This window comes from Cydia pomonella, chromosome 12 (assembly GCF_033807575.1).
Source record: "Cydia pomonella isolate Wapato2018A chromosome 12, ilCydPomo1, whole genome shotgun sequence".
In the NCBI taxonomy this organism is placed as follows: domain Eukaryota; kingdom Metazoa; phylum Arthropoda; class Insecta; order Lepidoptera; family Tortricidae; genus Cydia; species Cydia pomonella.
In genome coordinates this window covers 13,138,744-13,210,832 of record NC_084714.1, presented here as the reverse complement: position 1 = coordinate 13,210,832, position 72,089 = coordinate 13,138,744, and the positions used below count along the sequence as shown (strand labels likewise).

General features: G+C 36.9%; 3 long non-coding RNA genes across 3 annotated transcripts; 1 reads left to right on the top strand and 2 right to left on the bottom strand.

Annotated features, from left to right (window-relative positions):
- The first annotated feature begins 35,043 nt into the window (after nucleotides 1-35,043).
- On the top strand, nucleotides 35,044-35,724 carry LOC133523645 (uncharacterized). The gene is made up of 2 exons (XR_009800260.1): nucleotides 35,044-35,148; nucleotides 35,561-35,724. It is a non-coding gene; the product is annotated as an uncharacterized LOC133523645 (long non-coding RNA).
- Nucleotides 35,725-40,202: 4,478 nt separating this feature from the next.
- Nucleotides 40,203-41,367, bottom strand: LOC133523644 (uncharacterized). Its single transcript, XR_009800259.1, has 2 exons — nucleotides 40,753-41,367; nucleotides 40,203-40,703 (listed from the first exon to the last, which is right to left on the bottom strand). It is a non-coding gene; the product is annotated as an uncharacterized LOC133523644 (long non-coding RNA).
- A 1,373-nt stretch (nucleotides 41,368-42,740) lies between these two features.
- On the bottom strand, nucleotides 42,741-51,430 carry LOC133523643 (uncharacterized). Its single transcript, XR_009800258.1, has 2 exons — nucleotides 50,798-51,430; nucleotides 42,741-45,513 (listed from the first exon to the last, which is right to left on the bottom strand). It is a non-coding gene; the product is annotated as an uncharacterized LOC133523643 (long non-coding RNA).
- Nucleotides 51,431-72,089: the final 20,659 nt, after the last annotated feature.

Genomic DNA, 72,089 nt, shown 5'->3' with positions numbered 1-72,089 from the left:
CATGGGCTACGGTGACTGCTTACCATCAAACGGGTCGTATGCTTGTTTTTCACCGACGTATTATTAAAAACCATAGGCTACGTTGACTGCTTACCATCAGGCGGGCTGTATTCTAGTTTGCCACCGACATGGTATTTAATAAAACATAGGCTACGGATACCTACCCCCAGGCCGGCCGTATGCTTAGTTGTCACCAACGTGGTATAAACATGAATCATAAGCTACGGTGACTGCCTATTATCAGGCGGGCCATATGCTTTTTTGACACCGACGTGGTATTAAAGAAAACAACGGGTTGCACTCCGGGAGTGCCGGCATGAGAACTTGAATATTAACGTTGTGCATTTTTGATATTTTGGAATGGTTAGGGAATAATTTTGCACGAATTGCTTTAATTATCAGTATAAAAGTACTATCATTTATGTGGTAAAATACAATATTTATTTATTGCGCTATCGTACACAAACATGACAATTTATATTACATTGAAAATTTAACACTTCAGAACAATTACAATTATTTAACATTAAAATGTTTATCTCTTAGAAAAATCAACTTCCATCCATAATTTCAACGACTCTTACACCATCATCATTACAAGAACCATCATGAAATTTTTCGATTAGGTCACGTGTCCGTCTTACGAATTTTCAATCTGACGAATCTGTCGGTCACGTGACCTGTCGCGAATTTAACATTTTTTCCCCATCACAAAAAGTAGCCGTATAAGCCGGGCCGTATGCTTGTTTGCCACAGACGTGGTATAAAACAAAAAATTATATGCAAGTGGCCCTTCTCGTGCGTAGCGTGAACTTATGGATACACACAGCTGAAGACGTGTTTAGCGTATGCGAGCGTTGGTTGCTGTGGAAATATTGACACATGGAATTAGACCAATGGACCCAGGCAGGTGACACGTATAGTGCGTGCGTGCGTGGCGTGCGCGTTCTAGCTTTAGGAAAACGCACGGTTCAAGCGATGTAGCCAGTGCCGGTGGTGGGGCGCGGGCGGGAGTGACTGCGCCTAGCACCCGTCGTCGCGTTTGCGAATCGAGTCACTTTTGGTGCGGCTGCTATAGTATTTCGTACGATGAACAGATGTCATTTCAATACAATTTTGCTAGATCCAACTAGGGACAAATCAAATTATTTTATGAAATATTTTTTGATTTGTTTTTAGGTTTCCGTACCAAAAAAATACAAAAAGAACCCTTATGGTGCGACTCTGTTCGTCCGTCCGTCTGTCTGTCTGTCTGTCTCTGTGTCTGTCACATCGCTAAATATCTCGAGAACCACTTAAGCTATCGATTTGAAATTTGGAATAGTTATGAATAACGCTAACCCAGACACATTGAAAGTATTTTTTTTTACTATGTAAAATGCCCAATATGAAGAGGGTGCAACATTTCAAAGTCTAGTGACTAGGTTAAGTGGGTTACCATTTGAAAGAGCTCAAATTATACATTCGAAAACATTTTTCTCCCCCTCCTTATCTCCGAAGTTTACTTATAAAAAATTACAATTTTTTTACATAAATATAAAATTTACAGGAAAAAACATAATCAGACCTCTATCTTGGTACCTTTTTTTAATTAACAAAAAACCTTACCGAATTCAGTTTGCAATATAACCAACTATACGTGTGTTTATTACACCTGAAATTTCTATGAGATTACATTAAATACACCTTTTTCAAATAAAAGATCAATTTTTGAAATCGGTTCACATAATAGAGAATTATTATTAATTATTAGTTAAACAATTTGCCGATAGATGGCGCTATACACTATTATACTTAGTATAGGAACTTCTGTTAAAAAGTCTTTCGCCTTCATAGTTACACAAGATAATTCAAAGTTTGTACGGAACCCTCGGTGCGGCAGTAAAACGAACTCGCACTTGACCCGTTTATTTAAGTTGTCATAATACTATATACATAAATAAAAAAACTGAAATAGATATCATACACTAAAGAAAAAGTGACCAAGGCGCGTAAGCTGAAGACACGGCTTCGATTCCCGCCTCCCATCACGTCACCGTATCCATCCTATTAAAAAAAATATTATTTTAAATTGTTTAGTGTAAAGAGCAATTTTTAATATATTCTATGAATTGCTCAATGTATCTAACGTATTTAATTTGATAATGACTAAAACTTTATCCGTGTAAATAGCTTTGCAAATACCACATGACATCATGTGACCAGTTTTAGAATTTAAGAATGGGCAGGTATCGTAAGTTATCCTTAAAATATAGACATATCGCGGGCTTTTTTGTTCCCCAATAAAAGAGAGACAATCCCACCATACATTGTGTTGTTATATCTCAAACGGATAGGCAGCGTTTTCAATTAAAGCCTCTAGACAACGTGATTCTTTCCGACATTAGAAAACATCGCTATATTTCAACCAATACACACAAAACCTTAATAAATTATACACCTTAACCTTCCTCAAGAAATTATCTATTGATAAATGAAAACCTCATGAAAGTTTGTTCAGTAGTTTTTGAGCGAACATACAGACATACAGACAGACAGACGCGGCAGGGGACTTGATTTTATAAGATCTAGTGATGTAAAATAACTTGTATAGTTTCGGAAGACAGGCAATATTAAATTAGGTACCAAAAATAGACACCTTTTTCCTAACAGTATAACAGTAGCATCTAAAAAACTCGATTTCCATCAGCCAGTCTAATGTAAGGCAATCTGAATGGGCACCGCAGCCTATGAATTATGTACCTAAATTGTAAATCAAACTTTTAAAAATGTCTTAGCAATTTCATTAAAATGTGAAATATTATACATAACGTCAAGTACTACACACATCATAGGAACAGCATGTGAAATTTACATGAAAATCAAAATTCCATTTTTTATGCGACTTTTTTTCCAAGATCATGTGCGTTTTTTAAAACATTTAGTCATAAAACGCGTATAGTTATTATTATCTTTTAAATAACTTTATTATTCACAAAAAAATCTCAAATAAGTGGAAGAATTTGAATTAAAAATGTACTTATACTAAAAACTAAACTACATAACTTAAAACCTAGATCTAAAAATAAATAAAATTAGTCTTAAAATAAAATAAAACTATCCCCCTGCGGCATGGTGCCGTAGACGCTAGCAGCATTTCCTCGCTGTATCGCAAGACTAATTCTAAAGTTATTATTATTAATATTTTTTTATAGACGTATGGTGCTCATCAAAAAAGGAGTGTACGGGTTTTTATTACCTACTTTTTATGAATGGACAACGCGCTTCTAACCCGCACCCCTGGTGTTTCAAGCATCCTTAGACTAGAAGGGCCAATGTTTGTTAACCACCGACGGAATAATTATAAAAAAGACGAACTGCCCACGGCTTAATAGATATTGAGCGGTCTGGCCTAGTGGGTAGTCCCTGCCTATGAAGCCGATGGACCCGGGCTCGAATCCCGGTAAGGGCATTTATTGGTGTGATGCTTCATAAGCAGCAGGGTCACTACCTACCCAGTACCCACTAGGCCAAATTGGCCTTCATTTAATATCACTATAGACGATTCTTTAAAAGTATTATCCCAGTCACCCTCCCTTACCGTGTAATTTACAGAGGTGCGTTTAAAACAGTTCATTTACTTTTTAATATCACAGGCAATCCATCAGAGCTGTCAGGTACCCTACTCAATGGAACGTCGATAACACAGGCGGAGGTGCTGTTTCTTGTTCGCCCATTATTACAATCTTTATCAAAATCTGATAAAGCTAAGTATAGACCAGGTTGATGCATTTGACTGAGGAGAGTTGGTTAGGTTCCTGACTTGTTTTGTCAGTATTGATTTTTTTGAAAGAAAAATTGTTTTCTGTACTTATACTAGTTGTGGAAGCGAATTTCCTATAAAAGTAGGTGCCAATGACCGATTACCTTTCGTTTACAATAAGGTAAGTAACTGTTAGGAGAGGTCACAGCGGGGTACCATCTATTAGGCATGTTAATGTGGAGCACAAGGTCGTTGACTTTATACAACTAAAACCTAATTAGGACATCATAGTACCTGCCGGCGTCGGCGCATTTAGTTTGACATTAGCATCATACGTCTCATGTCAAATAAAACGTATAAAACGTTGCTGATGAAATTATATTTTATAATTGACCAAAGAACTTGTAAGAACACACGTTATTTACCTATGTATATTAATCAAATAAGTAACTACGTATAAAGCCAGAAAACTAAAATATAGCTTCAAGCAACAATGAAAATAAAATTACTTATATCTAATGGCTTCATAGTGCTACATTCCAATTGATAATCTATTCAAATTATCAGCAGCGCGGAGCTAAAGTTAGTACCTATTGTAATGTTTCTGCATTAACATTTCAATGTACCTTTGGAATATTCGCTTTCACTCCTCGATTTGTACTCGTTAATGGTGGTTATTATGTGCTTCGTGAAGGCTCTTGATGATGTAGGTAAATATATTAGGAAATAGTTTTACAGCCTTATACTTAACTCAGGTGGTTTTTAGGCAGATGCGACATAGTTTTGGTAGAACACTAACTTAGTTTGGAATTAAATTTAGTTTAATAATTTTATTTTTATTTTTCGTTTTCTGTGTATATAATTTTTAACTTTAAACTTGGTGCACAATAAAGAATATTATTATTATTACTAATCTCTTTATTTTGTTTTGGGTCTTAGGTTAGGCATTTAATGATATGATTATAAAATTAAAATACGAAAAAACATACAAAAAGAATACAACATATAAACACATTATAAAAAACCTAACCTAGGGTGCCGCCAGCAGCGGGGCAGGGCCCAAGCTGCCGGTGGTCAAGGCCGCAGAGAGAGGAACCGCCGTAGTATCCGCGATGTGTCCAAGATCACCGCCTTATTAAATTAAACATAAGTGTACTTTTACTTTTCCTACCAAATTTGGTGCTATATTATATTGTAACACTTCTACAAAGAGGTGGCATGTACAACAAAAACCTAAAACTATTTCATCTGCATTTATACTTATGAACATGTACTTACACAATAAATAAATATAAATAAACAAACTCCGTATAGGCACATAATTGTGCCAATAACAATAAATGTCGGAGGTATAGTTCGTTAATTTCTTATTCAGTTTCTGGCATTATTTCGTTGAATTTTTCTGAAAGCATGAACGTCTTGAATAATTTCGTTGAATTTCTCTGAAAGCATTAACGTCTTGAATAATTTCGTTGAATTGTTTGATTATAAAACAGAGCTGATAACGAAATTCAATGTAAATTATAAACCGAATGCTATGCGGAATTGGTTCGTAAATTTAATACACTTATAAATATGCAATAGACTGCAATATTTTTAATACATAAGTCAATGCGTTAATTATTTGAAGTTAACATTTTCTTCTCTTACAGATAAAGTGTTATATTATAATAACGTATGGGATATCTCCCATATATTTTTGCCACCATTTTGCTGTATCCAACAATGCAGCAATGGAACTGCTGCAGTACAAGTACTTACCGTGTTTTTCATAAGGTAGCACTTGAATTACCGCATTTTCAGGGAAATCACCGCATCAGAAACAACAGTGCTCAAGTAACCTTTAGATATAGCAAGTATTTTCAGTTAACTTAAGAATGCGTTTCATCTCAACATTAAAACTAATTTTAACTACAGCCTTTCCCGATCTAAAACCATCCTTTAAAGTTCAAAAGTCCACTATTAACGTCTTGCTTAAGCTCCGACCTATTAAATTTGTGTCCCAGACAGGACAAGACTTCAGAAAGCTTTTTGCAGACTGCTTTCGAAACTTTCAAATTCCTAGTAGTTTAAGTTGTGTAACTTTCATAAGCCCATCATGACAATGGCGATAATTTTAAAATACTTGCCAGCAGTTATTCTAATAAATTGTAATAGTTACAGCACAGTATAAAATGTTGAACGTCAACTATTTATTTCAACTTCTTCGGCTGCACTGGCTTGGGCGACATTTCTGTCCGCCTATGCTACGCTTAACAATACGGCACAGGAACTTAAAGAAAGCAACTTTAACATGAAGGATAAATGGAGAGGACTGGATTGCTAACTTGACCAGGGCATCCCATGCCAGCTACGATCCTACCAGCCAACCGCAAGGTTTTTCAGCTCCGAGAAGGGAATGGTGCCAACTAAATAGACTTCGCACTGAAAGCGGGCGATCCGGAGAATTTATGTTTAAGTGTGGGTGGCGAGATACACCGAAACTGTAAGAGCGTGCGACATGCAATCCGGAGGTCGCGAGTTCTGACCCGGCTCGTACCAATGAGTTTTTCGAAACTTATGTACGATATATCATTTGATATTTACCAATCGTTTTTCGGTGAAGGAAAACATCGTGGGAAAACCGGACTAGTCCCAACAAGGCTTAGTTTACCCTCTGGGTTGGAAGGTCAGATGGCAGTCGCTTTCGTAAAAACTAGCGCCTACGCCAAAGCTTGGTATTAGTTGTCATAAATAAATCTTAGTTGGCAAGTTATTATGGGATACAGTAGTCGAAGTAGTCATTGGTCTCCGGTTGAAGCCATGCGCTCCTTACAGCGTCACAACGGAAAGACAACATTTCATAAATTGACGCTGTAGTCGGTCGCCATTTAATATATCAGACCAAAGGTGTTCAGAACCGGTATTTTGCAAAAACTTCGAAATAACCATATTTATTTATTTATTATTTATTTATTTATTTATACAAGGAATTCCAACAGCTTTAAAAAATACATTAAACTTTTTTGATAGTAGTACAGAGCCAATTACAGGAACTCACAAATAGAAACTGAATATATTTCGGTTTATTTTATACTCCAAATGTAGGACTCGGTTGTGTTTTTAGATAACGACTTGGTATTATTAGATTGCCAAATAATAACAAAGCACAAAAAAATACCGTTTTAGTTTCCATACAAAAATTACCGATTTTCGATCCCTGGTTCAGAAATACCTGAATATGCACTTTAACGCCTTGATAATAGAGGCTGTGTTTAGATTTCTCTGAACACCTTAGCAGCTGCGATATATCTGATGGCGACTGTACATAGCGTATAGCGTCAACCAAGACTTAAGTTTATGTGAGAATCAACGGCGATGTACCTACATTTTCTGCACTTATATCATAAATAACTATTACTCGTATGTATATAACTATACGTATATTACTCCTTCCACGTGGGGTTCGGTCTGTGTTAACAGTCTATGCTCTTAACAAACTAAGCTCATTAAGCGTATATAAAACACTACTTTGAAAACCGCTATATGTGGGTGCACTGTGCACCAAGCAGCAACTATTAGTTAAAGGAAAGCCTGTAATTTGCTCAATTATTTTGGTTAACTCCGTGTATCAGTATTCAAATTATATTGTATTTGTTAGCCTAAAATTCATCACCAACAGCCCAATTCGAACTTTAAGATACGTCAATTATTACGTCTAGTTACGATATGTATGAGATATGTCAGTGTCAAAAGTGGAGTTTTTCTTTGAAGTAATCTAGTATTTGACCTATCTTAAAGTTCCAATTTTAACACTGAAAACATTCTTAACTATTTAACGTAAAATGCTTTGTTATACTCCAGACGTCTTTAAAATTTTTATAAGTCATTATTGAACTCCACTTATTTTTACAAAGAAATGAGACTCCATTATACAAGTTGTACAATGAAATGTCAAGGTTCACCGGCAATGCCCCGAACTCCTATACAAACAACCAATACACACAATAAAACAAGAACGTCCGTTTTCCTTAGTCGAGGAATCTACCCTTTCTCTGAGGAATTTTAATTAGCCCCTTATTTCTTCTTTGAATTGACTCCGTGACGGCAAAGAAAAGCAGGCGCGGTATTCCTTAACACTTAAGAAGCTATATATTAAGAAGGAGAAAAAAGAGTATTTATAGGTATATTTAAGCTTATTTTTGCTCTTGGTCTTGCATGCAACTTTTACCATACGTAAATACCATTTACATACATACCATTCTGTCTATAGTCGTTTCTTAATGTCTGAAGATTGTGATTATTTGACGTCTTTTTGGGTAGTATGAGTTGCTTCTATCGATTTCCAAGACCCATTCAGACAGTGCGAGAACTCGTATTCGAGTTTTGTTGAATTGTGGTATTTGATCAGTTTGACTTGATATATACGTCCTCATTGCTTTTATACCCATGCTTAAATTAATATCGGCTTGCTTGAATTCATATCGTATTTTAACTTTAAATTTTCCTGTCTTCATTCTCGGTGTTGATTGAATTTTCCTTTTTTTTCATTTGCGAATTAAAGGTACCCATACGCCCATATACGCTAGACAACTAAAAAATCGTGATACGTTGGTACATGACTGTTATAATTACATGAATCGTTAATGTGACAGACATGGCTTCCACATGGCTACTTCAGAGTATATGTTATATAAATACTTAAATACATAGACGAAACCCATGACTAAGGAAGAAATATGCGTTCTCATCACACAAATAAATACCCTTACCAGGATTTAAACCCGAGACTACCGGCTTCATAGGCAGGGGGTCACTGCCTATTAGAGCAGACATTTAACATCTTTTAATAAGTAGATTCAAGATAAATCAATTACCAATGTTTAATAGAAGGTGTTGCAAGAAAATTATATTTAGTTAAAAAGTCCAAGCAAATCAGAAGTAATTTTATTAAAACAAAAAATCCAGGACAATCAGAGATTGATTGATATTTTTTTCTTTACTTAAATAAATGGTCGGCGGGTGTAAGAGATTTAGGCTTCCAAACATAAATATTCTACAACACTAGTAACCTTAGGAAAGGACGACATCTAATAGATTATTAGTGCCCTAAAACGGTTTTTAATCAATTATGTATCTGCCTACTCAATCACGCCATTTGCTCGTTACTCAGGGAAGCACATTACTCTGTACGCATAGGTTTTACTCGTAAAATTGATTGATTAGGTACAGTACAGTAATAAATATGTACATATAACATAATATGTGTATGTATATATGACGACCGGTCTGGCCTAGTGGGTAGTGACCCTGCCTGTGAAGCCTTTGGCCCTGGGTTCGAATCCCGGTAAGGGCATTTATTCGTGTGATGAGCACGGATGTTGAGTTCCTGAGTCATGGGTATTTTCTATGTATATAAGTATTTAGATATATATTTATCGTGGTCTGAGTACCCACAACACAAGCCTTCTTGAGCTTATTGTGGGGCTTAGTCAATTTGTGTAAGAGTCTTCTTACACCAATTGACTATGATAATATATTATTTATGTATTTATTATGAATCCACAATCCACATATCTTTAACCAATGAACATTAGCAACATTCTCCATTATTTTATCAAAACTGCTCTGCTCCACTCCGCATAACAGTCACGGAAAAATCAGTATGAATAATCGAAGTCACGCTCTAATTTTAAAAGGATATGCTTAAATTAAGTACATGTAATTTTGCATAAACAGTGTAAAATTTTCACTCCCTCTAATTTATTTGTATTACAAGCAACGAAAATTAGTACCAGACTTACAGCCCGATTCGAACTTTAAGATATGTCAAATATTAGGTCTAGATACAATGTCTCGTGAATGTTTTTGTTTGAAGAAACGTCACTTTTGACACTGACATTTCCGATCCATATCGTATCTAGACCTAATAGTCATTTAGATGATAGTCATTCACCGCTGAGCTACGGTCGTGGCGCTTCGTCGTAGTGGATAACATGGGTTTTCCGGTATGTAGCGAAAATGCTTTGTAGAGGCAAATCGACAACGTGTCGTGATTATCGCTGAATGGATTAAAATGAGGGCGTTATTTCGATTGTATTGCGGCGGCAACGTGACTCATAAGAATACGGTAAAAAAGTTACATGAATTGGCGAATCTGTGGTACGGCCGAGAAGCAGTCAGAATACTTTTTATAAAAATGACTTCCTTTTCTTGTAGTTATTTATTTTCCAAATCGCGGTCTCGTGGTTCGTAAATAATTTAGCCATATTTTAGATTTTCTGATTTTGTCTCACTGCCTTATTCGGTTTCAACACATCGCAGAGAGATCTACTTATAACTAAAATGAAATTACCTCGCTTTCAGAGGCTGTAGGTAAGCCTAATTCCTATCATTGTCAGCGGTAAATTGTGAGTATTATGACTGATTTCACGAACGGACTCCGCTAAATTCTTAATTGAAACTGAAATACATTTCCACTGATGTACCGATAACGCCAGATACAAATCCAATCCCAATTCAATTTCTTTTCTATTTTTGTCATCCGAGTACTCAAGATTAGTGTGACAAATTGGATTTGGCATTGCGCGTGAATGTGTTTATTTTATTTATATCCGATTTACGTTTATATTTTTTATAAAGTATAAAAAATATGTTTTACCTACAGTAGGTATTGTGTTTTTGGCAGCGCCTATTACCATAATTCAGCAAGGACGGGTTATTTCATCTCATAAGAAGTATTTCAGATATTTATGTCCGATTGTATTCTCTTCATTACAGTAATATTTAGTCGTAATTATTAAATAAAATTGCATACTTGATTTCTTCTATCTACGCCTTTAATTCTAACATCTTAAATGGTTCGATATTGTTTTTTTATACTACGTCGGTGGCAAACAAGCATACGGCCCACCTGATGGTAAGCAGTCTCTGTACCTTATGGACGCCGGCAACTCCAGAGGTGTAGCTTAAAAAGTTTAAATTGGAAATGACAATCATTTAACGCTTCATTCGGTTTCATTTTATACATGTCTTGAAAGTAGGTATTTACATGCATACATGTCTGCCTGCCTGTTGTCTACCATGCCTTAATTTATATGCTTAATTTGTATGTCATTTTATTTTGATATTAATGAGCAATAAAAAATATTTGTATTGTATACTTAATAATTATTACCTCATTGAAGATTTAAGACCCTCATTTACCCGACTAGTTCTAGATCTTATGCGATGCAGTCTTAAGAACTGAATATAATGTTAAGCTATTTTCACGGCTCAACTTAAGTGTTTTTAGTCACTCGCGCGACATGATTCGGAGAGCCTAGGTCTCCTTTCTCAAGCACTAACAGTGCGAGTAGCGTTCACGACGGCCGCGCTTCGCACACAAACCCGCCGTAAAATTAGCTTAGTGTTACTATGTCTCACGACAGTTTAAATTCTGAATATAATAATTTGAAAAAAAACCGCGTCAAAGACTAATCCCTATCTAAATAATGCAGTTAGAAAAAGACGGAAAGTCTATCTTGCGGGCAAGATAATGTCGCGCGACTTCTGTGCTACAGTAATAAGAGCATTCTCTTTAAAAGTGAGAGGCACGGCAAAACATGTCAGAGCCTTTCAATGCAAAGATGGAGCGGGAACCTCTGGTAAAAGTTCGAGGATGTGGATCTGACTGATAAGAATAAACGGTGACCTCAAAGTATTTACAGCCTGACAACTTATGCATATTGTTTTTTTTATTTCTTCATATCCAATACATACTCCAATAAATCTCCTCAGTTCCATTTCTACAGTTTTGAACACAAAAAATACACCTAAATAACACATATGACAAAAACACATGTTTATTACACTTATTACCGCGCTCTTCCCAATAGCACACTGAACGATTTTAGATATACTTACATAAAATAGTATACAGATACATATAAGTAATTAACAATTCCAAAAAATATTACGCTTTCTTAATATTTAGCGTAATTTTGCCTTCACCTACTAAATATCGGTTATGTATATTTTTATGCAATAACCTTACTGTTCTTTTCCAGATCATTCTAAAGATGGAAAGTGAGTTAAATATTATGAGATTATATTAAAAACGGCTACAGGTAAATGTAAAAAAATAAAAGCTTGGCCGTAATATCAATGGTATGAATGTGACTTTTGTGTGGCTATAATTTTACTGCTATATTAATTAGGGCAAAACATATTTTCCTACCATTTATGTGAGTATGCAGTTAAAATAAAATATGGCGTAATTAACAGGAGCTGGTGGAAGTTATCTCGACTCGAATTACGCGGGCTCAGGTAAATTGCTAATTATTCGCACAATAGCATGGTCATATAAAAACGAGCTAGCTAATTATAATTACGGTGTGTATTTATATATTTTTGTATTTGGTCGTTTCGTACCTTCAGTTATGTATACGTAGCTTGATTTGATTTTAAATAATTCTACTGTTGTTTATCGGTTAAATCTGTATATATTTCCTGTATAAAAAAGTAGAATGTTTTTTTTACATTTAACTGGCCTTTTTAACATCATGTTTAGTTCAGTAAATTTCAAATAAATAAATGTGATCTTAGTCTAAGTCTTGTTCAACTATAAAATATGATTCCTTGATTTATGTTTGTATAATTTAGATTATATTGTTGGTTAGTGTGTATTTCTGACCTTAATATACATATAATGCATGTGTATATTTGCATATTAAATACTACTTTAATACTACATTGTGTTCAAAACAATATGATCTTTTAATCAAAGTTATTGGCAGTAAATGAAACATTCAAGATACATTCTGATGGTTTATTACAGTATTGTCTGATCAACAAATTGTATCTTATTTCCTTATCTATACACTTATAAAAATATATTTACACCCCAACAGCCTACAATTTACATACAGCTGGCATACATTATCTATTTACAATTGGAGGGTCCTATTTGATGTAGGGTGGCCCCTGGAGGTCCGGCCTGTGTCGGTGGTGGGTCCCTCGATGTCTCAAGTGTATAACCGCATCCCTCATTTTCTCTTGCCTCAAATTCTTAATATAATCCTCGTCGATAGAGTGTCTGTTCTTTCCACGCTTGTCCGCCTTCTCACTGTCTTTGAACAATACACACCACAGCGACTTGTCCTTATTGTCCCACAACAACGACTTAGTGTACTCCTTCAGCCTGCGACTGTTTTCCTCCACTCGCCGCATCGCTATCTCTATTTTAATCAAGTCTTTGTAATGGTCCGACACCGGCGAGCTGTTATTGCCCTCCGCCTTAACGGCGCTTATATTAATTCTCGACAAGTAATAATTCTCATATTGTCCAGCGGAGCCTCTTCGCAACAACCACACGACACTGGCGACAAACGTGCACGTGACTATGAAAGTTAATATTAGGAGAGTCAGTCGGAATACTACGCTGGGAGACGTACAACTCATATCACTTTTTGTTTATGTTTGCGGACGCACTGTGGATTGTCGAACATGCCGCGCTGGCGTAGCTCGTGCTACGAAAGCTACGCGTCCGTCCGCTACGAGCGCCGCTACGAACTGGCGGGAGGCATCGCCGAACCTCCTCAGCGCACACTCACTGTTTATCTCTGCTGTAATTTGCAGTCCAAAGCTGTATCCGAGTTGCAGCTGCTTTTAAATCTCTACGTGCAAGCTTTCTTTGTACTTTTGTGAAGTCATTGTGCTGGAAGTTTTTAAAATCGTAACGACGAAGTCATAATTGCTCGCTTTGAATTTTAGGATGCATAATTTTCAAAGGGAAGTAAATGGTTTTATTCAACATTTCCTTTGAATGAACGCTGTTCTACATTAAAACAAGTTTCCAGTGACTGCACTTTCCTTATATTTTAATATTGATGTAATGTTAAGACATTAAAGTGGAAAACGGATTATACCAACAATAACATGAACCAAAGGCAATTAATTAAATACTTAGCAAGTAATGCATATTAATTGTCCATCACAATTGCTCCTTGACCTAATCCTGACCTATTGACGGGAATGGCCAATTACTTCACCCCGCAATGCCGCAGCTCGTATAGGATAGGTCACTCCGTCGGCTCGTGTACAATAAAACCGTAAACTAGCCGGCTCTTTAATATGCATTCATTAAAAAATCGGCAAGAGCATGTCGGGCCATGCTCAGTGTAGGATCTAGTAGTTACCATTCCGTCAAAATAGGCCAAACGGGGGCCATTAGTAAGTATCATGTACATTACACGCATAAGGGAGTACCTTTGCAGCACTTTGTACCTATCCAACGATACCCCACACTATTGAGTCGAAGCAAAAAATAAAAATAATAATAGTGTTTATAAAAAAGTATGAAAACGGCACATTGAACCAGCCCACGCCGTGCCACCCAGACCAACGCCAGCCTAAATGTTGCGTTTCTTAACTTTTAACTTAAAACTTTTTCTGAAAAGTCGTGTATGGACCATATTCTAAACCGCCTAATTGTAAAATTCCTTTTATAACGACTTTATAATTATTACGAACAGGTAGAAAATCATATATAGAATACAATCAATAATAAGCTACAAGTACCCCAGGTATATTAAAAAGCATTGAGTGTTCGTGTAACATTTAATTTGAAAGCCCCTGACATAGATTATAGCTGCGTCCTTTGAGGGCTTAAATATATTTATTTTTATAAAACTATCTACCATTGGCTCGGTGAGCTGTAGATCTCACGATAAGCTTCACAAACTTAAAAAAAAAAAACTTACGTTGAGTCATTATAACAGCTGGCACTTAAATCCTTTATGCCAATTTCCGCCATTATGAAAATTCTCCTAAAAACGAAAATTATATATATTTAAACTATAAATTTAACGAGAATCGGTTGAGAAATGCGACCTGCAGAAATGAACATACAGACATACGAAAGGATTTTTACCCAATCAGAAACGAAAACCTTCGCGAATCGCGCTTTGCTAATCTTTTACGAATTGTTTAATTCAAATAAATTGGATAATCTGTGTAATATTTTTGCTCAAAAACACAAATAATCATTTGTAAGCGTTTGTTTATAATACACAGGTATACACCGTTCTCGTATCCTCGTATTTTGATTTTTAGCACTTTAAAGTCTATTCTAAGACACAATGTATTGCGTAATTTGTCTTGTTAAAATCCCCACCCAGTATAGGTATATCCACGATGACGCGCAGATTTGTCTAACCTAACCTTTAATAACATGATATTACGAGTCAAGGCACGTGTCGTCGTGAATGACACGATCTATAGGTAATTAAATTACACGAACATTTATCCAGTGGACAAAAAACTGATAATCACTAATGTCTTCTAAAATAGTACATAGATAGGCACGTAGGCACTTAATAGGAAACGTTCCAATTATTTCTCAATCAATTTTGTGGACCTATTAAAACAAAGCACCCGCGCAACTTATCAATAAACGCTAAGTTGAATTCTATGTTGAAACGATAAGCGAAGTGGGTCGTCGGGTTCCAGGTTAATTTCCTAATTTGGCTCGAAAGCGCCGGCGATAAGGATCGCGTCGCACTGCAATTACGACATTTTGTGTCAAAATAAAATCCTGGAGGCCGATTCTGTTAACATATTTGCTGCCAGCAACCCGCTAGGCGGGTTTTCTGTTCGTAGGCGCTTTTGGCTATACAGCGGAAAACACATTTTAATATTCACTGTGACGCGCTAAACGAGTTTTCAGTTCTTAGGTAACTACAAAGCGGAAAACACGTTTTTAATACTGAGGTATATGTATTCCGGAGTGAGTAATACGGCCAAAGAGTGTGACCGAAAGAAAAGTCAAACTAGAGAGCTGTATCTCATTTAATTAAAGGAACAATGACGTTATAAGACAATTGTAGTAAAGCTCTGGTTTCCCAGGATAGCGGCACTAATAATACGGCGGTAATATAACGGCCGCTATATGACTAGAATGTTCGTACAATCACCGCCCTCTAGGATATCGCGCCATTTTGTTTACAAAGACAACGTTCTAGTGACGTCATTTAACCGCTGTATTATGGCCGCTATATGACGGCACCGTTATCCTAAGAAACCAGAGCTTAAGTCATATGTCAAACATTACAATAAGTCAATATTTTTATACTTTAACCTAGTGCTAGTGAGGCACCGATTTTCTGATTCTCTCTTTCGGGCCGTTTCCTATGATCATATATCTTGCTCGGTGATAAGTTTATTAGCAATAAAAACTAGCAGTACTCTCCGGGTTCTATATACATTCGTAGCAATTTGATTTGGTTTTCATTTTATTTTGATACAACCTTGAGTTAGCCTGCGCCGCTGCACCAATCATCGTAAGCCGCTGAAGTTGATTAGTCCTCACAATCAGAAGTCGTCTCATAAGGCATCCCGCTCGCACTAATTGGTGCGTGTGAGATGCCTGATTACACGACTCAAAGGTCGTAACGTAATAAGAACAAAATTTTATCAAATTGTTAAATCAGAATCAGCTTAATGTTTTTTCACCAAATTGCACCGTAAATACAGCCTTTGCGAGATCGATTATCAGAGTAAACTGGAGACACATTTTCAATTTGATTTCCCAAATAATCCACCCGTGATGGATGTGGTTTTATGTTCTGTATTACGAACTGGATAAATATTACCTTCATAATCGTGAATTTAAGATGTTGCTTTATTTGATAGTGTACTACTTATAATAAGTACAATACTTATGTACTTATAATACAATGATATATCAAACACCTCGTAACAATACATTTTAGTCTGCTAAATTTCCTAATTCTATTAAATTGGGACAGCTAAGCTAATGCGAATCTGTAATTTTAGGCAAGACAATTAATTATAATTGAATAAATATTGAACATTTCACTCAGCACGGTCGGCTTATTTACACGAAAACTGAATGATCTTAACAACGTTGTATCGTATTTACTTAAGAGAATACTGTGAATCAAAATGAATTGGTAATGCCTTTTTTATTATACACTTTATTTAATACAGAACTAAAAATATTTGAATTAATGCAGATGAAATATTCTAATCCGATTTAAATAACCTAATGTACAATAAATTATGCAATGTTGTATTTTATTGAAATTTCCTTTATATAATGTGTTGGATATTCAAATGTACGGATAAATACTGCAACAGCATTAAGGATGACTAGACCGGCCCGGCTAGAGGCGTCCGATATGTCATACTCGGTGATCACGTGGTGCTTTCCATGGTAAACGAAGCACTGGAGGCTCTGGCCCGGCCCCGGCCCGACCTAGCATGAGTCATCCTTTAAACTCTTGTTGACGTTGTTGAAGTTGACGACCGGTTTGACCTAGTGGGTAGTGAAGCGAACCTACGAAGCTGATGGTCCCGGGTTAAAATCCTGGTAAGGGCATTTATTCCTGTGATGAGCATGGATATTTGTTCCTGAGTCATGGGTGTTTTCCATGTATTTAAGTATTTATCAATATTTATATATTATATATATCGTTGCCTAAGAACCCTCAACACAAGCCTTATTGAGCTTACTGTGAGACTTAGTCCTATAATATTTATTATTATTTATTAAGCTCTGGTTTCCTAGGATAGCAGTACCATCATATAGCGGCCGGCTCCATACAAAATACTTCTCTATCTTTAGCCGTATTATTTTTGTATAGAGACGGCCGCTATCCTAGGAAACCACAGCTTTATTCTAACCTAACGAGTTGTTCCAGCGTTGACACGGGCGATGACAGTAACAATTTTCTCAAAGAATTGCGTCGATGCCGTTGTGCCATTACCGTCGCGATTAGAAAGGTGACATTTGGATGGCGACAGAAGCAGTCTTACAGGGGCCCATTTCTCGAACGATATTAGTCTAATATTATGAGTGTGTTGCCATGGTAACCAATACGATTTGACAGTTCGTGGACTAATAATATTACTCTAATAACGTTCGAGAAATGGTTCAAGAAAAACTTACATTATCTTTGTAATCCCGAAGACTAGCAACGCAGGCAATCCCGCTTTTAAAACGTAAAAGGTATCAATCTAATTTATACTCGATTAAGTCCCGTTTACTTGATAATCTTCTTCCTCGCGTTGTCCCGGCATTTTGCCACGGCTCATGGGAGCCTAGGGTCCGCTTGACAACTAATCCCAAGATTTGGCGTAGGCACTAATTTTTACGAAAGCGACTGCCATCTGACCTTCCAACCCAGAGGGTAAACTAGGCCTTGTTGGGATTAGTCCGGTTTCCTCACGATGTTTTCCTTCACCGAAAAGCAACTGGTAAATATCAAATGATATTTCGTACATAAGTTCCGAAAAACTCATTGGTACGAGCTGGGGTTTGAACCCGCGACCTTCGGATTGCAAGTCGTACGCTCTTACCGCTAGGCCACCAGCGCTTCTCCCGTTTACTTGATAATATTAATAAAAAAACATACATTGTTCCTCGTATGTTCAAAATACGTAATGAAATACCTAGTATTCCCTAAACCGAGTATACGTGTTAAATTTTGTGCATTAAATTTAAATTGAATAATCAGCTTAAAGCATAAATTTTAATGCGACACAACCGGGTGTAAAAATGCAAAGCGGACGCCGTGTAAATTGCGAAAGGTTAGTTAGCAGCTCGTAAATTGTAAATACTGGAACACTGTTAACCGTGGCAAACAAGTTTTGTTCACAACGATATTACCCCGCGGAAGAATAATGAAGAAATATCGCTCGTAATTATTTTCATCTTTTTTTTTATTTAACGTATTTTTTATTCGATTTTATTGTACCACATTCAAACCCTGACACCTATTGCTTGTGTGCGTGGGACTGGAAACAGTTGATATTGCAAGTCGAAGAGGTTCAAAAATCATAAAACCTAAGAAAATTAAAGTAAGAGTAAAACATAGACCGAAACTCCATTCCTAATTTACTGGTATGTGAGCACTAGTGAGCCACATTTCACTAATTTTAACAAATCAAGATATTAAAATGTCAGCTCGTATCATCCACGCATACAAAAACTGCTACAGATATTAAAATAAAATATTTGAAAAACGGTATACTAACATTTGATTAAAAACGTTTTGATAAGTAACACCTGACGCCTAATGTTTCACATGACAATAGAGATGTTTCCTATATTTTAAATAAATTATTTCATACGATGCACGAAATAAAGCACCACACAAATATTAGAAAAATATAGCTAGCATGTTTATTTTGACATAATTTCTAATTAATAAATCAGATAGAACTAAAAAAAGTACGTCATTTTACCGTGGCGTCAATATAAGTAGCAGTTTTAATAGAAATTCCATGTTGTGCAAATCCTTTTGCCAGTTCTAAAACAGAAACTGATTTGACTAGTAGGAGAATAACAGAAACAAATCAAGCTGAAGCGTATCAATTGCCGAAAAAGATACCGATTATTTGTAATAGATATAATAACACAATTAAAACGAAGCAATTTTACAAATTCGGTTTTACATAGTATCATACATTTAATTACAAAACACGCGAGCAATGCTTGCACACAATATGTTCAGATATTCTCAGAATTAAACATTAAATCAAAGAAATAGTAGAGACCAATTTTAATTAGCAGGAATCACCTCATAGGTTTGTTACTGGGATAATTTATTTTGTTATATACCCTATATATCTAAACAAAATACTTTGAACTAACAGGCGTATTCTAATTTTAAGTATAGAATATTAATTCGATCTGGATTTTCTTCAACCAATAACGTCATTTTTAACACTGAGAGATCTGATCCATATCTAATGCAGACCGAATTCATATCCTGTAATTGAAATTAGAATACACCTGTAAGTAATCAAAATACGTAACTCCCGCACCCAGATATTTTACATTAGTGTTGATGTTTCTTTCCAGAATATACCTAGTTCAAACTGAACAGAATATCTATTGCGCACTTGAGAGGCTGTACGAAGGTGCTTCAGCTGTGTGTTGATTGAGGTTCTGATCAAGAGAGTAGCCCAAAGTTATAAGTTAAAAACACATCTTGTGAACTCAAAACAATCTTGAAAATTTTCCGCGCTTGATTCAATTTCAATCGCAACTAATGGCCGATTAACTTTCTTAGAACTGTTTGGTGGTCGATCAGTTTCACAAACGTCACAATTTGTCTGCTATTAATCAAACCATAGATGTTCAAATAAATTCTTTTTTAGAGAGAAGTTTCTTTTTGGGGCGGTGCGTAAACAATATGGTGAACAAATTCGATCAAACACTATTATTCCATTAAAAGAAAGACAACACGGTCTGCTCTTTGCACTCTTACTGAGCGTCCTTCGTCTGAGCTATCTAACTTTCCAGGGCGAGCTCGGGAAGGTTAGAATGTGAAATATAGAGCTATCTGGTTTTACCCACTATCTGGTTTCAACCCACTTTTCCCTATAGACTATCTATTCCCGCTGCATTTTTCCAACGCACTTGAGTAGTTGTACAAAGGTGCTTGAGTTGCGGGCGTGTTGATGGAGGTTCGGGTCAAGAGAGTAGGCCAGACTCAAGTCGCGTGCGAATAGATTTACATAGGCATTTTAATTTCAAGTGTTAGGTATAAAGTTACTACTTTTTCTTTATTACAGAATAAATTATGGGTTGTTTTGGCGATTTATATATTAAATTACAATCTTATAACATACGTGCTTTTTTTGCTAATGTATATTTTTTTATGTAATAAACTGTTTCAGCGGATACAAATACTCTTTATTACACACCTCAATAAAAAACAATACAGAAAGAAAACAGCATCAGAAGTAGAGGAACAGGAGTAGAGGAATACATTGAATTTAAAATACATCCCGATTGTTCGAACTCTTTACAGCATTCGTGGTCACTGAAAGACTGTAAAAAATATATATGCCAATTTTGTAAATGATCAGCTACAAACAAAACATAGGATACCTACAGGCGGAGTTGAATGTAAAAAAATCTCCTATAATTCATAAATAAATACACACAAATGACACGAAAAATAGCGATTGTTTCTATTCTGAATGTCATCAGCTTCAAACTCGTCAAACCTTAGACAAGTGACCAAAAAGGCCAGACCGCCACAAAAGTGGCACAAATTGATCCAAGTTGGTCGTAAATAAGTGGATTTATTTATTTATTAAAAGTTGAAATTGTAATCAATTTTTGCCTCAATTTAAAGAAAAAACTAAATAAAAACATATTTGAACATCAGCCTATTTACAAACATAGAAACGGCGCAAAAAACAATGTAGACCATAATACTCTTTTTTACTTATTCCTAAAGCTTTATCATTCAAACAACATTGTTTTGTACATTTTGAAATATAACAAACGATCTTTATATAGACTTTCAAAGCTACAGAGAGCTAATACATATATTTATAAGCTCTTTCTAACTAATTACAGTTATAAGACCGAGGCGCTTTACGCAATTAACTTTGAAATTTTCAATGTTTCACATTCTGTGCCAACGCCAACGCTGATTAACATTCCACTAAGTTACGGATAAGGTGTTTCTACCCTCATATACCAAAACCAAGGCAGGCTAATTCGACTATGAATTTTTTGTACTGGTTCCAATATAATACTAATCTATCAGTGTCAAAGGTAACGTTTTTGGTTGAAGAAATGTCACTTTTGACACTGACATTTAAAAAAATATTATTATTTCCGATATGAATATGATACTAATCTCAGTATCATATCGGAAACAGTACAAATAACTAAAACTCGGGACATCCGGTTCGAGCGCCATCTTGATAATTATTAATTGGTTTGATTGACGCCTCGTGATAATTTCTTTGCTTTTAGCTCATTAATATTGTTTAAAGTGTAATATCGGTAGCTTATTAATCAGTAAACTAATATGGTAGTGTGCAGTGAATAGAGAATTAATCTTGAAACGCGTTTAACCACCATTTTGGAGCCAACGGCCGGCAGTCCACGTGCTACTTGTAAAGTCCAGCTATCGCTTTACAAGAGCTGATAAAATCACCGTACACTGTCATGTATTAACCGTACAATAGGGTTGTTTCCAATTTTTTGAAACGCTTGTATTACGTTCTAAATTAACTAAAAGTTGCACTAAAATTCAACTTTTATACTAAAAATGGCTTCAAATATGTTAAATTAACAAAATATATTTTGACAGATGCTTTCGCGCCCAAAACGCTCTTTGAAAATTGTGTGACGTCACAGTTTACGCTTTGACACATAACTACATACACACGTAGAAGATACGAACTGTTAACTGACATTTGTCATTTGTTGTTTATCGCCTAACTGTCAACAGTGTCAATCCGAGAGTTGTGACGTCATCAGAAACTTCAATGGCGTTTCGAGTTTGGTCACGTGACGTGTTCCAAAAGATATTTTAAATTCAATATTTACAAAAATATGGTCATTACAGGTTAGTTTAACATGTTCTTATAATCCAAAAGAATTTATTGGGCTACAATTCTGCCCTAAGATTTGTAGATGGAAACAACCCTATTTAGTCGTATTTAAAGCTCCTAATACCATGATACTCGAATTGGAATTATCCTATATATGTTGGTTAATGCATACCTAATTTTGGATATAGGTTGCCCAGCTGAATAGGTGCAAGTGGGGCAAAAGAAGGGTGAAAACGTTCCACTGCAAGACGATTGGTAGATAAACGTCAAATATACCGCCTTTAGTAAATCCACAATGTCCAAGTAAAGTAATGAATAAACTACTTGCCACTTCTCTGACGTTTCATCTTTGGCGTTTCACAATCTTCAAATAAGCTTACCTGGCAGAATAAGTACTAAGTTTTGCAGGAAATCTAATCTGGCAGTTATATTATTTGTTAATTAGCTATCCAATACTTTACTTGGCCATTGTGAAAGAGGCCCTAAGTGACACATTGTTATTCTTTCACTCTCAAGCAATCCGAAAACATGAACTGTAAATTTTGTTTTAATTGAGCCAAAATAGGTTTAAATGTAACGATCATGCTTCACCGCAATCAATACGAAGCTGAAATGTAATCCCTGAAAATATCCACCGGCCATAATCACCGACTCATTGAAATTTAGCTATTATATCGCCCGACGGGCATTAGCTGAAAATATCACAGCTCAGCTAACTAGTACATTTGAAAAAGAGCCTATGATTCGTGGAATCTGTAATACACGAGTGCCCTTTTGGATTAGCGTGACTGGACTGTCGATACGTCTAGCACTCATACAATGCGGGTATTCCCGTTAAATATGCAAGAGCTAGCCGACTGGAATGAACCACATATATTTTTAATATTCCATTTAAGGCGCAGCGTAGAGGAGTGGTATACACCTTTTCTGTAGGTACTAGATTTGTAAACATTTTTCTTCTGCGATGGTGAGATATATAACCTCGTTTTTTCGCTATTAGAATCTCATTATTTTCCTGATGGTAATTGTTATGATTGTGATGATTCGGCGTGATTGATTTGTATATCCATACGAAATTGCAGCATTCTAGCACTAACGGTCAGTGAGCTAAGCAGGGGATGGACAGTCAGACAGACAGACATGGCGAAACTATAAGAGTTCTTAGTTGACAACGGAACCCTAAAAAATGAAAACATCATCAAAAAATAAGTAGGTATGTTTGTTAAAACGTTAAAAAGCAAATTTAGGTCAAAATCAAAGAAAATACCGTGACTAGATTCGTGGTTAGAATTTACCTACCTCGCCTTAAGCGATAGCAATAGTTCTTATTGATTTGTAATTTTCACTTTTGTTACGAATAATATAACGTTATGACACCAAAAAATACTTACTGAATACGGAGTCACAATTATTGTTAATAATATATCGTTACAACACCGAAAAATACTTAGATACCGCAGTATTTTCACACATTTACTCAGAAACTGTAAATTATAGATAGAAGTTAATTACCCGTAATTACTGGCGTGGAAACATGAAATACCCAGTTTAATTTGTACGGTCGTACGTGGTAGCCCCTGTTAAAACTCTGACAATGAATAATTTAATAGAGTAATCGATATAATTTATTGGTATCGTGCTTATAAAAGTTTTTTTTATTAATTTAATGACTTTTGCCTTTCTAATTACAGTAAAAAAACTACACATCAATTTTTAAAATTAGGTATGAACCCTCCTCCTATCCCCCTCTCTCCTAATGTATGTAGTAAGAAATTCAAAAAATAGTTTCATAATAAACCACTGATACGATGATTAAAACATAAAATAAAATAGCAATGCACAAATGCATATACGAGTACATTCTGTAGCAAACAACATTGACTGCACTGTCGCATGCACCGGAAAGCAACCATTGACATATATCTTAGGACGGGCCTTACGGGCACTAAGAATGGTGCTGGTTCAGTGTGTCACTCACGAAGTCGAGCCAATCGTGCAGTCTAACGCAACTAGTTGCGACCAATCGCGCGCGTGATGCGAACTCATCAACCAATCGCGTTGTGGCGTTACACTGCACGATTGGCTCGAATTCGTGTGCGTGACACCGCTGTACTGGCCCCATTCTTATTGCCCGTAAGGCCCGTCGTTAGATATATGTCAAAGCTATCAACTCAACAACTCGACTACAATGTTGGTGTTATTTTAAAATGTTCTACTTGTATCTTTTATTTAGTTCTGAAGCTGGAGCGTAGTAAGAGTACCTATAAACCGTTCATATTTTCATTACGCTTTACTATTGACCTACGTTTTTTTATTCAAAGTTATTAAGTTGAAATATTGTCTAATCGTCGATACGTCGGGTGAGAATACGTTTATGCCATACGCCATGCGAAAGGAAGCAAAAACATTTTTTTTTTCGAAAAGTTTTGTTTTTAGGAAATATTCAACTAATTTATCACATATGTGTATAGTACCATACAAATATTTTAAAGTAGTGGCAATCATGAAATAAAAGCATTTTTATAATTGCCATGTGCGTTTTTGATGGTAGAGTAAAATGCGTACAATGTATGACATAACACAAAATCATTATAAAATGTTTTTGCTCAAAAATGGATATGGCACAAACGTATTCTCAACCGTCGTAAAGTCATACCTAAGCAAATGTATCAGTAGTTAATAAATCTGATCATCTTAGATTAAGTTCACTGGTGAATTTCACACCCGGATCCAGGCAATCTCCGAGAGTTAGCCACAACGTTCAATCTGCATTGCAGTGCAATCTCATAGACCTCAGCATACAGATCTATATTATCAAGAAGTCATACTCATGGCCCGGTACAAAGAATGATTAAGACACGTTTAAGATCTTGAAAAGATCTTTAAAAGATCGATAACTAAACGGCATGTCAAAATTGAGGTTTATTTCGATTCCACTGTGATCCCAATAAGATATATCTACGATATTTCTAACGTCAAAGTGACATTGGTTGCCCGAATCGAGCTGCTTCTGTCATCATGACGTCTCGCCGGCAGACTAGATGGCGTTGATCGCCACCCTTTCGCCGCCGCAAAGCCGCGTTCAGTTTTATGCCGTGTCGCACAGCTGCATTCGTGACCCACAAATGGTCTAGCCGGAAGATTCCACCAAAGTTTACCATTTCCATTTCGTGGTAAACTATTTATTTATTCTATGTTTCTCTCTTTTGTTATGTTGTAATACTTTTGTATGTTATAGTTTATCACGAATAAATGCAATGATCTCTGATTTCTGTCAATTATACGACATAAAAACGATATCTAAATGAGAACTTATCTAAACCAGAACTTATCGTTATCGTATCTCAGTCTTCGAATCGGGCCGTCAGTCAATTGGAACCTTAAACAACACGGTACCATGTCATGTATAAATTATGTACCTACCTAATTGCTAAAAGCTAGTTTTGAGTAAGAGCAGTTTTTTGTAATTTATAATTTATTGGAAGATAATAACGTACAAAAATAATGTTATACATTTCACCTTTCTTTGTACATTTGTTAGTGTGCTTAAGAGTGAAAAGTAAAATATAATTCCACAGAGCACTCGTACAAGTAACTATAACTAAAAGGTATCTTAACAAAATACTTCTTTGCATTTGGTGGATGACATTCGAAAATCGCGTGACACTTCTCGATGAGACTAAGCCCAGCAGTGGGGAACTAGAGGCTAAGATGATGATGATGATGATGATGATATTTGGTAAGTATACTTACTATTTATAACATAATTCGTAGTCACTTGTCACTAACTGAAACTATCGTTAACCATCACTACCTTTGCAAGATATTCTTTACGTCACGAAAAGTGAAATAAACTGAATCTTTTGAGCCCCTTCCGAACGCCTCAAAAAGTATGAAATAATGATTTCATATAGTAATTTGATCAGTCAGTATAAAGCTAGAGGCTGAGTTATAGCATCACTATTTGCCAACATGGATAAAGAAATCCATGATACCAAAATTAATCACTTAGGGTCGGACCAAACTAACTCTGCGTTGCATTTGCAACAAAGTGAGCCAATATCAACAATAATGTCAAGTTTCTACGAAAATTTAATGTTTATAAGTACTGAGGGCCATACCGCGAACCACGTTCGACGTGTTGCCTCCCCGTCACACTTACGTACAAATATATAAGAGACGACAGAGAGGGAACACGTAAAACGTCTTATGCGGTAGGCCTTCTGAAGCTCCCTAACTTTGTTGTACCTATTCGTTTTCAAATCTAGCTTCGGCGGACTCTTCATAGAGCTTGGTTTAAGGCCAAAACGATTAAATAAGTCAGCAAAAAAAAAACAAATTAAGCTCACAAGTGCCGCTGAACAAACCGAGATTCGAGAGTTATTCATGTGAAAAGTGACAAATGAACCAAAATCAACTCTGCTGAGTGAAAACCGCTATTCGAAATTGAATTAATCGTCGTTGAATATGCAAAACTGGACATTGTTCGGCGTCGAACGGTTCGTTCGATTAAGTTCTCATTGTTTTCATGCTTGATTATTGTTCAATGTTACAAATTGTGACTTGATTATCTATTGTGAGTCCCCGGGGACCGCCCCTTGTACTCGTATTGTTCGGTTTGACGGCAACGCAAGACATCTGACGGTGCAAGGACCTTCATAGGACAAATTTGACTTATTTTGGTGACAGTCCGCAATATAGCGAATAGTTTTTCATTAAACAACGTTAGCATACTTCATTTTATATACTTATAAAATGCTTTACCACAGAATAGCAGAGCTCATTAGTTTTAACAGCTAGGGAAACGACGGTAATATATAATGGATTTATGTTGCTATAAATAAATCTACCCGTTTTTTACTGATCTAAATTGCATCTAAATTGTATTTTATTACGTAAGTAATTAATTATTTATTTTGTTTAAAACAAACCAAAATTATCAGAATGTCGCAACTACTACGATTAATAAAGTAGGTATTTGTGCATTGAAACGAGTACTAAGCGACTAAATCTACGCACTTACTAAAATGTATCTACCTTCTACGACGTATTCTAAGTAACAAAAGCACTTTCCAAATCCTTCAACGTTCAGGCGCGTTGAAAGAAACTTAATTAATTCCGTTTTGCGGAAGCCAAATTTGTTACCTATTCATTTCTCGATTTACTCAAACGCAAAACACAATTTGCGGATCGCAGGATGGAATTGAAAAAGTTTTCAGTTATTTATTTGAAACGCTTTACTTTGCCGCAAGCCCGAGCATTAATTATTTTTAAGCAAACTCAAACACTTGGAGAATATTGTCCAAATAAGGTATTTTTGGAAGATGAAAGCCTTGTGAAAAAGCCCAGGGAATTCGATTTTAATTGGTTTTTTGTTATTCCTTGACAAACAAATGTAATTGAATTATAAAAATTCAAAAACAAATGCAATACATACAGCAGCAAGTACAAGTATAAGAGCTAGCAGAGAACGTAAACAAAATAGCAAGTAAATTTGTTTACATGCCGTTTTATCAAATTTTGTTTAATAAACGAAAATAGAGTTATGTAGTTAATTAGATCGAATCTATATACATTAAACATTAATTATAAATTTTATAATAAAATGTAAAAGATTTTGTTTAAGTTTAATCTCAATCTCATTTTCATCTCTACCTCAATTATCGCCATTTTCTAAATTAGTAGCTATAAATAGTAGCAGTGCAAGTTTCTAAATCTTCAGATACCTAATTTGTTTTCAAGACTAAATCGATCTAATCGAACAATCGTAGGCCACTTGCTAAATGACTCAGGCAACTAAAGCTTGTATTTAGATGTAGATATCGGCGAGGGTATTCTCGAGCAAGTCGGCTAACCCAATTATTTACCATACAAAACGTTTAGCAAATTACTCGAGATCGAGATAAGAGCGGGAAGGCCCGTTAAGGCAACGCCTCAGAGCCGAAGACGCAGTTGCTAAAGCTTTCCATTTGCATATTGAGAAATTAAAAGATTCGGATACAACGACACAATTTCACTTTAGATATGTATCTAAACCCAGAGAAATTCTGTACGGTTTCTTTAGTGTTACGTTTGATAAAATGCAATACCTTTTTGAGGTGAACATCTAGTTACATCAGCAGAAAATCATTGCAAAATCATTTTACTATCGGCTGCATTTTTTTTTAGATTTTGTATAAAATCGCATGCTAAACCCTAAGTTAATATCGCCAAAACGGTTTGTACTTGAAATATTATGTATTACTTATAGATAAAAATGCATTTAACTTAATTCTTTGCCATTGCACAGTCTCCCAACTGAACATTCCCTAGAGCGCTATCCGCGCTTCCTATACTTACGTGTTTAACCTCGTTTTCTTTTGTAAGTTCGATGATTACATTAGTATTTAGTGAAATAGCTTAAACAAGTATAAACTTTGTCAACGCTTCGAAACGCTATACTGTAGGTAGTGAAACTAACGTCAACTTGGCTGAATGTTACATAACTCGCATAATATTTGTCAAGCATTTGCACCAACATTGGTCCCAAACTACGCTGCCGGTATATCACTTGTTTACCAGATTACCGGAGCTATACTAACTGACAACCTAATTAACATTATAGACAACATTCACCGAGTACGCGACTAAGTTGCAAGTTAGGGATACTTGTTAAACTGATATTGAAATTTCCAGAATCTGGATTAAATGCTTTTGCATTTTTACATTTCAACCATTTAAAACAGCTTGTTGAAAGTAAATATACCGGACCGGTAGATGCTTTTAAGTAGTTACTATTGGTATCCATACTCTATTGTAAGAAATGCAAGGTAGGGGGAGTACCTACTTATTTAAAAGTGGCGAGGTGGCAAGGTTATACGTCGTAAAAACTTACTTGGGCCGTATAGTAGGTATGTTAAGGCCGGGTTGAGTTACCGTTAGCCGCAAAGTACGTCTTTCCGGTATGTCGACTTTCTATCGAGTGAATTTTCAGTATATGGTAGGTGTGTATGGTTTTTTAATATGTGGCGCATAACTGCAAGCTGCCCATATCACTTCAGTCGGCAGGTGAACGTCATTCAGTCTGTCGTCGAGGTACGAGTCCGCTAATCCGAAAGTCCGACAATCAAATCGTCAACTGTCTATAGGTATAATATAACTAGCAGCTCATAACCGCAAGGTCCTATCACCAATATGGGTCCTATGAGAGCTGATTTGTATATATATATTGGCCATACTAGAGGTCTAAAGCATGTAACGCTCGGAGCGTCCGTTCCGTGGCCCTCCAGTAAGTGGTACTCTTTGGAACTCTTTAAAAATTAAGGTTACCAGTCCACACATGAGCAAATAATGGATTTCGGCCAGACCGAGTTAATTTCCAACTGAGAATTGTTCCAATATGGCAAATGGGTAAAGTTAGCACACAGTTAGCAAACTTATCAAAGTAATGGAGTTGGCTCAATCGTTTCCCGTCGTATGATAACAATTAATGTAGAGCCATCAACAAAACCACATTAACAGCTCGATTATTTGAATTTCTGATTAAAATCTTTTTTATATTCGCCTTTTAACAATACAACCACCTATTTATTTATTTGCACGATTCGTATCATGTCGAATATCGCTAACACGATTCAGAATCGCCTAGCTCAGCTATTTTTATTTATACAGCTATTTTTAATACAATCATTTTTAATAGAAATAAAAACCAGCTTTGACACCGAACTTGGAACCGACCGAAATTAACATTGTTCCACTTTCCTAGAGCCAAAAGCTTTTGTTTTCTAATTTCTCATTCTAATATCATCAGTTGATGATAACAAAGGGCAAATTATATTGTAGGTTCGAAGGGTTATCGTCCCATAGAAAATTTTGAATATCGCGCCTTTTTCTACTGTCAAAGTTGTTTGTCCGGCTATATAACTCACATTCAATTATAAAGTACACTTGACATTCGGGTATTATTATGTATGACAAATATTGTGACAAAAAGATCATCGATAGTACGAAAATAAGGATTTTTGGCTGTTTTAAGCATCCAAGATATTCTCGTTGTCAGTCATTTAAAAAATAAATAAAGTTAGGATATTTACTTTACGTGCAGCTTAAAAGCCATGATTACTTCTACACTCAGGAGAAATAAGAATAGAATAGAATAGAATAGAATATCATTTAACGGAATAACGGAACTATGTACGTACAGATATTTTCATATGTAGATTTTATTATTTTTAGCTTGTGCGTAAAGGTTTTCAAACTATTTTACGTCAACATTCTCAAAAGTACTTTTAATCGCGAGGTTTCGCCGATCGTTTAGCACACTTGTGCAAAATTGCTAGAATATTTTTAAATTTTTATAAAGATTGACTGACATTGTATGAGGTAATTATGTAATCGGTTTTGACATTTAATTTATTTTATTTATATTATTTTATCATATTCCTGATTTTATTTTTTTGTTATCTTAGACTGTAAGTAAAATGACAATTTGAATTAGTTTTGACATTTTTATGTGCGTGATTTTTATATTTTTGTATGTCTTTGATTCGTTAGCATGTATATTTATTATTCTTGATAATTTATGTTTTCCTAGCATGTAAGTGAATTGGTCTGAAACTGTAAGCTTGCATGGTGTTCAATAAATAAAATAGAATAAATCCGTTAAATGCCTCCCCTAATTATATGCTTCGTTCATTCCAAAAAACACTAAAACGAAATGCAGTCCCAACGAGTAGGTAAGTGGTTGCTAAAACTCGGTAAGTAATCTGTAAAAGTTCGCCCTGAGGGACAGGGTTCATAAGCCGCATAAAATTAATTAATACTAATGAAATATACTTAGTACTGGACCGCCCACAAACTCTCCCCGTCAGGATTATCCCCCTGAGAGCAGTTTAATTTCTTCCTCTTGAATATACACAGTGAAGGCAAGTAGTTTTACGGAAATTGTTATGAAAACTGACAGTTGAATATTTCCTTAGCGCTCGGAGCATGTACTCTTATTCAATGGCCGCGGCAAACTTTCGGTATGTCTAAAATTAAAACCATACTATTTTATATTGCTTTAGCTCTATTTTTATAAGATCTTATCTTTTGTTCACATTTACCATTTTTAGCCATTAAATAGATCATTTAGTGATGAAAAGTACATTTAGTGATGGAAGGTAAAATAAAACTTCCAATTGCCGAACTCGGAGTCACGAACATAATTACGAACAAGCACTTTGTGGTCATTTTTAACTTATAAAAGGAGGAGGTTCTCTCTAGGTCCTAAACTACCAAAATTAAAAATCTGAAAGTTTTAACATCAATTTGCACAGTAGGTTTAAGTTTAAAATAAAACAAAAGTTTTTGAAAATCAACCCTTAAGGGGGTGAAATGGGGGTAAAAGTTTGTATGAAAGAAAAATAGAAACATCCAATTTGTACCAGAAAAGGGCATAACGTTTGCATTTGCGTATCAAAGCTACAGGAGAATATTTTGATAATGTGTTTTGGTTTAGTTAAACGGTTATAGTTTTATTTTTGATGACTTTTTGTAAATGATTTGTAGGTCATCGTCATTGCAATTTAGCCTTCAGTCGCCCACTCTCCAGACTAAGACTTATCCAATGCTGGCACGCTAATTAAGCATTTATGTAGATATAAAATGACATATGTTCTGTTTTTGTACCTTGTATTAGTAAACATACATACATATATTATCTTCATCATCACATATGTATAAACACGCCAAACTTTATAAGAACTCCATTGCGTTGCCAATAAGCCTTCAAAAAGCACTCACAATTTATACTATTATTATTCCAAGCGAAACGCTCACTTGATTTTCGGCAAAAATGCTGCCAGAAATGGCTTGGCTAAGCTTACAAATGGAAATTGTCGTCTTTACTTTACAACATGGCCGAGAGCTTGTGAATTTTCCATCGCTAGCATGGAATAAGTTACCGTAAAAGGAAACCAGTCGCCTACTCTCTGTAGGTTTTCCAGCAATCCTTTAAGCTCAATTTGCTTCATAGAGATTCTGAGTAATCGCAACGCAGGAAACGAATGGAAACATTGCAGCAAGGCACAGACTTACAGATAGGTATTCATTATTTTAGTATGTCGGCCTACGATTTTCTATACCTACAAGCCAATGAACTGGTATTATATTAGGTGTAACTCAATATTTTTGTAATTACGGTTGATATGTAGCTTGTGTCTTTGAATTTGTATGAGGTATTTATTAGCCTTCAATGATCTACGCAGTTACCTAGCAACAGAGTTATTTACTTTAGAAGTATTTAAAGTAGACAAACAGGGCCCTTATTCGACATGCTAAAAGTGACGTTTCGTGTTGATTTCCATTTGATGTGGGAAATATTGTGACTTGTCGAATTGCTATCATCAACACCTGTCAGTGAACAATATCCACACTAGAGGAGGGGCTTTGTACCGGAATAGTTTTTGGAACAGGTTTTTTGTAATAGACTACTTTTAGCTTGTCGAGTATTTAAAAGTACGAACTTTGATTTCTGAAATAAAACAAATATGAAACTTTCATCACCTCGTACCTCCATTCTTACCGTTACTTTAAGCAAAACAAAATTTTGTTAACAGACGGTCGTCTGGGCGTCTGTTGTATCTAAAAATAGTGTAATAATATATAATAAAAATATGTCAATGGATTCATAGCCTTCACTCAAAACGTCATAATATTTCCGACCCCTACCGAAATAATAAGTCGATATTTGCTTATATAATCCTTATTTTGTAAGACGCCTAAGACCGGCAAATACGTAAACTGCCTATTGGGGGTCATACTCGTAAAAGTGGTATTTTAGACGTACTTTTGGTACGAGTAACAGAGACGTACTTTTGGTACGCAGTCCCAGCTCTAGTCAGGATTCTAGTTGTCAAATATAAGCGTGTCGAATACGTATTAGTTAACTGTCAAATGAAATTAGATCAACGGTAGACTTTTTTGTCGATGGGTATGGCTGCCATGTTTGGATTTATGACATTTGAAAGGGGATCCTAAGGCAGAGAGTAGTTTTTTCTGTACGATTTTGATTCTTCTACTCGACGCAAGATGGAGTTAGCTGCCAAATTCCGATCTTGGCGTTATAAAAATAAACCGCAAGAACCATGACAATGACATGCAGTTGCGTCGATGTAGGTCTATCATAAAAACGTACATGTGACAATTGTCCAGGATTTAAAAAAATCTTGACAATTAATAAATGTCAAAAAGAAAACTGATTTATTATAAAAATACAAATTATATATAAAGTTTGATTTTAAAACCAATGGTCGTGGGTCCTAACCCCGGCTCTTAACAATGAACATCTTGTAACTTGTGTGCAAAATATCATTTAACTTTTACCAATTACTTTTCGGTTAAATAAAATATCACGAGGAAGAAGTAGCCCCAATAAGGTATATTTTCCCCTCTGGGTTAGAAGGTCAGATGGCAGTGAGACAGGGAGAGATAGTGAAGAATGCGGCAAAATAATCATTAATTGTGTTGTTAGACTAGCTTTTTTTGTTAATATGAAAATTGACGCAACAGCAAGCTCAAAGCCCCTTATGAGTCAGAGCCTGTTAGGTGCAGGCTTAATTGGCTCATCCGAGGGAAGCGGAGCTTCGGCGACTAGCTGGTTGCGTCTGCTTATCAACTTCTTCCAATTCACTTTTACATCAACTCCTTATAAATTTGTAAATTAAGGTCAACTTTGTAAGAACTAATACCTGTGCCATACTATAAATTGGACGATATGCCTAATTAATTGTTATTAATGTTGAATTTTTAATGGCGTATAATATAAGACAGCGGTCGTATAATGACTGAGAAATTTGGATTTTTCTGTTTGAATAAACAGCAAACTGGAGACATTGAGATTAATTATAAACTTATTATTTTAGGTGTTATCAAGAAAAAAGGTCTTAACAGATTTATGAATAGGCATTGGCAGAAAAACAGGCGTCCGACTTTTATCATGTAGCTATATCTATATGACCTCTGCCGCCGACTTTTTCACCCGTTGGCGCCTGTGCCCAAATCCTTCTAAGACCGAAGTTTGCTGTTTCCACCTGTCCAATAAGCTGGCACATAAGACAGCCTTACAACATAACTATTCCCCAAAGTATCTCGGTGTTACACTGGACAGAAGCCTGACATACCGATTGCACATAGAGAAGCTAAAAAGTAAAATAAGGACCAGGATATTTTAATTACGATACATAAATAACTACTAAAACATGTTTTCTGCAAGAAATTAGTTATCTTATTATATTATAAAATATTTATTATCCATGTGTGATGTTTATTTCTTGTGAAGATATCGAAGTTTCGCTGTGTAGCACTTATCGATATATAATATGATCAAAATCGACCCGTCCACATCCCTAAAAATCCACACATACACATTTTTACGCACATATACAAAGCAGTATAACCACCAAAATGGCTACGGCTTGAGTATTCAAATTTGTATTGAGAAAAGGCAACTATATCCTGTCTTTATTTGCCTCTCTATCGCTCGAATATGCAATACGCATGCACTCTTCGTCAAAATCGGTTTCAAACTTTTTCGACTGAGTACGCGCAATAAACGCCTAGTAGTAGTATTTAAATGTTTACCGTACCTATTCATTTAAAGCATCGTAGGACAATGCCGCTATGTAAACTGTAAGGTGGGTCTTAAATTAGTGTGAGTTATTTTGGCACCGGACTCAACCTTCACGTTACAATATTTAAAGTATTGCGCTGTCATAGTAACGAAAATGATAAACACGTCAATCGGAGTAAACAAGTAACTAAATGATGCAAACAAGAAAATATTGCAAAATAGGTACATATATCTGTGGCCCTAGTGAAAAAGGGTACAAGTCTCTGGGAGTTTAGGTGTATAAGGGCATAAGTGTTACGTGGAACTTACACCCCTTTACACCTGCGCTGCCAGAGACTTGTACCCTTTTTCACTAGGGCCACAGATATATGTACCGATAATTATTTTGTGTTAAAAATATGAGGCAAATTATACTGCCCGATTATACGGACTACATATTAAAAACGATTATCTTGGAAACAGTCAATAGGTGAACAAAGTTATAGTAAAATTGGTGCATAATTTCAGGGCTTGCCTGGCCCACGCATGATGTACCTACCTACCACGACCACGGCCGTCTCCTATTACTATTTTTTTCTAATTCCCTAACTAGAGAACAATATTTCATGTTCATAGTCTAGAATTTAAAACCTTAGCTACATATTTGTGGCGCTTGGGGTTGAAGTTGAAACCCTGGGGTCCTAGCGTGGGTCTATGAGGAAATGTCAAAACGCCTTTTAAAGGTTTCTGGTGACCAGAGGCCTGGCCTATATTTCAATCGGCGGATCAGCATTGTTATCCAGAGGGGCAGCAGCCTTCTGGACACACCACCGACCGACCAGAATTTATTTATAAGTTTTTATCTTAAGTGTTTTTATGATATTTTATATATAAACTTACAGATGTCGAACCACCAGCAAAGTTTTTGAAGAGGTGTACCTAGTTCCTGGTACCAACTGGAAACTGAAACTAATAATCTACACTCAAGAAAATGAAATATAGTCACAGAAAACTTTAATGTTTTATTTTATTAAAGAAAAACGTTAAAAAAATGTGTAAACAGAAATATATATTTTTTAATTCGTAGTTGAATAACATAATATGTATTTAATCTCCTGTACATAGGAATCGTCTTTTTGTAGGTTTATATAAACAATAAGTACTTAGGTCGATTTAGGCATCAACTCATCACACCAAAATTTTGTTCTAACCGGTCACACCGCCAAAAGCAGTATTATTTGTTTCAACCCGTCACAAGTAGATTTAGTTCTATTAGGACACATCGTAATTTTGTAGCTATTGGTCAAACTGCAAATCTGTTCCTATTCGTCATCCCGTCAAACTGTTCTAACTAGTCACAAGGAGGATACCTAAACAAATTTCACTACCCGCCAAACGTGTAATATAGACCATACAGTAGGTCTTAATGGTGATGGCGACTGTACAATGGGGTTGCGTATACATACAAAGAGCATTCAAATAGTTGGTGATAGACCAAGTGACCGAGTTACTAACAGTTATTATATCTTTTTTATAAATAATGTAATAGCGTAATTTTTGGAAAAATAATAAAGGATTCATGAACCATCTCGTAATTTTTAAAAAACGGACTTTAAATCATATGCCTGAAAGATGTGTTAAGGTATACTTACAACTTGGATCGTGAACGTGGTTTAGAAGCAACTGGGTGCGGAGTAAATTGCTTGATTTTTTTTTAGAATTTTGAGCTATTCTAGGAGAATATGTGGAGCGAGCATTATTCGACGTGTAGGTGTGGGTTCAACAAAAAGATCGCATGTCAATAGTGCTTTATTGTCGTTAAAATTCAATTAATAATCGCCTTTATCGACCATCAACCGTGTGGTCACTTTTTAATTGATTGACATTGTCAGGTATAGTTTCACTACTCGCCGCCGCATTATTCATAGCGCATTACTTATCCTATCGGATACAAGATGTCGCTGATTATTGTAAAGTTATGTTTTAAAAAAAAGACGCCTTACTCTATGCCATATATTGTATGAAAGGAAGGGTATTCCCTGTCGTACGTCAAAAAATCCAAGATGGTGCCCAAGCCCATGGACAAAAAAGTCTAGCAATAAAATCAACACTTGTCAAAATTTGACATTAGCAATCCACAGTCAGGTGACAATCAAATCAAACCGATCCACTTCGAGTTCAGAGCCATTACAAACTGTATAGTAGTAATAAACAAAAGTTGATTTTAGTTTGATTATTTTTTCTATGAATGAGTTTTGATTGTTCCAAATGATAATATCCACAGTTGATAGAATCAACACTTGATACAATCAACATGCGATAGAATCAAGTGTTGATTTGATGTGGACGCGAAATTTGACAGTTGTGCATGTCGAATAAGGCCCCAGATCAGCTTCCTTTTTCTAATATAAAGCGGTTTTGATAATAATAATAAATCAGCAAATAAATATACACTTTCTGCAAACGCGAGTAAACTGTTAATTCGTACTGATCACCAATCATTGTACCCTTGTATACAACAATAGTCAAGTGTTTGAGTCGTCAAAGTGACGAGTGTGATGTGACTCCGATTAAATTTACTTTTTTTATGAGTTGCCTACACTAAGTTACCCTCGGTGGTAGCCTCGTCCACCTATCTCTTTGATACAAGAAACGCAGTAATGCTTTAAAACATACTAATTAAACCGAAGTATGTGTGTGTGTGAGTACCTAAACTTCCGCGATCTCCCATGAAACAAACCCCAGGATAATCTATCGGAGTAGGAGCACCGATGAAAGCTGACCTGCCTAATCGATTTTCAGCCAGGTTTGATGTAGAGTAAAACATTTATTTACAATAAAACAACATACAAAATACCTCCGCAATGCTACTTCCATTACAGAATTGTGAAGGCTCCTGTAATGTTTTCTGTGCGATCTGAGAAATTGAATTTCTGCAGGTGGTCTGTTATTAATATAGTGAAACACTTTGCGAATAAACTGTAATAAGCGAGAACAACTGTGAGGAGGATAAATAAATGGAAAGGCAGCTGTTTAGATACTGTATTTTATTTATTTTTCGCTCACGAATAAAACAGGCGTTTGAATTGGAAAATGCTTGAATAGAACCAAGAAAGTAAACTTAAATATTTCTTCTGTTAGTTTACTAATTCAGATAGCTAAGTGAAATCTGGAATCCTTTATGATGCAATGATTTAAAAACCTGCAATATACTGAGATGGGGGAGGGTAAGAGAGCTGTACGTTTTTTGTTGATTATTGATAATAATTTAATGATAATTAGCAAGACAATTTAGAAAGACTTTTAGCAATGCAGTCCTCGTACCCACTTATAACTAATATCATTGAATAACTCAAAAACGAATGTAGGATTAGTATGCTTCATTGCATAAATTGTCAGCTATCGTAATTAAATTTGCTCAAATCGTTTTGTACAGAAATTTCAAATTTGACTTTTGTCAGTGGAATACGAGAGAGGTAGTTTGTGATATCCGACCATAGTTAATATAAAAGCAAAATCTAATTATAAGTATATAAAATGTGTTAAATTTGATTGTCAACATGCATTGGTTTCCTTTGCACAACTGATTTTATTGATAAGATTGTCTTGCATGTAGTAGTATACCTATAAACACATCGATGTGTACTTATATAATGGTCTCCATGTAGTGTTCGGTCCAGCTTTTAGTGAAAGCAAACATTACTCTAACGTCATCCGGTATTCTGACCTCGACCCAACACATTAATGCCAATCCAAGATAAACACTTTTAGTTACACATGTGTAATGTCTTTCAGGGGTCACATGGATTTGTTAACTCGACTTATATAGATTATAATTAGTCATTAAGTACTACATAACTAGTAAGAACAAAAACAATACTACAAAATACATACCTAGAACATTAAAAATAATGTCTGATTTATTTATTAGATACTTACTAGCAAGTCACACGGGTCGATTCCAACGTTAAGATACGTCAAACATTTGCTAAAGATACTTACGATATATGTATATGTAAAGGAGAATGGGCAATTTGTCCCATGGATGTATACTGTTGAGACATATCTCGTTTGAAAGGGTTTACTCTTAGCATTATTTTATTGTATGACACCAACTTTGGATAACGTGCAGGGACTGAGCAATTTAAAAAAAAGAGTGGCGAATATAAACTGTTGTTTTACAAAGTACTTGTTACGTAGCCGGTTGTTAGGTGTTTTGTATGAAAGAATATGAGAAATTCTAGATTTCTGTTTACCACTACTTACGTTTAAGTACGTACAGGGCTGGAATTAGTTGATATAACATATGCTTGAATTAAAAATACTGCTATTAAACACTGAAACTTGCTTGTATACTCAAGCCATATATATCATTTAAAAGACATTTTTATAAGGTATTTTAATATATATATACTTGCACTCAAATGCTTGCAGGGGCGGTAATAAAACGAGTTTTTTCGTTAATTAATTGTGGTAAATGCCGCTTTGTTTGTTCTACCTGGCACTAGATGGAGCCTTGGTAGCAGTTTGGGTAATTTTTACTATTGGTATATACAATTGAGTCATATCCTATTTGGAAGGTCTTCAATTAAGCATTAATTACTTATATGACACCAAAGACCGAAAGTGTCCAGGGAAGATGATATTAATAATTTTGATCATGCGCTGCGGCGTAAACTGGAACTAAAAAATGACATTCATATAGAGTTACTTTTGTAACCATTTACATCACTTTGCATGCCTGAAATATAATGAAAAAGTAATTTATATATTTTTTTAAATTATTACTGCTCAATAAATGGCACTAAACTACTTAATTATGATTTTTCAAATCCTCTCTAGTACTGACATCTTGCGTGCAATAGGAGAACCGAATGAGCGGCAAATGCTGGATCCGTATAGTCGCTTATAAACGCTAAAAATGTCACCGAAGAATAAGTTTGTTTAATTCGGAACTTTGACAATAAAACGAGTGGTTACCTTGAACTAGTAAGTTTCGTCTATTTATCTCTCTTGCTCTTACATATTCGAGTGATAAAGGTAGAAAAAGCATTACATTTTTTAAAGTTTGCGTTATGTCCCGCTAGAAACGTTATATAAACTTATTATTAAACATGAAATAAGATTCCTAAGCAATAAGTAGGTAAGTAAATGTATTTATGGAGTAGTTGGAGTACCATAATTAGCAGCAAGAAAATAAATCTAAGTTTATTTGTAACGATAAAATAAATCGTAAAAAGGTACTATGTACATACTTGTTTTGTCTCTCTGCAGGAAAATTGTGTAAAAGTGAAACATTTGAGATTGCGTCGCGGTTCAAAGCAACGTTTCCTTCGTTTGCCATATGAAGCAGGATTAAATTGTGTAGTTTTAAGTTCTCATGTAAGTGAATTGTCAAATTCTTAGTGAGATTAAAGAATCTTAAACCTAAAATTAACGCAGTGAATACAATAAAAGCATCAGCGACTCTTAACTGCTTGCCAAGCTAAGATAGTAGCTGTATTTCGTTCCATTATATATACATATGAAATAAAAACTTTTGAATACATTTAACACCTTTATTTCATATAAATTGAAAAATAACTGACGGCATACATTTTCTTCACGGTCGCACAAATATTAGCAGGATGAGTCGACAAGTTAATTTAAAGCAAGCATTGGTGAATAGGTGCATCCAGATCCAGATAAGAGAATGCATGGTTATTGCGCCAATCTCGGACCATTTGCGATTGGTTTGCTAAGGGCACCGCTAGCTGGTGCGGATGCACAGAGCACTTATACATACCTTATTAAATAAAAACTTTTGAATACATTTAACATCTTTATTTCATATAAATTGAAAAATAAGTGACAGCATAGATTTTCTTCACGGTCGCACAAATATTATCAGGACGAGTCGACAAGTTACTTTAAAGCAAGCATTGGTGAATAGGTGCATCCAGATCCAGATAAGGGAATGCATGATTATTGCGCCAATCTCGGACCATTTGCGATTAGTTTGCTAGCTGAAGCGGGTTAACGAAAAACAGTAACTGGCGACGCTAGCTGGCGCGGACGCGTGCGACGAATTTTACCTACAAAGGCACCCGCGCACGTGCACCCGCTCCGTGCACTCGCGCCAGCTAGCAAACGCCCTTAACCTTTTGAACGCCAAGAATACCTTAAGGCGTCGTAACTAGCTATGCTCAAAGCGTCATAAATACATTATAGCTGATATAGCCGCTGTCAGAGTAACCTTCACACTTTCAAGTAAGGTTTAGGGCATAGGGCGTCCGCAACGTCGCGCGTGTGCATGGAGCGGGCGTGCGGCTTAGAGCTCGTTCCCACTATGTCGGATGTCGTGGCGATTTTTAATCGTGTGTCGTTGCCGCTGTTCTCACTATGTCGGATGTCGGATCCGGATTTCAATCGGGTGTCGGCGGTACTGTTCCCACTAGTCGTCTGTCGTGCACGATCGCAGCTGGCGTGTATTTTTCGAGTGGGTAGCGAGGCTTAGTACAAGATGAACGTCGACGAAATGTTTGTGGTTTTGTATTATTTGCGAAAGAAACGATTAGAGGCAGTTAAAAAAAGGAGATATTGGGTACACCCAATTCTCAGGGAAAGATTTACCTTATGAATATTTCAGAATTTGATAGCTGAATTAAGAAGCGATCGCAACGACGCGGCAGCGACGCGCGGGTGTGTGAGGGGGTGCCGGTGTGCGGGCGAAATCGTTCCGACATCCGACAAAATGTGAACAGCGCTATATTCACTCGTACGCGAGCGAGACACGACACGATTTTTTTCCGGGCTGGGAGGGCTGGCAAAACGCACGACATTTTATGTCGTATCCGACACAAAATCGTTGTCGGACGAGTGTGAACAGCTTCATATAAAATGTTCTGCCAGTGGAACGTACGATTAAAAATCGCCACGACATCCGACATAGTGGGAACGAGCTCTTACAGTTTGAGCAACGCTAACTGGCGCGGACGCGTGCGACTGATTTTACTTACAAAGGCACCTGCGCGTGTTTGCCCGCTCCGTGCACTAGCGCCAGCTAGCAAACGCCCTTAACCTTTTGAACGTCAAGAACACCTAAAGGCGCCGTCACTAGACATGATTTAAGGGCCATGAACACATTAATGATTATAGCTCTTATAATCGCTGTCAAAGTCCCTAATGTAATACTCATGCACTTTCGTCGTAATGCGTCGCTAGCGCGTTATTTTCGAATCGCACCCGTGCTCCCGTGTTGGACTGCACACGCGGTGTACACTTCTTGTTATTGTAACCGTTTGTGCGCCTAGATAACACAAGTACACATACACAACTCGCAAAATGCTCGCGTGCTCTTGTTTATATGTGAAGTACGTCTTCTAGGGCCGTGGATTGGACCCACGCGACCGGCGGGGCGGTGAGCGGCATACATTGGTCGCAATGCAAGCTGTAAAGCTAGTGCAGTGCATGAGGGACGCGCGGCTTTCTCTCACCACATCTTTAGGTGTTCTTGCCGTTCAAAAGGCTAAAAGCACCTAATGAGGTGGCTTTACGTGCTAGATGCCGGCCCACTCGCCGATCCGGTGTGCAGGCTAAGGAAATCGCTATGTAGGCCAATTCGAAAGTGCAACTGACATTAAACCAATTTTAGAATAATATTGGAATGATACCAGTTAGCTGTCATTCGTGAGTTCATTTCGCACTTATACGCATGTATTTGTGCGAGCGAGACGCCCGCAACTAACTGATATGATTCCAATATTACTCTAATATCGGTGTGCACGCCCCTTATTATTCATAAGCAAGGTAAGATTGAACCACTATAGAAGGCAGCGAAGAGGCCGGCAATGGAACTGGTAGCGTTTGATGGAGTCAGTTTTCTGTCAAATGCAAGGTCAAATTGGCCTGACTGTCTCACTCGCACACCGGAGTAGCGTTTCATATAAGCGTACTTTGTTATATCCAATCGACCCGCTCTATTCAGTAGGTTTCATTATCTCGATCCATCAGTTAACCCTTTACCAGGCCCCGAAGAACCAGCGTGTCTTAATACGTACTTTATATGCTGTTGCAACCGTATTGAACGCCTTGTAAAAAATGTATTTATGAACGTCGGAGATCTTCCTTTAAACCAGAAATAAAAATGTGGGTTAAGGTTATCCCATCGCCTGTCTAAGTAATGAACTGTCATACTAGATTTTGTCTTATTATATTCTTGATCAGGCCAAGGGATATATTCCACCCACATCTTATATCGGTTATAATAGTCAAGGTTTAACTCCAAATCTCCTACGAAACATTATATCAATCACTGAAAAAAAATCACTTACTGACGTGAGTTTTTATGACATGACAAGACAATTTACCGGGCCATGGGAAATATAGCTCCCACACAGTTAAACTCTAATAAGGCCATGGGATAATGTCAACCCACATCCTAATTCTGGTCATACACAATAATGCATGAATATTTAGCAATGTTTCCGATTACATTAGCTTTCAACACTCAAAATCTACAAAATATCAAAAAATTGTTCGACCTATGTACTTCTGTTTCATAGAAATTATGAAAAGTGTTCGAATTTCTCCGTAGTTTACTGAAATTTGCGTTCAAGTGAATTTAAACGGCTGCCAAAGATATATTACGCAATTTAGAAGCGTGTTGTGAATGAAGATCATAAAATAATATTTTCAGGGATTGACAAAATATTTTGTAGGTGGTTTGGAGTTAAAACCTGACTACGGTAACCGATATAAGATGTGGGTGAAATATATCCCTTGGCCTGGTAAAGGGTTAAGTAACAATCTCTTCAATCTGGTGGATCGAGATGGTGGATCCTACTGGACAGATGGAACCTATGGATAGGAAAACGTTATGCTCAACAATTTGGTAGCAGAAGCGATGTGATTTTTTAAAATCGCGACTGTGTCGTTGACATAATATATCTGAGGACGGGCCTTACGGGCAATAAGAATGGGGCCAGTACAGCGGTGTTACGCACACGAGTTTGAGCCAATCGTGCAGTCTAACGCCACAAGTACCACAACGTGATTGGTTGATGAGTTCGCATTATGCACGCGATTGATCGCATCTAGTTGTGTTAGACAGCACGATTGGCTCGAATTTGTGAATGACACAACTGAACTAGCACTATCGTTATTGCCCCTAAGGTCTTAGATATATGGTAAGCGTCAGGATGGCGGTGGACCTCAGCGAATTTCAAAGAAATATTTATAAACATATTGTACCTTCTGTGTACCTCAGTGTACCTTTAATATAAACCAGTGTACCTTTCCCCAAAACGAGATATTTTACAAAACGGTCCACCCGCCAACCTGACGTCAGGATGGCGGGTGGACCTATGAAATCTTGCATTATACCGCACTAAAAGTATGCAGTTATATTGTGCATGAGCTTAGCCTAGCTTGTTTTGGGGAGAGGTACACCGGTTTCTATTTCTATTTACAGAGGTACACTAAAGGTACAGTCACCATCATATATATCGGAGCGGCCAAGGTACCCACGAATATCTGAACATGCCTCTACTGTCAAGAGGTTAGAGTGCGTGTTTAGAGATCTTTGAGCACCTCGGCCACTCCGATATATCTGATGGCGACTGTACCATATAACTGCATACTTTTAGTGCGGTATAATGCAAGATTTCATAGGTCCAACCGCAATCCTGACGTCAGAATGGCGGGTGGACTTTTTCTTAAATATCTCGTTTTGGGTTAGGTACACAGAAGGTACAGTATGTTTATAAATACTTACTTACTGCTATGGCGCAGCGACCCGAAGTGGATCTTGGCCTCCGACACCAAAGACCGCCATGCTTCTCTGTCCAAAACCGTTTCCATCTAGTCGACGGCGCCGAGTTCGCTAAGGTCTTTTTGCATTTCATCTCTCCAGCGGGACCTACCTAGGACGTCTAGACGGTCTTCGGCCATTTGGAACTTCAGAGTACGCCCTCCAGGCTGCACGATCCTCACCCATCTGGACTACGTGCCTGAGTCATCGGAGTCTGGCAGCGCGAAAAATCCTAGGACTCACACGTGGAGAGGATGGAACCTGGAGACTCCACAGGAATCAGGAGATTGAAGATCTGGTGTCCGAGCCGGACGTCATTGGATGTTTATAAATATTTCTTTGAAATTCGCTGAGGTCCACCCGCCATCTAGACGCCAGATGTCAATGCCGAGTGCGACCGCCCTTAAAGCGGTGTATTATCTCTAGTCTCACCAATATGTTCTCCTGGTGGGTCCACGGGGTTTATTTAGCGGGTCTACGTGTACCTAATTATTTTTACCATGGGCCGACCATGAACACGATTCTATTTTGAAAACGTTGCCCGCGTAGCTACTTCAGTCTTAGGCGGTATATACTCTACACCACGTTCACAAAAGATTGATAATTTAGGTAAAAACTCACATTTCGCTATATTTGTCCATAGTAAATACTAATTCAAAAACTACTGTAGGGCCTAAAATCTTCTGTGATAGTAATGTAGAAATAAATACTGTTGACAGGCGGTCAACGGTATTTAGTACAATAATTACACTGAAACAATTCGTATAGAATACAGAACCTATGAATAATATACATATATCTAGAGAATCTAACTTTAATGCAATAATATAATTGAACAAAAGAAATACATTAGTACGAGTAGTACGATCAACCTATATGTCTATTTTTAATAGTCTTAATGTTCGTGTATCGGTTCTGTATTCTATGGCCATTAATTATGCTTTATTTTTCAACTTTCTTTGTCTACACACAAGTACACATTATATTTGCTTTTTTCTTGAACTTTATCTTGCCCATGTTCGATTCTTCTTATGTCGATGCATCCTCATTATTTCCGTATGGTTTCTGAAAATACAATAACAGTTTTTGTATTGTTTTCTAATACCTATGTTTGAAGTCGGTTTCCTATTTTTAAAAGAAGTTTTTTTTTTCATGTAAGTACCGTCAAGTGGGGTAAATTAGAGCAGATGGGATACCTATCGACAATTATGTCAATAAACAGTTTTACGTTCCATCAAGAATTGAGAGGTTGCCTCAATTCCTCATGGAACCCATGATGTAAGCTAGACCTTTACACAAATATTCCTTAAACCTCGTTAAGCAAGTAGCTTCTTTACAAACATAACAAAGAAGACAAATCGTCTAGCGTGAAATACGCATCGTTAAAGAGTTATTTTCTGGTCCTGATCAGAAGTTCCACTTCTTCAAATAGCACTTTTTTGAATGGCAATGCCTGGTGGTCTGTTGATGAAACTAAAAAACGCCTATAAGATTTGGGGAGTTCCCTTAATTCCTCGTGGTTTTGTCAAAAATAGGACCATCTTGGAACTATATACCCACTTTCAAACGATAACTAATTTTCAACATTGGTTCAGAAAGTTTTTGAAGTCGGTTAAAAAGTAGTATCTTTACAATACTTTCCTTTTATTAAGAAGGGATGACTACTACAATTTGCTTACTAAGTAAGTACTTACTTACTATTAGTATCAGATTGGAGTCGACTCGAGAGTCGATAAAATGGGCGTCGCTACCCTTTCCGGGTGGGGGGATTTCACCGCATGAAAAAGAGACACATATAGTGAGTTCTTACTGTTCTACCAAACTACATATATAAAGTAGTCGTACTTTTTGAGTCAAATTAGTTTAATTCTAAAGGTGCGACGTAATGGCCTGAAGCCCGCTCTTAGCATACCTAGTTATACTATTTGATGGATATTGGTGTCAATTTATAATACGTTTAATTATTCATTGTCTTTACCTAATTATCTTTACCTTTTGCCGACCGGTTTGGCCTAGTGGGTAGTGACCCTGCCTATGAAGTATGAAGCCGATGGTCCCGAGTTTGAATCGCGTAAGGGCATTTCTTTGTGTGATGAATACAGATATTTGTTCCTAAGGCATGCGTGTTTTCTATGTATATACGTAAATATATATTTATCTAAATAAGTATGTTTAACGTCGCCTAGTACCCATAGTACAAGCTTTGATTAGTTTGGGGCCAATCTGTGTAAGATTGTCCCTACCTATTTATTTATTTATTACCTAACGTAACCTACATTAGGTAATGAAAGCATTTTATTTTTGTAAGGGTAACAGTTTTGTTGGGATATAAAATGGTTAATGATAAAAACTAATACTTTTACCAGCATTTTAACTTTATATTCATGCATTCGAAACCTATACATTTATGACAATAACTTTTGCAAGACGATAAGATTTTTTATTCACAATAACTTGTCCGTATTCGAACTGTCTGGCTACCCGGCTGGCCGTGGCTGTGTACCCGGATTTTATACTCTGAAACTGGAACTAGTGACAGATAAGAGTCGATTGATGTTTTTTTTAAAGACACTTATACTTAAATAGAATTACTTACCTATGTTTAATTAAAAGAAAGACTACTTATACATAATAATCCTTACAGTTTTAACCTATTTAACCTACCTACCTACCTACTTTTAATAGTAGCAGTTCGGTTCACTTAGTAGAAATACCTGTTCTAAGAATAATGAAAAAGAAAGAAGAGTAATAAAAATAAAGAATCTGGAAGTCGTTGAGGTGTTCCGTTCTTCATCAGCAATTCTACTTCAACAAATGTCACTTTATTGAGTAAAATGCTTGTAATATTGATGAAAATCCTAAAATGACTATATGTATGCCTATCCTATACAATATGAGAAGCTCCTTCGGTTTCTCGTAGAACCTATCATCAGAACTGGACCTTGACACAAATGTTCCTTAAAAGCCTTACATGCTATAAACGAAATAAAATAAAAAACACGCCTAAGGTAAAATACTTGTCGTTGAAGAGTTCCATTTTGCTCAATATCAGCAGTTTCACTTCATCAAATGTCACTTGTTCAAATAAAAAAAACTTGATATGTTGACGAAAATCCTCAATTCCTCCCAATTGTGAATTCAAATCGATTTAAAATCCTCAATTCCTCATTGAATCCATCATCATAACTGGACCTTGACACAAATGTTTCCTAAGAACCTAGCTTGCTACAAACTTAACAAAGAATAAGAAAACCCCGCGTTGAAGAGTTCCGTTCTGGTCAATATCACTAACTTGTTTAAATAAAAATGCTTGATATGTTGACGAGAATCCAAACATTACTGTATGTATTGTATGCCTATAAGATTTGAGGAATTTCTTCGATTTCTCATGGAACCCATCCTCAGAACTAGACCTTATGACACAAATGTCTTCAAGAACTTTACTTGCTACAAAATAAACAAATAAAACATATCGCGCGCGAATTGGCGAGTTCCATTTTGGCCAGCATCAGCTGTTGCATTTCGTCAAATGTCACTTTTTAATAAAAATGCTTGATATGTAAATAAAATTCCAGAAATTATAAGATGTCAGGAATTCCCTCGATTATTTATGAAACCCATCATCAGAACTGAACATTGATATAAATACACCTTAAGAACGTTACTCGCTACAAGCTTAATAAAGAATACAAAACGCGTGCGTTAAAAAGTTCCGTTCTGGACAACATCAGCAGTTCCACTTGATCAAATATAACTTTTTTTAAATAAAACACCTAGAGATATTGATGAAAAAAAAACTATATGTATTTCTATAAGGTTTGAGGTGTCCATCATCAGACCTAGACACTAGACACTGGTGTCTAGCACAGATATTTCTTAAGAACCTTACTTTCTACAAACTTAAAAGTTCCGAGGAATTGTTCGGATTAATCTCTGCCGCCTCTTTCCGTCACCGCTTTACGCTACATCATTTATATCTTCACCACTTAGATGGTTGGCAGTCCACAACTGTGCATTTCTCTAGAAACTTCCTGCCTCATACAGCTAAACTATGAAATGATCTGTCACATGCGGTATTTCCGGCCCAATACGATCTTTCAAACTTTAACCGCACTTACAATCCCTATGGTGTAACAGATGTCCATGGCCAGCGGTAATTGCTTACCATCAGTTGATTCGTCTGCTAGTTTGCCTCTTATATCACAACAAACAAAAAAAGAAAAAATCTCACGCGTTGAAGAGTTCCGTTTTAGTCAACATCACTAGTTCCACTTCATCAAATGCCACTAATGTGAATAAAAAAAGCTAAAGATATTGATGAAAATCCAAAATGACTATATGCCTATAAGAATTGAAGAGAATGAGGAGTTCCCTCGCTTTCTCATGAAACACATCATCAGAACTGTACTTCGACAAAAATGTTTCTTGAGAACCTTACTCGCTACAAACTTAACAACGAAGAAAAATTGCGCGCGTTGGAGTTCCGTTTTGGTCAACATCAGTAGTTCCACATCATCAAATGTCACTTTTGTGAATAAGACTTGATAATATGTTGATGAAAATCCAATAAGTACTATATATATACCTATAACATTTAAGAAATTCCCTCGATTCTTCATGGGACCCATCATCAGACCTTTACCTTGACACGAATGTTCCTAAAAACCTTAGTACTTAAAACTTACTTGCTACAAACTTAACTAATAAAACAAATCGCGCGCGAGTTGGCGAGTTCCATTCTGGTCAACATCAGCTGTTACACTTAGTCAAATGACAATTTTTTAATAAAAATGCTTGATATGTAAATAAAATCCCAGAAATTATTACATGTATGCCTATAAGATTTTAGGAATTCCCTCGATTCTTCATGAAACCCATCATCAGAACTGTACTTTGACAAAAATGTTTCTTAAGAACCTTACTTGCTACAAACTTAACGAAGAAAAATTGCACGCGTTGGAGTTCCGTTCTGGTCAACATCAGTAGTTCCACATCATCATATGTCACTTTTGTGAATAAAAGTTGATAATATGTTGATGAAAATCCAATAAGTACTACATATATGCCTATAGCATTTAAGAAATTCCCTCGATTCTTCATGGGACCCATCATCAGACCTTTACCTTGACACAAATGTTCCTATAAACCTTAATACTTAAAACTTACTTGCTACAAACTTAACTAATAAAACAAATCGCGAGCGAGTTGGTGAGTTCCATTCTGGTCAACATCAGCTGTTACTTTTAGTCAAATGACACTTTTTTAATAATAATGCTTGATATGTAAATAAAATCCCAGAAATTATTACATGTATGCCTAAAAGATTTTAGGAATTCCCTCGATTCTTCATGAAACCCATCATCAGAACTGGACATTGATGTATTAAGTACACCTTAAGAACCTTACTCACTACAAGCTTAATAAAGAATACAAAACGTGTGCGTTGAAAAGTTCCGTTCTGGAACATATCAGCAGTTCCACTTGATTAAATGTAGCTTTTTTTTTAATAAAACGCCTAAAGATATTGATGTAAATCCAAAAAAAACTATATGTATTTCTATAAGGTTTGAGGTATCTATCAGACCTGGATCTAGACACAGATGTTTTTTAACAACCTTACTTTCTACAAACTTATCAGGACAAATCTATTACGGCGAGTGTTCCATCGAATTGCTCGGATTAATCCTTGCCGCCTCTTTTCGTCATCGCTCTACGCTACAACATTTTTATTTTCACCACTTAGATGGTTGGCAGTCCTCAACTGTGCATTTCTCTAGAAACTTCCTGCCTCATACAGCTAAACTATGAAATGATCTGTTGCCTGCGGTATTTCCGGACCAATACGATATTTAAAACTTTAAGAAAACAGCGTATTCCAATCTTAAAGGCCAGCACCGAACTTACAACCCCTATGGTTTAGCAGGTGTCCATGGGCGGCGGTAATCGCTTACCATCAGGTGTGACGTCTGCTCGTTTGCCTCTTATATCATAAAAAAAAACAAAGAAGAAAAATCTCGCGCGTTCAAGAGTTCCGTTTTGGTCAACATCAGTAGTTCCACTTCATTAAATGCCACTAGTGGGAATGAAAAAGCTTAAGGTATTGATGAAAATCCAAAATGACTATATGCCTATAAGATTTGAGGTGTTCCCTCGCTTCCTCATGGAACCCATCGTCAGACCTTTACCTTGACACAAAGGTTCCTAAAAACCTTGGTACTTGAAACTTACTCGCTACAAACTTAACAAAGAAGACAAATCACGCGCGTGGAAGAGTTCCGTTTCTGATCAACATCAGCAGTTCCACTTCACCAAATGTACTTACTTACCACACATTTATTTGAAACAGTACCTAGGTACTCCATTTTGATGCCGCCAGCTTGAAACTTCAATGGCCTCAGTGTCCGATGAACAACTTAAAAATGCTGAAAGTAATAACAATTATAATAAGTTGGGGAGTAGCGACCTTACACACCCGAGTGCTCCTGGGGAGTTCTGTTACCGGACATACAATAATAATAACAATAAATAAATATTATAGGGACATTCTTACACAAATTAACTGAGTCCCACGGCAAGCCGAGAAGGCTTGTTTTGTGGGTACTCATACAACGACATAATAATATATAATATACAAATACTTAAATACATAGAAAACATCCATGACTCAGGAACAAATATCTGTGCTCATCACACAAATAAATGCCCTTACCGGGATTCAAACCCAGGATCATCGACTTACTAGGCCAAACCGGTCGTGAAAAAAAGAGCAAAAAAAAAGAAAAATATGTCAAAAGAAAATGCGATTTGGAAACGTTATTCGCCACTTAATATATATCTGGTTCACAGCATTTATTTGGTGCTGATATAATGCCTGCAATATTACCCGAGTACATTAAAATATGAATAAATTATCATAAATTCAAAAGATGGTCCCTATAACAGTTCATTTTTACATGGAAAAATGGCTTTCATATAAAATGTTTGTCAGACATATTTTGGAAGTATAGTACAATCATTAACTTAGAAATATAGATAACATTTCACGAATAAAAATACGGTAACACATATTTTTAATTATTTTTTTAACTTATCCTACGCAAAATAGAATTGGAGAAACTGACATAGGGACTATCATTCGACACGACACGTATAGTAAAGTATGAATCCGCTCTAAGTCCCCTTACATAGACAGTGGGAAGTAAAATAATTCTTGTTCTGAAAACAATAAAATGTAAAATGATTAGGTAGGACAATCCAAACTTCTAAGGTCGCGTAGATCAGAAGTAGATATGAATTTGTTCGACAATACGATAGGAAACTTTTCAGCATTTACATAGGCGCATTTTTTTCTGGAATACTATCTAAATTGCACTTTGTATATATGCTACATTTTTTATATAATTTGGAGCCTTTATTTTCCATGGAGTCGAACGCTATATAGCAGCTATACGAGAAAAAATAATACTTTGATCTTACCTACCCCATGAATAGTGAAGATCATCAAGGAGCATACTCTCTGAGATCAATGGAATGGAGTGCCTTTCGATTGGAGAAAATTATAGCGTATTAGAAATATACTATTTTCTAATTACAATGTTGAATATTTTAAATTGCGTGTTTTGACAATTATTGTTGACAATATTACATTCAGAGTCATCTTGACATAACTTTAGAAATCCATAAACTAGTCTATACTTTTTAAAATGATGGAGTAAGACTGACGAGATTACCGCGATGTATAAATGTTTTACGTCAAGTAGGATTTTGCTTTAGAGCGACATCTGGCGTTGAGTAGAAAAGTTAAGGCGTAATTAACTACAATTAATTAACTCATTAAATGGTTTTATTTTGGTCCCTGCAACGATTTGACCCCAGTTATATTATACGAAAAATAGCTTATAAAAATACTTTTCACATGATATACATGGCATTTGTATACACTCTTATTTCGCTGTGTATCAAGTAATTTTTAGAATGACGATTTTTTAAAACTGTTCATTGTGTCCCTTTAAATACTTTATCATTGGTGTTGATACAAAAAACATAAAGCATTTTTTATATTCTTTCGAATAAAATACGCTAAAACTTTTTATATCCCGCGTATAAGGAAATATAACTGCTTATATGCGCAACTTCTTTTTTTATATAGCTCGGTCCCTGCAAGTGGTCCAAGGTTGGTGCCATACAATAAAATAATACTACGATTAAGAGCTTTAAAACGACATATGTCTCAACAGTATACATCCATGGGACATTCCCCATACAAAAGTGCCCATTGTCCTTTGTCGATCAACAAAGTTCCCTCTAATAACCAAGTTTGCCGATACCTTCTAATGCAGCCTCGTAACACGTACGTAGGCCCTTCTCATCCCTTCTGTACCAAATTGAGTTATTGAGTTACCCAACAGAGTTAATAAAGAGGTCTACTCGTGACTGGAATAAACAGTACGTAGCGGTGAGTCTAAAGAGCAACTCGAAATTAGAGAACCAGTGACCATTTCGGATGAATTGTCCCCTTGATGATTATTACGAATAGTATATAGAATACTAAATCGGGAATCAATTTTTACGATGCAATACTATGAGGCAAAATATACATTTAAGTAATACTACTTAGATATATAAACTTTATCGGAGCTTAATATTGGGAGAGTATTCTAAATATTTTTCTATGATAAAGTTCGAACAACTGTCAGTTAATATTTGACAATAAAGATAATGTATATTGATACATTATTAATTAGCTTTAATTGTAAGCTTAATATATTTTGAATCAATATAATACTGAAAACCCATTTTACTGCCAAGAACGATGGCGTATGTTAATAGGTTACTTATGAGGTGCTTATACTGTTGGACTTAAACGATTTTTAGTCAGTTATTATTTAAAATTGGATTAATCTCTTAATTATAAATATCCATACTATTAAACACCGTTTAGTTCATTATAATTACGAGGTGCTTATAAATAATGAAACAAGAAATACATTCCTACTCGTAAATAATTTTCAAGACTGGAGTATCAAATACTGTCTATACTTCTTGCGGAAATATCGTAAGATTTTTCAAGAAATCACTGTTTTACGATCTTAGTATTAAAGGCATCGTTTACAGGGTGTTCTAAAAATTTCGTCACAAAGTAAATGATGGATCACGGCGCTTTACAGCTGGGCCATCAAAGTTACGGGGCCTGAATTATGACTCAAACTTTCTTAGCTTTTTCTTTTTAAATTTACACTACGTGACATTCATGCGAATGCTGATATCATTACGTTGAACGACCTTTGGGTAAGTTGTGTGAAAATAACCTTTCTTTTTTGGATAAAAGATTGTTAGGTATATTGATAAATAACCTCCTGGGCGCTATCCACTTTGTGTTGGCGGCAGTTATTGGCATTTCCTTTTATTTCAAATATAATTAAGAGGTCATTGTGTGCAAGCACTTTTTCGACAAGCTCTCTGGTTAATTGTCCTTCGTAGTCATAGTATTTTTTGCACTGGGTATATACATAAATTAATATATATGTATATATATTTAATTATAGTATATTTATGTAAGTTTATAACCGTTAGTATAATAATATATTATTTATCGCTATTTTGCTTGTTTTAAGTTACTTATTCTGTTTTTTTTTTGTTTAATGCCTGCACGTAGTACTGTTTCTGTTTAGCCTGATGGTTGACTGGTAGAGAATGCCTTTAGGCATTAAGTTCGCCATTTGTACTTTATTTGTTATATTGTGCAATAAAGTTTAAATAAATAAATATGTTGATATTTTCATGAAATTCTTTATTAAGAAGTATTTGTTGCTTAACGCGTCATAAAATGAATAGAATCAAATCAAGTTGTGTGAGTTGGCAATTTCCACATTGTACAATTAAGTAGATTATATATGTTGAAAAAAATTGACCTATTTTTTTACATTATTCAAGAATTAGAACTAGGTTTATGGAGTGGAAAATTTATGAACTACACTTATGCTACTACATAGTGTCTGAATGAGACAGCCTTTTTATGATATAGGAGGCAAACGAGCAGATGCAACTTAATATCAATCTCTTCTCCCACTGACGTTAGAATACGTCGAATGGAGCACGACTATTGTTAAATATTTCAGTTAGACAGTCGAATATGTTCAACACAATATACCTAATTGCAGCCAAGAGGCAACTGAATAAAGTAAAATTATCAAAATTGTTAATTTAATTGAGACCGTTTGTTACTTGGGGTAGCAACGCCCCTTTAATAAGACGTCGGAGAGGTAGCTACTAAATTAATAAGGCTTTTCTACTCCCAAAACATTAAACTTGATACTCTTCGTGACATAATTAGTAGAACAATCAAGAAAATTATTACCAATTGGGCGATTAGTGTCTGTGTAAATAAATGTTAAATGATAACGATAACATAATACTCCTATTTTGGAAATAATATTCCTGCTTGAGCAGTGATGTTATTGTTATTGTAATATTATATTTGGTTACAAAAATTCCTTAATAATAAATTGATTTATTCCTCTGATAACATTTTAATAATTTATATAAGCATTAATGGTATCATACCATGATGATATGATGTAGATGATTATAGCATTTTCCCCTTTTGAATATTATTAAAATCTTAAATTATTAATTAATAAACATTTTAAATAAATAATTATACTGAATAAGTTATTACAGATTTTTAAAACAAAATAAAACTTTTTGCATTTCGCCTGACCTGACTGTTAATTAGAACTTAATACTTGGTAAAATATTTGATTTCATGGCAATAACTTTAATAAAATAAAAAAGCGTTGTTTGACTTTAGCGTCTTAAGGTTTTCCTAAACTTATTCGAAAATAAAGAGGCTTATTAATTTAAAAAGTATTTTAATCAAGACAGAGCGAATGACCAAAAACAACAGGATAAGTTAGCAGGAGAACATAAATTTTTGCTAAACTTCTTAAATTGTGTTTTTCGTTTGAGTGAACTTTGCAGCTGGAGCTCAAAGTAAAATAAATAACTTTTTTGAACTCAGCGTCCGTCCACCGTGCAAATACCCTTTATACGTAATATATTACTCTTGAACTGTTACATAATGCTCATCTTATTTTATACCGCCGACATAACACATACAAACACAAGTGTCATGTAGATGCACTGGATACTGCCTCTCACTATATCTATTATTAGGTACATCTGGGTAAATTTGTGTAACTTGTGCACAGTTTACGGTGCCTGCGTCTACTACGGCACTTTTCTGTACCTGCACAAATTAACACAGGGTAAAAAATGTAACTTCTCGTAACGTAAACATTATCAGTTTAAAATGTTAAGTAGATCTTTTTCCTACTCCTCTATTGTTATCTGTCATTTATGCATTCATTAACACGAATATAAGAACATACATAAAAGGTTTCAAGAAAAGTCTATATTGTCTATTCCTCATAAAAGCTCTTGTGCTTTTAATCGCTATAACGTTACTGCGATTAATGGCTACCAAACTAACAAAACCAAAACGAATACAGTTTTAAACTAAGTGCATTGCTGCCAACTTACAAAATATTTATTTGGTTGCATAGTAAAAATAATTACTTCATAAGTCAGAAACACGCATGTGACACCCGTAATATAGCAACACCCATAGACTACGAAGACCGCTTAGCGTTGCTTGTTAGTCTCCGTAGGCTACGGTGGCCAAAATTGAGAAAAAACTGTCCAAAAATTTAATTTAGCAAGTAGCAAGTACCAGGGCCTCATGAGTTACGAGGTGTCGCTGACCGGCCGGCCGCGGCCCGGGGCGGGCTGGGCACGTAACAAGGTATGCTTGCGCGTCTTGGCTATATAGTTTTGCTTTGTTTACCTAAATTAAGATTTATTTTTGTTGACTCGTAGGAAAAATATTGTATGCAACGTTGTATAAGTAGGTCAAAAAATGCTCGTGGCGTATTCCTTTACAATGTTCGCCTACGCCTTCGGCTCCGGCTCACATTGTAACTCACGCCACTCGCCTTTTTTGACCCTTCTTATACAACTGTTGCATAAAATACTATAATTGCCTACTTGCAAACCTCTTTAAATTATTCTCATCGCAACTATATAAATTTAACTTCAGATATTGACTCGAGTCATTATGACGATTACTACAATTGAATTGAATAATAATTTACTTCTTTTTATTGTAAACACGATTATAATAATTTATAATTACCTACAATATACGTGATGAGATACGTCATCATTTCATCGACAACTTATAAAGTAGGTTTAACTTGTCCTCGCATATTTAGACGTGAAATCAAATTGCTCTCGTCAAATCGGAGTAGGTATACTCATATGTATCTCTGTGCTGTTCGTTCGCAGGCATATATATTATAAGTTAAACGTGTAGAAGGTAGGTAAGGAAAGCGTTGGTTTCCTAGCTTTATAGCGGGAATATATTTTGATATTTTCCAATCGCTTTATATCGGTTGTTCTTTCCAACAAGCCCGAATTTCCCCTCTTAGTTGAAAGGCCAGATAGCAGTCACTTACATAAAAACTAGCGCCTGTGTCTATTCTTGGAATAAGGTAGCGTACCGGAGCAACGATACGAAGATGTGTGAATCTTTAGCGTAGACATGCGATGCTACTAAATGAATGTACCTACTCAGTTCTAAGTTGTTTAGATATGAAATGGAGCCAAAGTGAAATAAGTGCCTTTGATACCGCTAGCAATTTTACTTATCTTGGAGAAATCGTAAAATATAACAACTGCTTCCAAATTACCTATTACATTTAGGGCAGAACTGTACCTAGTTTTGCAGGCGTATTATAGATAACTTTATCCACGTCATAAAATAACCATCACTTTTTAACACCAAGGGATTGAAAGTAACGGACACCGTTTTATCACACTGTCACGGAGACATGAACGACCATCACACCCGTACGACAATTTCTGTCAACTTTCAAAGTAGCGTAGACCAAATAAATTATAATATTCCGTACATTTTATAAAAATAATAAGAGAGATGTTTTTATTGTTAACGACAACTAGTACACATAGGACAAAGACTGCTCATAGCGTATATTTTACCAAGCGCTTTTAATTTTAACTGAACTTTTTTGGCTTGAAATTTGCTTTGAGATACTAATGAAAAACTGTTACACTTTAGCGTTGAAATATATCAAAAAGCGAAGTTTATTTGAATTGAAAGCTTTTAATTAAAAAAGAAATAATCAAAACGACTCTTTTAATCTCCTGCCAACAACAGTGTTAATAGATATTACCATTATTGTTGCTCTTAGTAGAGAGATTAGGATTAAGCAAATATTACCTTAATAAAATAAAAAATATTCTTGTGTGTAAATTACAAATGAAATCGCGAAGGGATGATACAGGGTTTTAGGGGCCCCTCTCCGCTCCTGATTCTAATTATGTGTCCTGCTAAACAACTGAAATGAAATCTTTTCTTTTAACCAACTTCAAAGGAAGAGGTTTAAATTCGGCTGTATGTAATTTTTACCCTACAGGGCGACGCAAAGGAGAGTAATGTTTATCAGTCTATGTATAGTATGAAGAAATAAATATATATGTATGCTTGTTCCTTTATGGCACTCTAGAAGCATAATGCGATTTTACCTCATTTGATTACGACACGATTACATCAATTGAGAAAAACTAAGCAAGATGTCGACTCAGACGTCATATTGTAAAAAGAAAAAAAAAATATACGATACGTTATAATAACTAGGTACCTACAGGTTCTATCAATTTATAAAGATTTAGATTTCCTTGATTACTATCCAATTTTTTTTTGCGCTATAAAAACGCTATAAAAACACGCGCGTCAAAAGAGAAGATCTTCATGTTGGAGGTACCATATATAAAGGGGTGGCCAAATTTAGATACTTAGGCTGCACCGTCACCGACACAAATACTCGTGAGGAGGAAATCGGCATCCCATCCGGGTTCAGAACGCCTTGCGATGTAGTGCCGCCCTTCATAAAGTGTTAGTGTCCAAACTCCTGAGCAAGAACATAAAAATACGCATATATAAGACGGTCATACGGCCCATACTCATGTACGGATGCGAGACTTGGACACTAACACTTAAAGAAGAAAATAAACTCCTGGTGACAGAAAGGAGAATACTTCGAAAGATCCTGGGCCCTGTGAGAAGAGAGGATGGCAGCCTTAGACTCCACAAAAACGTCGAGATTGAACATCTTGTGGCTACACCCAATATTGTCGGCGAAACAAAAGCTCACCGTCTCCGCTGGCTTGGCCACGTTTTGAGAATGGAGGAGGATAGCGGCGCTAAAAGGGCATACCTGGGACGCCCGGTAGGGCGGAAACCTATCGGACGTCCCAGATATCGCTGGGGCGATGCTGTTGAAGCGGACTTGCGCGATCTCGAATGAACTGTCGCCTGCGGTATTTCCGGACCGATACGACCTTCAAACCTTCAAGAAAAGAGCGTACTCCCATCTCAAAGGCCGGCAACGCACAACCCCTCTGGTGTTGCAGGTGTCCATGGGCGGCGGTAATCGCTTACCATCAGGTGATCCGTCTGCTCGTTTGCCTCCTCTACCATAAAAAAAAAAAAAAAAAAAAAAAAAAAAAAAAAAAAAAAAAAAAAAAAAAAAAAAATCTCCAGGCCGATAACTGGCGGGAGATGGCGCAGGATCGAGACAACTGGCGTGTACTCGTGTCGGAGGCCAAGACTCATTTTGGGTCGCTGATGCGCCATTAAGTAGTAGTAGAAGTAGTAGTATTTTGAATGAACAATATTTAATGGAGTTCTATTTAATTTGATTTGTAATATTTTACGGATAGTATTTTCCTCACGTGCGTTGAAAATTTTTCTGTACCACTCGGTAGCAAAGTTTGTTTAATCATCGTGCCATGAAATCCTCACTTTCCGATCCGATCGCTACGCTCGTGGTTCAATTTTGGAATCTTTCGCATGCTCAATATTAGCACGAAGAGTAAAACATTAACTTTACTCCCTTGTAAAACAATAAACTATTAATGGCATTTCAAACTGTTTTGTTAAGTCAGTTTTTTAGGGTTATTATAGTAAGACTCCGCTGTCCGTCCATCTATCTGTCTGCCCGTCTGTCACCAGGCTGTATCTCATGATTCTCATGTACCATGATAGCTAATCAGTTGAAATTTCCACAGATGATGTATTTCTGTTGCCGCTACAACAACAAATACTAAAAAGTACGGAACCCCCGGGTGGGCGAGCCCGACTTTCACTTGTCCAGTTTTTATACTGTTAAAGATTATTTCAAACAACTGTTTGCATTTGACATATAGGTAAAATGTTTACAATACAACTACAACATAGTGAGTCGTACAGTTTTACAAAAAGCGTCATTTTAAGTAAAACGATCTACCTACTAAACTTTATTTAAAACTGAACTGAAACCTTAATCCTACATCTACGGTTTCGACCTGAAGGTTTTTTGTATTGACAGGTCTATCTGGTGGAAATTTCGCTGAAACTCGCCTGCCGGCGGACGTCCGGCCCGATACGGTCGTCGTTTTAAATCGACCCAATACTGTTTACCTTAGGTACGATACGGGCGCAATAGCTTAGTTTCCTATATGGGCTTGTGGACTTTTAAAGTGTAGGTATCGTCCCGCCTCTGATGAACCTCTAACTCCTACCTCTCACGTGTTTCTTTTCAGTTGTAAGTCATATTCATTGCTTGCCTGCTTAGTATCTTTCACAATCATGATCTACAACCAGTGTTGGCCGAACGTTAATTGCAATTGACCAAGAACCATTACAAATTGAACCGTAATTGATGCTTACAGTTTACGGTTCAATTTGCAATGGTTATTGGTCAATTGCAATTAACGTTCGGCCAATACTGTCTACAACACTACAGTTTTTCACTACAGCTCTCATTTCATTACGTTTTGGATATTTTGCATTTTGATATAGTAAATTGTATGGAGATGACAGCTGACAACGTACTCAAGCTATATGAATAAAGTAGTGTTCTAGATCATGTTTTTATTTAGCAGTCTTCCTACACTTAAGTGCACACAGTTACCTATGCCGATATAAAATTGTTTTTTTTTTTATATGTATCGGATATACGGAGGCGCCTTGTAAACAATTTCTTAATTACGGGTAGGTGTACCCCTGTAGCAGACATACACATATACAAAAATAAGTCTCATGTGGACACCGCCTTCGACTAAAGTATAACTACTTATTATTAAGTACCTAACTTAGAAGTGGGTTAATTAGTGTAACTTGTACACAATTGACGCTGGCTACGTTTCTTAAGGCACTTGCGTGTACCTGCAATACCTATATGTACCGGTGTATTGTTTCCTAAGTTCATAATTATATAAGGAGAGCGTCAGAAGGTAAGGAAAGTGTAGGTAGCCAAAGCGTGCGACTTACAAAGCGAAGGTCACGAAATCCAACGCCTGCTTCGAAGAGTTTCTTGGAACTTCATAATTTAGACAAAGCCCAAAAGCTCTGTTTTTTGCTAGGATGATTAGATGGCATTCGCGTTTATTAAAAATAGAACCTGTGTCAATTCTTGGGTTTAAGTAGCCCAGCGGACCCCAGGCTACCCGTGACCTGTGACGAAATGACGAGACAACTTTAGAAAAATGTGTGTAATCTTAACCGGACACTGGATCAATGGCGCAATTTATGAACTTCTTAGTAAGGCATTCAAATTTAAAATAAAGCCCTTGAATTGTGTTACACAAAAACGGCAAAGTAAAAATTAGCGGCGTAGTTGAGGGATATGCGAAAGTCCTAAAATATAACAACTGCATCCAAATGGCTAATTTAGGCACTTAGGGCGACAAAATGTACCTACATAGTTTGGGAACATTTTTGACACTTTCAAGGTACCTATGATACATATGTGGCTTTCTTTTGTATTTTTAACAATAACCACTTTTCTCTGTATATGTCTTTTTCGTACAAGTTTATATTGGTCCTACCGGGAAAGTTCTTTCTTGTACCTGGTGGGGCTTAGAGCATTTAACCAACCGGAGCCGCCTTGTCTGTAATTTTCTGTATAAAACAGTCTGCTGTTTTTTTGCGGGGGAGAGACACGTCAAAATGTATGGCTATTTGTACGTAACGTTTAATAGCTATGTAAGATAAACGTCAATCCATACAATAAGTATGACCGAGGTTTTCGACAGAGGTGTAAGCTGGTAAAGGTGACTCCGGTTGGTTAAATGCTCTAAGAGGTGGGCGGTGGGTGGGGTGTTTTAACACTAGCAAATAATTAAAACATAGATTGTCCTCAAACGGTGACACTTTTGGTAAATTACTTTTAAAAATTATGAAGTCTTTAGACTTTTCATACATATTAAATACCTAGGTATTCTCTTCAATGTACGCCATCATTATTCTAATTGACGTTGCTTATCACGCCTTAGACATAACACAATAAAATAATTACTCTAAACAGCACCTAGTTACTTTGAAACGAAATGCGTACCAGAATGTAACATATTATTAAACTATTGAGAGAGACAACTAAGACATTAGGTACTTAGATAATTGTCGGTCCTTTGTGGTAACTAGATTAAAACGCTATATTATTTTCTCAATCAAAATTAAACAAAAAATGGGTACAAAAACTTCCTACGTACTTAAAACCTAAAATATGTCACATGACATATTACAGACTAAAATATTTCATACGTTAATGAAATACTCTCTGTCCAAACAAACACAGTCACCTAAGATATGTGCTCGTAGATTTCGTTAAATCTAAGTTGGTTATATCCCTTTAATTTGTTCTCCATCCCACTGAGCCGTATTAGTTTCAGATCGGCGTCGAGCGAATCGAACGTGCCAAAATAATTTAGTAGCGGATTCCAGGAGTGCACTGAGGAAAAAATGTGATTTATGTTCGAAGCGTGCCTCGCGCGTTCATTACCTGCAGTGCGATGTGCTGACTCAGCGCAATGACATCTGATACGGATTCTGGTGAAAGAATGGGCATAATTGAGTGGAACATGACATTTCATATTTAGCTATCACAGTTAGGTTTGTATGTATATTGCCGTGTGTCTCATATATTGCTAAGAGAAGAAAGCCAAGATAAATACTGTAATTGTTTGTGTTTACAAATGAAAATTATTTTATTCTATAATTGTAACTGCATGTAAAATTCACAGATATAATTTTAAATGATTAACAACGATGCTAAATTAGTTATTGCAAAGGAGAACTAGGCCATACATGGTTGTGACATTCATCAGGAAAGGTGAGTCAAAATTGGCACTGAGTAGTTGATATCAGGTTTTTAAATTAAATTACTAATTAGCCAGTGTCAAGGTAGTACCTAAGAGTAAAATTATACAACGAATTAAACAGTGTACGATTAGTACAAGACGTTGTTCGGTGACGAGCTCTTATAAGGCGGTAGCTGGACTTTACAAACAGCCACGTGAACTGCCGGGAGTTGACTCCTGGTTAAACGCGTTTCAAGATTAATTCTTTATTACCTCCACACTTCCACATTAGTTTACTGCATAATAAGCTATCAATATTACACTTTTAACAACATTAATAAACAAAACACAAAAAAATAATCACAAGGCGTCATCACCAATATGGCGCTCAACCGGAAGTCCCCATCGGAATCTGGCACTGGTGGCCCGATTCGAAGAATGATTAAGACACGTTTAAGATCTTGAAAAGATCTTTACATGTCAAAATTTATGTTTATTTCGATTCCGCTGTGATTCCAATAAGATCTATCTACGATATTTCTAACGTCAAAGTGACATTGGTTGCCCGAATTGAGCTGCTTCTGTCAATTATACGACATACAAACGATATCTAAATGAGAATTTATCTAAACCAGAACTCATCATTATCGTATCTCATTCTTTGAATCGGGCCGTGAGTAGGTCTCGCAAGATCGCTACCGCAATATATGGCGGAAAGAACAGCACGCATTTTGTACAGAATGGTCGAAAACAACCAAAAGAGCCGATTGGAGAATAAAACGGAGGCAATGGCGGTGTACTTTTGTTATGTTTGTTTCAAATAGTTAACAACAGTTTGAAAATTTTACGCGATATTGTTTTTTACTTAAATATACTATCTCCTATCTTCTTTTCCTTTGCCTTATTCCAAATTAGGTGGGGTCGGCTCTCCTTATTCTTCGGCACCAAGACGATCTACTTATCCAGAGTTGTTTCTTAAATATCCAATGATCAGAATATATTTAGAATATACTTATAATCAGAATTCTGTAATAAGTAGTCGTAGTAGGAAACCTTTTATTGTATAAGTAACTTACGTCAGACATTTTCAAATTTCCATATTACAAAAGGAAGCTATTTTCCCCGCCGTTCTTATATTATGTCCTATGAGTTCGCACACTACAATTAAATTAAAATGAAAGCCTGAAGAATTGAGTTACATCCAATCTCTTTTGATGTTAACAAAGTTACAAGTACTTTTTTCCACTGCGTAGAGATATTTTTTGAAATCTGCAAATGAATTTAAGTTAATGAAATTCAATTTAATTACTACTAGTAGAAAGCACTTTTATTTTTATTTTTTTGAGGACAATCTTACGCAGATCGACGTAACTCAAACTAGGCAAAGCTTGTACTATGGGTACTAGGCGACGATATACATACATACGGGTATATAAATAAATACATACTTATATACATAAAAACACCAAGCAAGCCCAGCATGTTCATCACACAAATAAATGCCTTTACCAGGATTCGAACCCACGACCATCGGTTTCATATGCAGGGTCACTACCTCACTACCCGCTAGGCCAGACCGGTCATCAAAAAAAAACACTAATATTACACAGTTGCATTACTGTTGCGAATTTCTTGATCAAATTCCTTGTTAAATTGAGCAGATAATATTTGCCGCCGCATTGCTACCACGATTATAACGTTCAATCAATCAGTCACTCATTTCAGCCGAACATCACCTCAATAATACCGGCTTACTTTTACTTTCGTAAACGTTTTTTTTTTAGAGGCTGTCACATCAATTCAATTCAATACAAGATGTTTTATTTGCGAATATTGTATGTAGCACGTACAGTAATGGTAATCTTATGTCGCTATATTTAACCAATAAGCATACAAAAAACATATGTAGGAACGATTTTAAACATAACTATTGTATGTTTAAGTTAAAATAATTCCAAGATATAGGTTGTCTTAAATCTAAATTCAAATAATGTGTAGAAAATATGAATATTAATCAATATCAAACAATTAATGATAATTACTATTAAAAAGACTAGTTTTATAATATTAAGACCCGGCTGTCAAAAAAATCTAATTTATATACTATATTGCAATGTCAATGCATTTATCAGTTAAGAATATCATAAATGCTCGTTTGAATTCAATATCCTCATTTCCAATTATGTCAGGAAGTTTATTATAAATTCTGCTTTCCAAACAAATCACATTCTTTGGTTTAAGGGCAGTATTAGCTAATTCTATATGAATGACAATATTCCGTAAATGCGTTGCTTTAAAAAAAGTGTGGGATCAACCATGATGACTTCTTAGAATCTTTCATAAGTATTATCAATCTTCAGAATTATCCTATACTTGCAGTACCTAATCCAAAAATCCATCAAAAAAAATAAATGAATGGTGAATGGTGAATTATCCTATATTATACTTAACTTACTCCGTTGGCTCAGTGACCTAATATGAGACTTGACCTCCACACAAGACAACGCCACTTTTCTCGGTCCAGCGCTACTTCACGCCAACTGTTGGATCTAAAAATAAAACGATATTTGGGTATATATATCGATATATCTTGGAAATAAAACGACTGTACATTTTCATTGAAGCTCAGCGTTACCAAAAGTGCCTATCTAATCATTAATGCAACAGAATAAATATTTGACACCGTACTCGTGTATCCGGCTCGACCAAAAAAGGGCCAAATTAAATCAACATAAAGTAACGGAGGGTTCTTATAAATAATGCGGTCATCAGGCGTGCAATGAGAGGAGGTTACTTAAAATTTTACTCTCGCCGGTTCTTGTGCCGACGTTATGACTTTGGGAATAATTATGTAAATATACAAGGGAAAAGTTTATCCTAAATAAGCCAAAAGTTCGATCAACATCAAGAGAGAAAATATAATTGAAATAAGAAGAGACCTGGCGAAGTTTAATTTGTTTATTATCCTGCTCATACACCGTTTGCGGTGGAAACGGTTTCCATAGTTTTGCGGACTTGTTGATTAACTCAATTCGACTCGCTATTGATACCATGTTAAAAATGAAGTGTCAAGGACAAAGGACGTGGTTCATTATTGAAATCTTTTTTTATACCACGACGGTGGAAAACAAGCATACGGCCCTTTCGATGGTAAGCAGTGTCCGCAGCCTATGGACGCCTGCAATTCCAGAGGTGTTACATGCGCGTTGCCGACCCTAATCGGTTTTATTAGGTATGTTCGAAAATATTGTACCATTTCATTCAATCAATCAATCAATCAATCCAATCATTTATTTTCAGCCAAGTAAGGCCCATAATACCTTACACACGAAAATATATACATTTAAAAAAATCTAATCAAAGCGTATTTTAATCCAATTAAATTACACTAAAATGTACGCCAGTAAACTGTTATTTAAAATTAACGAAACATTTTTTTAGATATTTATTTATGCCACGTTTCTCATGGAATGCTTAAGGTTATTTTCCTATTTCTAGAGCACGAAATATTTGCACGCCACGCATACTTATGACTTGTTTCTTACGAACCTTATTGTGTAACCCAAGATTGTGCCAACAATATCAAGTTTATTCGGGACTTAGTAATATTATTCGGTAACTTTGTTATTCATAGGTACATATACCATTTGTCCAAAGAAACGACTATTTACAATTATGAATCGTAAGCACTAGGTACAAGCATGAAATATTATATATAGTTACTTGAATACAGTAGAACCTCTATAGCACGAATCTCGAGAAAATGTCAAAAATTACCTACGTGTTACGTGTTCACGAGTTTTCGTCTTATAGAGGGTATTTATTAACTTAAGTAGAGAGGTTGTTATATGTAGGTTTTTTCGTCTTAAAGGTTTCGAGTTACAGAGGTGAAAAAAATTAATATATCATATTAGAGAGGTAATTTTACAAACGCGTAAAATACACTTGTAGCTTCCTTCGAGTTATAAAGATTTGTTAGTAAACAATACGTATAATTTGGAGGTATAAATTGTACTGGCTAGCCGCTAAGAGAATCCTTGGTGCTTGGGTACCTCATCTTAATGAGGTTAAGTGTTTCGAGTTATGGAGGAGGATATTTTTTCGGGCTAACGAGGATTTCGCCTTATCGAGGTTCAAGTTATCGAGATTCCACTATTCTAAGTGATCAAATCTGATATTATGCACGATATATAAGTGCAGTCAGCGTCAAATACTTTGTAACAGTCAAAGTGGCCAAATTCGGTACACTATACTAAATATATGGTGTACCGAACTATTTGGATACTTTGGTTGCTACAAAGTATTTGATGCTGACTGTACAATTTAAGAATGAATACCTACGTCAAATCGGAGTAGCTTTGAATGTTTGCGTATCAGGGTAGTCGGCTACGGCCCGTGAAATCGTATCGCAATCACACACATCGTGGGTATGTGTGTTGGCCCTAACACGTCTAAATTTCCCATTAAACGACCAAGTTTGTTTACACGTGAAGCACCAAACAGTGCTCCAGTGGTATGTCCCTCAATAATCGGACCAAAAATGGCATATTATAAAAGCGAATTAACGAGAGAAAAAATATAATTTTCGTTGATCTTAATTTAGTTTTTAATGAGGGTCTGTAAAAACATAACTTATGATACAGATAAGCAAAAACACGTAATAAAAAGTATTAAAGTGCAAATATAAACAGGTTTATTGCATGGGTTTTACAATTTGTCTAAGTTTTATGCTTCTGTTTTCATAATGATTGTTTAAAAAAAAATACCTAAGTATTCGTTCAAACATACTACTTTACGGTTTCGGTATCTGGCAAAAAATATTAAATATTAATACCAGTAATTTATAAATCATTAATAATCATGCAAAATATTTTATGGATATAACTTTAATGTTGGTGATACGATTTAACCAACTCGTTCTTTTTCGGTTAGATTGTTAGGTACTTCGAAAAACTACATTTTGACTAACAGGCTAATGTACACTGATATTAGACCGATATTTTAATGATGTAATTTATTTATTGTGCATCTTGCTCGCGCCAATTCATGTTATGACAAGTACGAGCGAAATGCACGATATTCGAATGACATTATCAGTTATATGTCACTCTGATTTCAGGGTACGTTCGAATAGGCCTGTTCGTTAATTATTAAATATTAACTAGAAATATATATCAATTGCTCGTTCTCTTTATTCCTTTCCATATCATCCTAATAATATCAATCATGTGACGTAAAATACTGACAATACTGTAAAGGTATTGTCAAAGTAAATTATCTCAACAATTTGAGATCACAATAACGTAACACAGTATAAACTGGCCTTACACAAATGCATAGCTACCCAGGAGGGTGACGAAGTACGTTGAAAGGGTGGGCCTAAAATGTTCAGGCGTTTTTAACCTCCACCCATGATGCGTCAATGATATTTACTCTCACTAAAAGCCCCCATATACGTCAAACGATATTATGCCGACCCCTGGAAATGTGCATTTTAGCACAAAAAAGCGAACGACGTCAGATATCAACAGTGAAATGAACACAAGCTAATAAAAGTGAACTTTTGTTTCTGTGTTTAAACAGTTTATTCCCGACGTAGACGTGACTTTCGGCCAATTTAGATATACAAAGTACAAAAACAAGAGGCAGAAGCAAGGTCGGTTTAGGTAAGTATTAATTATTACTTTCGCGATTTTTATACATTATTTTTAATATAAAACGTTACCATACTGGCTAAGCGGAGAAAGCAGTGCTGCTTTGTCACCCTGGGAGCTGCAGAGTCGTATCTCTCACCCCATACATTACTTTGACGCATACTGCTAGCCTAGGAGGAGGAGACCTACTTGACCCAAGACACATAAATAAAATTAAAGACTGCGAAATTATTGTTTGCTAAAGTACTTACAATAACTGATCCCTTTAAACATTACTAGCCTGAAATTTTAATGATGTACATACGATACTATATCATAATATTTCGTATGCACCAAAGTTATAGGATACCGTTAACTAGTTGTATTATCACTTGTAAATTCTCTTTTATCCTGTTATACAAGTTTCATTGAAACGCTAGGGCATAACGTATGAAACTTCCCAGTATATTCTAAACTAAAACAAAGTTGCGTAGTTACTTTCGCGTAAAGTTGTCACTGAGACGATTCAGACTTTGTGTTTAGTTAAATATATTAAAAGTTAGCAAAATGGAGAATATTTTAACATAGAGTAGGTAGGTAGTAGGTAGGTGGGATGTCAAAGGACTAAGCATACATTAGCTCAATATGTGTTTACGGAATAAACTTTATTCCGTGAGTGCAGCGCAGTACTCAGGGAGGAAGAATCTAGCTATGCCTCGAACACTATCATAAGCAATATGTATTCCAACATAATAATTAAAAAGTCGAAAATTACATAACCCTATAGGAAGATGAAGCCGAGTTTTGTCCAAAGGGTATATACAGTAAGAATGAATAAGAACATATAAGAAACATACTTACAAATGTGAGAACCACAAATAAGCTGCGAGCAGACGCTGCAACACATTTGCGGGCTTTAAAATCGTATTTTAAGTATTCAGTTCCTATGTGCCAGAGTTCTTAAGCGTTATTCTGATTGTCTTCTCTTAATTCCAATTTAATCTCCTTAACAGTCTGTTTCGCTCTTACATAATGGTTTCGTGTAATCGGAAGCAGTCACATTCGTACCTTTTTTTTTTTTTTTTTTTTGACGGAGTGGGAATGCATTTACGCACAGTGTGTGGGACTCGCCGCTCCTTTCCCCTCTCCTGGCAAGAGGGGGGGAGAATTGGCCCTACCCACTAAACCCACTCCGGCGTTTCACCCACTTTGCCGTTTATGAGGGCGCACTGGGATCGATGACATTCCACCACTGCGCCCTCCGGCAGCCCCGGCTTATCGCCAAGGCACCCTCATAATGGAGGGGGGGATCAGAAACGCTTGATCCCCCTCCCCCGACAACGTCTATGGGGCCGTGCAGTGCGGGTTTAGTACCCGCTGGCCCTACTAGGGCTCGAGGTGAGCATGGGCTCTTCGCCCTCGACCCTGCCGCCTGCGACGGAGAGGAGGCGCATTCGCAGATGCTTCTCGCTCCCTCTCCGCCTTCTCCTTCTGCGACATGACTTTTTCGCAGAAGGAGGCCACCGCTTCCCATTTCCTCTCGCTACCCAGCATCGCCACAATTATGCTGTGTAGCGAGAGGTCCGCAACCCCCGTCACCGCCCTAAGGGCCACTCTTTCCACGGCCCAGCGATTGCACTCTTCCAGAGTGTGCTGGGCCGTGTCATCCGCTGCGCCACATTCGTTGCACTGGGGCCCCGGTTCCCTCTGTATCTTGTGCAGGTAGTGTCCGAAACAGCCGTGTCCGGACACTACCTGCGTCACCCTGAATGTCAGGGCCCCCTTCCTTCTCCCCAACCACTCATCCATTACTGGGAGGATAGCCCCTATGGTTCGGGTTCCATAACGGCTATCCTCCAAGGCATTCCTCCATCTTTCCTTAAGGCGCTCCACGGCTGCTCGGGCCAACCTCTCCACCTCTCTCGCATCTGTGGGCTCCCCACGCCTCCTGGCCTCCGCCCTCTGCCAGTATCTTTCAGCCAGCACCCCCGCGTCTAGTTCCCACGCCGGAGTGCCGGCAAGGAGGCATGCCGCTGCGTGAGAGGTAGTGCGGTAGGCCCTCACCATCCTCTGGGCCATGAACCTCTGCGGCCGACGGAGCAGTGCCTTCGCGCGTCTCGTCAGCCGTCCGGCCCAGATTGGCGATCCGTAGAGCGCCATGCTCCGGACTACCCCCGCATATAGACGCCTACATGGGGCATTCGGCCCCCCCAGATTAGGCAAGAGGCGGCCCAGAGCCGAGGCAGCACCCACGAGACGAGGAGCCAGTCTCGCAAAGTGCTCCTCAAAATTCCACTTTCTGTCCAGGACAAGGCCCAAGTACTTGATGTGGGCCTTGACCTGGACAGACTCACCCCCCCCCCGTACTCTGGTGCCCGCCGGCAGCTGCCCCCACCCCCTTGTTCGCCCGAGGACCATGGCCTCGGTTTTCGGCAGGGCGACCCGAAGCCCCAGGAGTCCTATGCGCTGCACTGTAAGCTCGGTGGCCACCGCCGCCCTTCTGAGCACTTCCTCTAGCTCCTTTCCCCGCACGGCCACTAGTGTGTCGTCCGCATAACACACGGTGACCATGCGGGGAAGCTGCACCCCCCGGAGCACCCAATCGTAACCGAGGTTCCACAGGAGAGGACCCAGGACAGACCCCTGTGGAACCCCGCACGCCATAGCCCTCGCGCCCCGGATACCCCTCTGCTCATAAAGCACTAGCCGCCCCGTCAGGTAGTGCTCTACAACACGCCTCAGATAAGGAGGCACTCCATGGTAACGGAGTGCCTCCCCAATGACCGTGTAGGGGAGAGACCCGAACGCGTTGGCGATGTCCAGCGACACCGCCACCACTCCCTCCCTATGGACTGTCGCAAGCACCCCGAAATCCCTCAACGCGGCCACCGCGTCTATAGTAGACCGCCCCCTACGGAACCCGAACTGGTTGTCATGTAAGTTCGGGCCCATTTCCACTAGGTGCCGCTGAATACGGGAGGCCAGGATTCGCTCGAAGAGCTTCCCGACCTCATCCAACAGCACGATGGGGCGGTAGCCAGCGGGGGTGTCTGCTGGGCGCCCCTCCTTGCGCAGCAGGCACAGTCGCCCCTCCTTCCAGCATCCCGGGAAGCGCCCCTCCTCGAGGCAGTCCTCCAGGAGGGATCTTAGGCAGTTCCCTAGATGCTTGAGTGCCAAGAAAAGCACTTTTCCTGGCACTCCGTCTGGTCCCGGCGCTTTGCGCGTGGCCCTGACCCGGTCCATGGCCCACTCCATCTCGTCATCCGTTATGGGGGGGACGATGATCGGTTCTACCGGGTCCGCTGCTGGGGGGGCCATCGCCGGTGGGATGAAGTCTGGTGCCTCCGGAAACAGGCCCTCAACCACTCTCTGGAGGAGTTCTGGCTCCATAGAGTCCATGGGTGGGGCGCTCCGCAACTTGTTGCGCACCATTCTGTATGGGCGTCCCCATGGGTCCCTATTGAGGGTTGCCAAGAACTCCTCCCACCCCTCGTTCTTTGCCTTCTTAATGGCCTGCTGGAGGGCCCGCTTCTTGTCCACCAAAGCAGTGCGGAGGAGTTCCTCCTCCTCAGCGGTGTGCCTCCTTCTTCTGCACCGCGTGTAGGCCCGCCGGGCGTTATTGGCGGCCGTGCGTAGGACGGCGATCTCCGGGGTCCACCAGTAGACTTGTTTCTTGCCCCGGGCAGGCCGGGCCCGCGGCATGGAAGCATCACAAACTGTCTCCAGAGACCTTCTGAAGTGGACGGCTCTCTCGTCGATACCTCTTGGGACCGTCTGAGGAGAGTTCCACGCCTCGATGATGGCAGC